Source organism: Lactuca sativa, chromosome 7, assembly GCF_002870075.4.
Source record: "Lactuca sativa cultivar Salinas chromosome 7, Lsat_Salinas_v11, whole genome shotgun sequence".
In the NCBI taxonomy this organism is placed as follows: Eukaryota; Viridiplantae; Streptophyta; class Magnoliopsida; order Asterales; family Asteraceae; genus Lactuca; species Lactuca sativa.
Window position 1 is genome coordinate 113,139,829 of NC_056629.2, and position 72,089 is coordinate 113,211,917.

Below are 72,089 nucleotides of genomic sequence, written 5' to 3' on the forward strand. Positions count from 1 at the left end.
AAAAAGAGTTTACTCCCCATGAAATGGTGTTTACGGCCCAAGATTGTTCTTGGGCAGTAAACTCATGTTTACTCCTCAAATGTTGAGTTTAAGGTGTCCTAAGTCCAATCCAATAAGTCCTTAAGCCATATCTAAGCTCTATTGGTGATTTGGAAGGGTTTTAAGGCTCAGAAACCGCATTTACATGTGTTCACGGCCTAAGACTGTTCCAGGGCCGTAAACACATGTTTATGGTCCTATTCCATGATTTGAACACGAAAATGAAGGCTAAGGATGTTATACTAGGAGCTAGGATGATTACCTTGGTGTTTTGAAGCTTGAAATGGATGATTTTTGGACCTAAATCTTTGATTGAGGAGAGAGGTTAGAGAGAGTGTGTAACGGCTCCAAATGAGTCTTAATTCACCTTAAATATGGTTTGAATTGGGTACACGGTGGAATTCTACACGATACTGATGTTAACCAAGGCTTTTGGTCGCACCCGATTAAGTTGTCGTTACCCGATATGGTCGAAACTAAATTTTTTCTAATTACTAGTTTGGGACATTTTCACACGTTTCCAACATGTTTGGATACTTACAAGGTCAAAATAAAAGTCTTAACTTAATTGACCTAGTTCAAAGACGAAATCGGAACAATTCGCTTAAGACGAGTTTTACGGAATGGGTTGCGGCGATGGAAAAACTTCGGGTTGTCACACAAACGTCATAACATTCCAACGCCTGAAGAACGTTGTTACAGGCAGTCTGGGTCATTAGCATGGTTATAAAACTCACATGGAGTATTAAAAACACGTTGTTTTACGGGGTTATCAAATACCTTAGCGATTTTATATGTACACAAATCTACTACTTTAGGCATGAAAAACACCATTGTAGTTCATTTTTGGGACTTTTAAACTACCACCCACTTATGGGCAAATATTGGATTTCTAATAGCAAACATTTAAAACAGTCGGGTCTTGGTAGAATGCTACTTTTTTATACTAGTAGAAAATATGGGATTTTCTAGGGTTTCAAACGTTTACAATTACTTACAAACATGTTCATTAGTACAAACTTTCCTTCAAACGTTTACAGGTCTTTCTTTACAACTTTACAAATCAAAGTCACATAAATACTTAAGAATTCACCACCATTATTGTTGATACTCGATTTCAAAATAACTTGTATTCCCAGGTCACAAATAGACAGGTATGACTACCAGGTTTTGTGAAGACGAAGCGATCAAGACTCGTCTTTTATTTTGAATATTCATTTTGTAGAATTATACTATGAAAGAACTCACATGTAATTAAAATTATACTATTAATGCAATGGATGATGTTGTTGCTTGTTTACTACTTTGCAGTGTTATGATACATTACATGACGTCCTCCGCCCTAGAACGTTTCCGCCGTTCTTGGTTTTGGGGTGTGACATGCTGTATCAGCCATCAATACTCCTGCCCCTAGTGGATCGGGAACAGGTGCACATCCTTCCAACCACGGCGAGAGCCATGGGCATCTTAGAGAATGCACCTACAAGGACTTTACAAATGCTAAACCCCGAAACTTCAATGGAACTGGTGGGGTTATGGTCTTAAGGCAATGGATTGAAAAGACGGAAGCGGTCTTTGAAATCTGCGCCTGCCCAGAGGGCAACAAGGTCAAGTTTGCTACTTGTACCTTTTCTGACAGAGCACTAACTTGGTGGAATGTCCATGTTAAGTATCTGACTATTATGGTGGCAAATTCTATCAGCTGGGAAAACATGAAAACCATGCTGATGAGAGAGTACTGTCCTCGAGGGGAAATACAAAAACTCGAACAGGAACTCTGGGGTCTAGAAATGGTTGGTTCCGACATATGTTGCTCTCGAGATTCTGTGATCTGGCAATTCTATGCCCTGATATGGTTGCTCTCGAGAGCAAGAAAATAGAGAGATACATCTAGGGACTGTCGCCCCAGATCCAGTCAAGTGTGTTAGCATCCAAGCCTGTAACTTTTGACAGCGCCAAGGAGCTGGCACAATCTCTCAAAGATCACGGGAAACACCAGAACCCGACAATCCCTACACCCCAACCACAAAAGGAGAACAAAAACGACAACAAGAAGAAGGGGTGGAACAAGAGGAAAAGAGGAGCTTCGCAAGTGTCCTCAAAGAGACAACAACTTGTGGCAATCAATGCTGCCACAGTAACCCCTGTTGTCCCTGCAAACCCCTTACCAGCAAAAACTTATGCTGGAAATCTTCCGAGGTGCAACAAATACAACTTCCATCACCATGGACCTTGCAAGGAAATGCAGTGCTCTACCTTCAACAGGAAGGGGCATACAACTCGTTTCTGCAAAAATCCAGCAGGGCCGACTGCCCATGTTCCTAACGCCGGTGTAGGCCAGGCTTGCTACGATTGTGGCGAGGTGGGCCACTACAAGAGGAATTGCCCTAAGGCGGGGATGGCTGGCGGAGTAGGAAGAGTTATGGCCATAGGCCATGAGGAAGCCGTAGCTGATCCAACGATAGTTACTGGTACGTTTCTCCTTGATAACTCATATGCTTGCATACTATTTGACAATGGAGCAGAGAAAAGTTTCGTAAGTCATAAATTTGCACACCTACTTAAACAAAAACCATGTGCATTAGATAAATCATTCACGGTAGAAATGGAAAATGGGAAAACGGAAAGTACTAATTGCATATACGTAGGTTGTACTTTAACTTTAGATGGTCATACTTTCAAGATAGACCTCATGCCGGTCCCAATTAAATGTTTCGATTTTATTATCGGCATGGATTGGTTGAGTCTTCTTCGCGCCGACATCATGTGCTTTGAAAAGGCAGTTCGTCTTAACTTTCCTAACATCGAAACCTTAGTTATATATGGCGACAAACCTAGTACGAGCCTTCGCATCATTTTGTGCATCTAAGCTCAGAAGTGCTTACGAAAGGAATATCATGCATTCCTCACGCACATCGTCGATACGAGTCAAGAAGTAAAAGACATTCATAACATTCTTGAAGTACGCGACTTTCCCGACATCTTTCCAGAAGAACTTCCCGGATTACCACCACAACGCCAAGTCGAGTTCAGAATCGACTTTGTGCCAGGGGCTACTCCTGTAGCCAAATCTCCTTACCGTCTGGCACCGGCAGAGATGCAGGAACTTTCCAATCAGCTTAACATACTTCTCAACAAGGGATTCATTATGCCAAGCTTCTCACCATAGGGAGCACCGGTCTTGTTTGTCAAGAAGAAGGATGGATCGTTTCGTATGTGCATCGACTACAGGGAACTCAACAAGCTTACCATTAAAAATCGTTATCCCTTGCCCTGCATAGACGATTTATTTGATCAACTTCAAGGAGCCAACTACTTCTCGAAAATAGATCTACGATCCGAATATCACCAACTACGAGTGTTAGAAGAGAATGTTCCCAAGACAGCCTTCCGAACTCGTTATGGGCACTACGAGTTTGTAGTGATGCCATTCGGATTAACTAACGCGCCCGCAGTATTCATGGATCTGATGAATAGGGTGTGTCGTCCTTACTTGGATCAGTTTATCATCGTCTTCATCGATGACATACTAATCTACTCTCGAAGTAAGGAAGAGCATAGTCAACATCTCCACAAGTCTTAAAAACATTACGATCGGAGAAGCTCTATGCGAAGTTCTCTAAGTGCGAATTTTGGATCCGACGAGTCGAATTCTTGGGTCACGTTGTTAGCAAAGATCCCACATGTGGACCCTTCCAAAATCAAGGCCATTGAGAACTGGTCAACACCAAAGACACCTACAGAAATTTGTAAATTTCTAGGTCTCGCTGGTTACTATCGCAGGTTCATTCAGAACTTCTCCCGCATAGCGAAACCTCTTACGACATTGACCAAGAAAGGCATAGCCTTTGACTGAGACAGGAGAGAGCATTCCAAACACTCAAGCGAGCCTTATGCACCGCACCAATACTATCCCTCCTCGAAGGGATAGAAGACTTCATTGTCTATTGCGATGCCTCAATTCAAGGACTCGGATGTGTTCTGATGCAACGAGGTAAAGTAGTAGCTGACACCCTAAGTCGGAAAGAATACTCTGGTCGTAGAGTCAAATCATTGACTGTAACTATCCATTCACACGTGCCCATGCAAATTAAGGAGGCTCAGCTCGACGCTTTGAAACCTAAAAATGTGGCAGGTGAATCCCTGAGAGGAATGGATAAGAATTTAGAAGTCAAGCGGAGCCTTATACCTCATGGATCGGATCTGGACACCGAAACACGGTGACTTCAGGGACCTGGTCATGACCGAGGCACACACCACTCGTTATTCCGTTCTTCCAGGTTCAGATAAGATGTAGCTGGATCTTAAAAAGTTATAATGGTGGCCTACCATGAAAGTAGATATTGCTACCTTCATAAGTAAATGACTTACTTACGCGAAGGTAAAGGTCGAATACCAGAAACCCTCCGGTCTTCTGCAGCAACCGGAGATACCAAAATGGAAGTGGGAGCGGATCACTATGGACTTCATAACCAAGTTGCCCAAGACAATGGGTGGACTTGATACCATATGGGTCATCGTCGACAGATTTACCAAGTCTGCACACTTCCTACCCATCAAAGAAACCAACAAAATGGACAAACATACAAGAACCTACATTAGGGAGATTGTATGACTGCACTGTGTTCCCATATCCATTATCTCAGATAGAGATAGTAGATTCATTTCTAGGTTCTGGCAGTCGCTACAAAGTTCCCTAGGAACTAGGCTGGACATGAGTACAACCTACCATCCACAGACCGACGGACAAAGTGAGAGAACTATCCAAACCTTAGAAGATATGTTGCGAGCCTGTGTGATTGACTTTGGGAAAGCTTGAGATACTCATTTACCCATTGTCGAATTTTCTAACAACAACAGTTATCACACGAGTATAAAGGCAACTCCTTTTGAAGCCCTCTATGGCTGAAAGTGCAGATCCCCTCTGTACTGGGCTGAGGTGGGTGATACCCAGTTAGCTAAGACACGAATTCCCGAAAGCACTCTCATGGGTCTGGAGATCATTCGGGAAATGACAGAGAAGATCGTTTAAATTCGTGAACGATTGAAAGCCTCTAGAGACCGACAGAAAAGCTATGCTGACAAGCGAAGGAAACCATTGGAATTTCAGGTGGGCGACCGTGTTCTACTGAAGGTCTCACCCTGGAAGAGCTTGATACGCTTCGGAAAGTGTGGGAAGCTCAATCCAAGATACATAGGGACTTTCGAGATTCTTGCCCGAATCGGCCCCGTAGCTTACAAATTCAATCTACCGCACGAACTCAGTAACGTATATTCTACCTTCCACGTCTCGAACTTGAAAAAGTGTCTGTCCGACGCGACTCTTGTAATCCCACTCGACGATATCGAGATCAACGAGAGCCTCAACTTCGTGGAAGAACCAGTAGAGATCATGGACCGAGAGGTCAAGCTAACGATGCAAAGCCGTATCCCAATAGTGAAAGTTCGCTAGAACGCCAAGCAAGGACTGGAATTCACTTGGGAGCGAGAGGATCAGATGAAACTGAAATATCCTCATCTTTTTGCTTAGTTATTTGTAACTACTTATTTGCTTAAATTCTAATTTCAGGACGAAATTCCTTCTAACGGGGGGATGATGTGACAACCCGAAATTTCCATTCTGTACAACATACCAAGTCAATAGAAGTCAGAACAGTTACTCTTAATTTTCAGACTATTTGGGATAAGTTTGAGTATTATATGATTAACACTTTAGGAGATGCCAAGAGAGGGGATTCCCTAGGGTTTATTGTGCAACAATAATATATCATACTCTAAGAAATTGGAATTTACGACCCAAACATGGAGTTTGCGGTCATAAACCCCAAGGGGTATATATACGGCCCTTAGCCATTTTTATTCATTTGTTCCATTTCCAACTAGAGAAAAACCCGATTCCCTCTCAAGGATCTTCAGTCTTTCATCCCAAATCGTAAGTGCTTCCATCTTAGAGTATAATAGGGCTTGTTATATGTCTATACATCAAGAAATCATGAGGAAACAACAAGATCAAAGAGTTTAAGGCCCAAGAACACCTTAGACCGTAAACCCTTCTTTAAGGGCCAAAAGTGTGTCCTAGTCCCTTCCTTTCCTTGTGAAACTAGTCTAGACTCATACCTTAATGTGTATGGGACTTGAAAGCACAAAAATACCATGGTCCATATGAGATTACGGCCGCAAACACATAGGGAACTGGTCCTAGGGCCGTGAACTCCTCAAAGGAGGGAAATGGTGCCCTAATCTCTTCCAAGGACTAAACCATCAAGTAGAAATACTTCTAAGGGACATGTAAGGCTTCAAACCATCAAATTATCAAAAGATTAGGAGATTACGGCCGTAAACTCAAGGGTTTACGACCGTAAACTCAATGGGTTACGGTCTTTGGGGAGTAAACTCAAGAAAGGGGTCGTTTGGAACCCAAAACCCAATAGCCTTGTCCTACAACAATTTAGATGCAATCCTTAGGACTTATAACACTTATATAAGGTGTTTAGCATGTCCTAGGATGTTTTAACATTGTCAATTAGTAGTTTAAAGACTAATTGTATACATATATGTGTGATTATATGTTAACTAGGATCTTTGAGTGTGTACAAGTCTTCACTTGACACTTAGCAATCCTACATCGTTCAGTTCATCCAAACCACCATCTACAGGTGAGTTCATACCCCTTAATCAATGTTTTAAATGGTTTTAAATGATTTAATGGGGGGGGGGGAATACAAGTAGAAAACAACATGTTATAGATTCAATCGCATGTGATTTATAACTGTGTTTTCAACCAACTGATTTCACATAATTCAAAATGTGATACATGAAAAGGTTTTATGTCATAAAATATTTTGTTATCAAATGAAATACTTTTGAAATGTTTTATAAAATGACATCAAGTCATTGTTATTTATTGTTCAAAACTCTTAAATGCTTTACAAAACCTCTTTCATCTTCTTGATCAAAACTATATCTATACACTTATGTTCATATATATATATATATATATATATATATATATATATATATATATATATATATATATATGTATTGATATAATAACTTTCATCCTTCATTCAGTTCCCACACTCTTGAGTAGCAAGGGTGTATAAACCTTCTTGGACATCAAATACATTCTAGTAAACTATCATAGGGATAGTTTAGGGGATACAAAACATTATTCCTATTACAAAGGAATTACACCAGAGTCAGTTCATTCATGAGTCTATACTAAATGCTATATGAAGAGATACACTTACCTGGATCCTCTTACATGGATACTTGTACCTAGAAACTATATGATGAGATACTATTACATACTATACGTGTAGATTAGTTCTGTCTATCCTAGTACAAAAGGATACTATACGGGACTAACCATTCCGACACTCACCTGTTAGTAACAGAAGTAATGAACATCTACGGATGCCTACGGTTAATACTTATACTAGGGGTACCTTTACGGGACTAACTATTCCTTCGACTTGCTGTTAGCTACAGAGGAAAATGAACATCTACGAAGGTTCAAGGTTAATACTTTTCGGCAGTCGTGATGTCGTGTTTATCCTAATACAAAAGGATAATACTTATATGGGTATATTTTCCCTATTACTTTTATTTTGTGATACGTTCACATAAACGATGAGGTAGACTATATATTGTTAATAGTAGGCATGCAGGGGAAAACCCATCTTTGTTACAACAAAACATTCAAGTCTTGGTAGAAGACTGCTTTCAAAACATTTGGGTCTTGGTAGAAGACTACTTTTATACTAGTAGGAAATATGGGATTTTCTAGGGTTTTCACACTTATATCAAATGTTTCAATCAAAACTTTACATGGCATTCATAAAAGCTTTCCAAAACAGAGTAATGACACTTAAATACTTATGAATTCACCAGCTTTATGCTGATCTACTCTTTCAAAATAACTTGTATTCTCAGGTCACCAGTACACAGGTACGATGACTAGGTTTTGAGAAGACTAAGCACAGACAAGACTCGTCTTTTATTTTGATTACATATTTTGGTGTCTTATTACAATGAAAGAACACACATGTACTAAAACTTTAATTTTAATGCAATGGATGATGTTGTTGCTTTTTTACTACTTTACACTGTTATGATACTTCACATGACGTCCTCCACCCCTGAACGTTTCCGCCGTTCTTGGTTTTGGGGTGTGACAGATTGGTCTCAGAGCATTGTTTATAGTGAATATAGTATATCAACCCATAAAAGATATAATACCTATAAATACATTGGGATTAAAACACTCTGACTAAGAGTTTATACTTTTAAATAATAAAATATTTAAGTATGTATACGTGCCTGCATTCATACTAAAATCGGTGTCACAACGACAAGAAAAAAAGCATTACGATTGTTGAATATCACATGTAAGCCTGGGGATATATGTTCAGTCTTGGGAGTGGCATAGCCTGATCAACTATGCTGGTCTAAGGAGTGATTAGCAAGCCCAAGAATGGTTGTGATGTGGCAACAAATCTAAAAACTTACCAACACAACCACAAAGAAATACCATAGGGGTATTTGGTCTTACTGTAATTACTTACCTGAGAACTAAATAGATTTTTATTATTATGTCAATAGTCGTTTAGTGGGTACACTAAAGTTATATGTACTAGGGTGTCATAGACTTAGAATCTGTGAAATCTTTGCCTTATGTCCTGTCCTCGTTGGGTTAGGGGCTTAGGGTTATGGTCACTTATTCGAAGGTCTATCCTATCCTAACTACATATAACTGGTATGCACTAAACAAGTATTGAAACAACTGATAAAGATCATCTTATAATTATCTTAGTTAGTTCGTCTATTTAGTTATTTCTTATATCCCTTTTCTCGCATAGATTTTAATGGTTCGATTTCACCACGACGACCCGTACTTCCCAAACCAAGGCAACGTTGGATGGCTAGAGGAAGAACCAGAAGATGATCACCCAATCCCTTTGGATGATCACCATGCTAAGGGTTTTTCTGATAGTTCTGACTCGGAGCCTGAAGTCAACAACCTACCTCCAGTTGCTCAAAACCCAAACCTTAACCCCCGTCCCGCATTTCAAGGACCCACACCTCTGTGGGCCACAAACTTGAATAGGTGGAGTCAGGAACAGGGTCAACCTAAACCCTACAATGGAGACAAAAGCTTCTACAACCTCACTGAGGGAGGTTCTGCTGGCAGAGTCCTACCCATCATGGTTCGTAGGATTTCTCGGAACACGATACTAGGTCAATCAACTATCAATCGAGTCTTGGAGATTGACGCCAACTCTGGCGTTAACACAATCCGCATTCGCCAACTAGAGTCTGCTCATGAAAGGACTCTGGTCCGCAATGCGACTCTTCAGAGAGAACTTACTAAAACCCAAGCTGAAGTTAGGGAACTTCGAACTCAGCAAGTGAGAGCTAACAGACGTATAAGGGACATAGAACGCCTACTGTCGGGATCAAGAACTCATGCTAGCAGTTCTCGTCCCGGATAGAATCTCATCGACTCATCTTTTGGATATAACCTAGTTTATGTAAAAACTTTGGTCTAATTTCCTATCCTTGTAAATCTTAGACCTGTTAGGTCTTGATCTAGTCATAGTTCTGTCAAAATTTTCCTATCTTGGTTGTTGAAAGGCCTACTTCTAGGCCACTTTTCCCAAACTTGTTACATCTGTAATTCCAGTATTATTGACAGATATCTAATCAAATGGAAATTATTATCCAAATGCTATCAACTTCATTCAAACATATTATTCATTGTGTTGTTGGACTATAGAGAGTTAGTCCATGAGTGACTCTCATTATTCATTTATTCTTATCAATGTTGCCATCTTGTTAAACGTATAGTTAAAAGATGCCGCCTCGCAGAAACCCAAGGCGTAACCCTAATAATGAAACACCGATACCACCTCCTCCACCACCTCAACCTCCTCAACCACCTCCTCCTTTCTACACTTGTCACACCCCCAAACCAAGGATGGCGGAAACGTCCGGGGGTGGAGGACTTCATGTGTAGTATCATAACAACAATGGCAATAGTGATGAAAGTAAACACAACCAACATATATATAATTGAATGAGTTACATCATTGTATGAATTACATGTTTCAAAATCAATTACAATATGTTGTCAAAATATGATAAGTTTGACGCCTCAACGCCCCATCCTCAAAAGTACTTTGTTACCTGTTTAGCGATTTCCTGAGAATACAAGTAGTTTGAAAAAGTGTCAACACAATGGTTGGTGAGTTCATAAGTTTTTGTATATAATTATGAAATAGCTTGTCTCGTAATTGCATAGCTGTTCTAGAAAAATCCGATATTTTCCTTAAAATGAATGTTGTATTCTTGGACCCAAATACTGAAACGTATGAGTAATCTTCCTTATTTACAGAAAATAACGTGAGTTTATTTCGATATGAACGCGTATGATATTAGTAAAATTCTCGTAAATTCTTAAGTTTGTTAATACTTTCCGTGAGTTATTATAACCATACTTGACATAGACGGCCTCGTAATGCGACGTTCTTCAGGCGTCGCCGTTAAATGACACTTGTCACCACAGACCTGCCGGTCTAGCTGTTGCAAGCAGCTCTGGTGTGGGTTTGTCAAACCCAATATAGATCTATACACAACTATCACGTTCTCCCTACAAGAGACTCTGGTTACAATTTACAGGACTTTTCGACTTTGTTACTTTGGAAGTAACCCGAAGGGAATGACTCACAAATTTATTCATTAACAGATTTACGTGAACTAAACTGAAAACCCTTGGTAAATAAGTTTGAGAAGTAAATGATACATAAACTATACCTATTATAGTTTATCCAAGACGTTTGTAATGTATAAGAATTCTTTTATGAATGCTTTAATGGTATGAATCCATAAACTATGCTCATTATAGTTTAATATACGTGTTCTAAATAAATGAATAATCATATCATGAATGACTATATTTCAGTTTATGATGATAAACTAACAAGGTAACACATTCAATATTTAGAACTTATCGTTATACACTTTGCTCAACATAATACAAAGTGTTATGAAAGTTATAAGCTGTTAACAAATTTTCAATCTTTCTACACTGTTTTTGAAAAGTCATAGAAAAATCATACGAAGTTGAAAACTAAATCCTTAAATTCTGAGAGTTCCCAAAATGTGTCTAGTTTACTCATAATTTTTATCATGATTTTTAATGACCTACAACTTGGGTGAAAAAGTCCATAATTACAGACTGGTCCGGATTGGTGTTTGAAATGATAGGCAGTTTTGTAAAAATCACCATAAATTGTAGAAACATCGTATGGAGATGTGCAAGTAGTCATTTTAAAGCTAAGAACTGGAACTACTTACATCTAAAACAGTTTTTCAAACAAAAATGTTTAAGTTGTCCAAAACAGTTCGTGAATGGAGTCCAACTTTTCTGATGAAAGCTGTTAGAAAATTTTAGTTATGTTCTTGGTGTTTTAACTTGTATTCCCCCCCTAAAAACTTAAGAAAACATAAAAATGTAGGGGTATGAACTCACCTTGAGTGATTTCAGTAGGTAAGTGTTGAAGAAGAGAAGTGTTCAACCCAAGAACACTTGAAGAATCACTTGAAGATTCGAAGATCTAACAAGAATGTGATGATGTTTGTGTAAGAAATCTTTGATTTTGAGTAGGAGGATGTGTAATAATCATAAGAAAGATGATGATACTTACTAATTGTAGGAGAAGAGTCTTGGAGTATGCCTTGAAATTCTTGAATTAGAGAGAAAAAGATGAGAGAGTTTGGAGTGTGATTCTTGGTAAAAATGAGAGAATGATTAAAGTGTGAGGAGAGAGGATGGATGTTCCAGCCCTAAAACGTGGGAATAGTTGTAAATAGTGAGAAAGGACCTAGGAAATGACTAGGGATGGGCTGGTGGTGAATAGTGACATGGAGTGGGTATGGGAGTGGTTGCTTGTGTCATAGACATAAGTAAAGTCAACACTCTACCTTTGTACTTCACCCACTCTCTTTTGGATAAAGTTTTATCCTTAAAAATGTGATTAATTAATAGTTAAGGGTCCTTATATGTTAAAATAAAGTTTTGGGTGAAAATCCCATGTTAAAACAATTAAAAACGGGCCTAAAATGCGAATTTAGTCGAAAACCGGGAGAAAAAGCGTTCCCAGCGAGACCTCTCGGTCCTAGGCCGAGGTTCGGTCCCTAGGCCGAGGTTCGGTCCTTGCTGGTGCTGAGTCGGAAGCGAAAGGCGCGAGCCAGAAGCGAGAAGCGAAGGGCGAGGGTCCGTCCGAAGGTTCGGTTCGGTTCTTCTTCACCAGAAGGGTTCGATTCGGTTTTTCTTCATCAGAAGGTTCGGTTCGGTTTTTCTTCATCAGAAGGTTCGGTTCGGTTCTTCTTCATCAGAAGGTTCGGTTCGGTTTTTCTTCATCAGAAGGTTCGGTTCGGTTCTTCTTCATCAGAAGGTTCGGTTCGGTTCTTCTTCATCAGGAGGGTTCGGTTCCTAAGAGGACTTTCGGTTCCTAAGAGGGGTTTCGGTTCCTAAGAGGGGTTTCGGTTCCTTAAATCCGTTTTTCGCTTAGACTTCCGTTTTTGGGCTGTTTTCGCCAAATTCGAGGGTCGGGATGCTCCGAGTGATTATAGAAAGTTGGGAGAGATACTTAGAGAGATTTGGGAGAGATTTGACTGTAACAGCCCGAAATCTCAGGTATTGTTTAAATTATGTTTTTGGATGATTTAAGAGGGGACTCGGCGAGTTGGGGCCAAGACTCGCCGAGTAGGATCGCAGACTTGGTCGCGGGTCCGCGACTGGACTCGACGAGTCCAGATATGGACTCGGCGAGTCGACGCTGTTCAGCAGAAACCCTAACCGTTCAGTTTGAATCGTATATAACGCCTCTTAGGCCGTCATTTTCCGTCTTTTGATCGATTGAAAGGAACCCTAATCGTTGTGGACGTCTAGGGCAGGAGAGAAAGCTATTGGAACTTGGAGAGATTTGACATTCTAGGAGAGATTTCTCATACAAAGAGATATATGGGAGAGATTTCACATACTTAGAGAGATTTAGGAGAGATTTGACATACTTGGAGAGATTTCACATACAGAGAGATATTTGGGAGAGATTTCACTTTCTTAGAGAGATTTGGGAGAGATTTGACATACTTGGAGAGATTTCACATACAGAGAGATAAGTGGGAGAGATTTCATATTCTCAGAGAGATTTGGGAGAGATTTGACATTCTTGGAGAGATTTCTCATACAAAGAGATATATTGGAGAGATTTCACATACTTAGAGAGATTTGGGAGAGATTTGACATTCTTGGAGAGATTTCTCATACAAAGAGATACTCCCTCCGTCCCAAAATAATAGTCCACAGACAAAAAACACACAGTTTAAGAAAACATTAATTACCATTAACTTTATTAAATGAAATGACAATCTTACCCTTATGTTGCATTTAATTCTATGGTAATTGCATTTAATTTTATGGTAATTTAACTAATAATGAAGGGTATTATGGTAAAAGACATATTTATTTTTAGAAGTAGGCAATTATTTTGGGACAAACCAAAAAGGAAACATGGACTATTAATATGGGACGGAGGGAGTATATGGGAGAGATTTCACATACTTAGAGAGATTTGGGAGAGATTTGACATTCTTGGAGAGATTTCTCATACAAAGAGATATATGGGAGAGATTCCACATACTTAGAGAGATTTGGGAGAGATTTGACATTCTTGGAGAGATTTCTCATACAAAGAGATATATGGGAGAGATTTCACATACGTAGAGAGATTTGGGAGAGATTTGACATACTTGGAGAGATTTTTGATAAGAAGAGATAGAGTGAAAACGATTGAGAGCAGTTTCGTGTGTGACGAATGTGAGTGTCCGGCTTCGCAATGCAAGGTCCGTAGACCCCGTTATGCCATGTTTTAGGATCTTACACACTCCCTATGAGTATGCAACATTGTTTTGTTGTTCTTGTTCATTGTTTAGCACTAAGGTTAAAGAAATTTAAACACACGAACTTTCCAAGTGATGTTTTCTCATTAAGATAGTGAGTTATGCAGAAATTACATAATATAAACCCTATTATACAAGGTTTAATTGAGTTGACCAGTTTGACTCGTTGACCTTGTCCGGCTTAGACTTGACCCGAATTTGACTATTGTCACACCATCCCCCCGTTAGAGGGAATTTCGTCCCGAAATTTACGCTTTGGCCAGGACTTTAAGGGTTTAGGAAAAGATGCGGGTACTTTTGTTTCATTTGGTCTTCGCGCTCCCAGGTGAACTCAGGTCCTCGTTTAGCGTTCCATCGAACCTTCACGATGGGAATACGACTTTGTTTCGTTCTTTTGACCTCGCGATCCATAATCTCAACTGGCTCCTCTACGAAGTGGAGATTTTCGTTAACTTCGATCTCGTCGAGATGTATTACAAGTGTCTCGTCGGACACACACTTCTTCAGGTTTGATACGTGAAAGGTGGGATGTACCTTATCGAGTTCTTGAGGTAATCGAAGTTTGTACGCCACAGGACCAATCCTGGCGAGGATTTCGAACGGTCCAATGTACCTCGGGTTTAGTTTCCCACGTTTACCGAAACGTATCATTCCTTTCCAAGGAGAAACTTTTAGTAATACTCGATCACCAACCTGGAATTCCAAAGGTTTGCGTCGCTTATCCGCGTAACTCTTTTGCCGATCTCGGGAGGCCTTCAGCCTTTCTCGGATTTGAACAATCTTTTCTGTGGTCTCCCTTATGATTTCAAGACCAGTAAGGGTGCTATTAGGGACTTGCCCCCTAGCTATCTGAGTATCCCCCACTTCAGCCCAACATAGGGGTGATCTGCACTTGCGACCGTAGAGGGCTTCGAATGGAGCGACTTTAATGCTGGTGTGATAGCTGTTATTGTAGGAGAATTCAATCAGCGGCAAATGGGTATCCCACGCTTTACCAAAGTCTATCACACATGCTCTCAACATGTCTTCTAAGGTTTGTATAGTGCGCTCGCTTTGCCCTTCGGTTTGTGGATGGTAGGCCGTACTCATCTCTAGCCTAGTTCCCAAGGATTTCTGCAGGGACTGCCAAAATCGCGAAGTGAACCTACTATCTCGGTCTGAGATAATAGATATTGGTACACCATGCAGTCGCACAATCTCCTTGATGTATATCCTGGTTAACTTCTCCATCTTGTCGGTTTCCTTTATTGGCAGGAAGTGCGCAGACTTGGTCAATCTGTCTACGATTACCCATATAGTGTCAAACCCGCCTAAAGTCTTAGGCAACTTGGTTATGAAGTCCATGGTTATCCGTTCCCACTTCCATTCCGGTATATCAGGCTGTTGTAGTAGTCCTGAGGGTTTCTGGTATTCCACCTTGACCTTGGCGCAAGTCAGACACTTGCCCACATAAGTAGCAATCTCGGCTTTCATATTCGGCCACCAGTATAACTTTTTGAGGTCTAGATACGTCTTGTCTGACCCTGGATGGATGGAGTATCGAGTCTTGTGTGCTTCATTCATGACCACGTCTCGGATCCCACCGAACTTCGGTGTCCAGATTCGGTTATTGAGATAACGAGTTCCATCATCCTTGACTTCTAAGTTCTTATCCATTCCCCTTAATGCCTCACCTGCCACATTCTCTGGTTTCAAGGCTTCTAGTTGGGCTTCCCTGATTTGCGTGGTCAGGTGGGAATGGATGGTCATGGTTAAGGATCTTACTCAGCGGTCCAAGTATTCCTTCCTGCTTAGGGCATCAGCCACTACATTGGCCTTACCCGGGTGGTAGCGAATTTCGCACTCATAGTCGTTTAGCAGTTCAACCCATCTCCGTTGCCGCATGTTGAGCTCTTTTTGATTGAGGATATGCTGAAGACTTTTGTGATCGGTGAAGATGGTGCATTTTGTGCCGTAGAGGTAGTGTCTCCAGATTTTTAAGGCGAACACTACCGCCCCCAGTTCAAGGTCATGGGTAGTGTAATTAACTTCGTGTGTTTTAAGTTGTCTTGACGCGTAGGCGATGACTTTCCCTCTCTGCATGAGCACGCATCCGAGGCCTTGATTTGAAGAATCGCAATATACCACGAAGTCATCAGTTCCTTTTGGAAGAGACAAAACTGGTGCGCTGCATAGGGCTTGTTTTAATGTCTGGAAATCGGCTTCTTGTTTATCTCCCCACTTAAATACCACACCTTTTTGAGTCAGGGTGGTGAGTGGTTTGGCGATCTTGGAGAAGTTTTGTATGAATCTTCGGTAGTAGCCGGTGAGCCCTAAAAATTGTCGAATTTCCGTCGGCGTTGTAGGTGCTGACCAGTTTTTGATAGCTTTGATTTTAGCGGGATCCACGTGTATCCCCTTCTTGCTAACCACATGGCCAAGAAAATTCACTTCTCTAATCCAGAATTCGCATTTAGAGAATTTGGCGTATAGCTTCTCAGCCCTCAGTGTTTCCAAGATTAGCCGGAGATGTTGACGGTGCTCTTCCTCGCTTCGGGAGTAGATTAAAATATCGTCGATGAACACAATCACGAATTTGTCTAAGTAGGGTCGACACACTCGATTCATCAGGTCCATAAATACTGCCGGTGCGTTCGTTAATCCGAAGGGCATTACCACAAACTCATAGTGCCCGTAGCGAGTTCTGAACGCAGTCTTGGGAATATCCTCTTCTTGAACTCGTAGTTGATGATAACCCGACCTCAGGTCGATTTTTGAAAAGTAGCTTGCTCCTTGGAGTTGGTCGAAGAGGTCATCGATTCGGGGTAGGGGATATCGGTTCTTGATAGTGAGTTTGTTTAGCTCCCGGTAGTCTATGCACATGCGAAAAGATCCGTCCTTCTTCTTTACAAACAGGACCGGTGCTCCCCAGGGTGAGAAGCTTGGCCTGATGAATCCTTTGCTCAACAGTTCATTTAACTGGCTGGAAAGTTCTTGCATTTCTGCCGGTGCTAAGCGGTATGGAGCCTTGGCGACGGGGGTAGCTCCTGGGATTAAGTCGATCCGGAATTCGACTTGTCGTGCGAAGGGTACACCTGGGAGATCTTCGGGGAATACATCGGGATAGTTGCACACCTCGGGAATGTCGTTGATATCCTTCACCCCTTGTTTCGTATCTACTACGTGGGCTAGAAATGCGTGGTACTCCTTTCGGAGATACTTTTGGGCCTTGACGCAAGAGATGACTTGCAAATTTGAATTGGGTTTGTCGCCATAGATGAAGAGGGTTTCGCCATTCGGCAGATTAAGGCGAACGGCCCTTTCGTAACATAGAATGTCGGCACGATGGGAACTTAACCAATCCATACCGATGATTATGTCAAAGCATTTTATTGTGACCGACATCAGGTCTACTTTAAACGAATGGTTGTCTAGAGTGAGGGTACACCCTGAGTATATATCATTAGTGTGCTCTTCTTTCCCATTAGCCATTTCTACTACGTATGTATCTTTTAATGAATGAGGGGTTTGTTTTAGTAATTGTTTGAATTCATGGCTCACAAAACTCCTCTCTGCTCCATTATCAAATAGTACGCATGCATATGTGTTATTGAGGAGAAACGTACCAGAAACCACCGAGGGATCCTTGACTGCTTCTCCATGTCCCATCGTCAGGACTTTCCCTACACCTCCAGCATTGGTGTTTCGTGCTTTTGGGCAGTTTCTTTTGAAGTGCCCTACCTCTCCACATCCGTAACAGGTTTGACTTGCTCCGGTGTTGCGGCTGGGGCAACTTGAGGGGCGGATTGGGCTGGCACTTTACAAAATCGAGCAGTGTGCCCCTTCCGATTGCAATTTTTGCAGTACATTTCCCGACAAGCACCGGTATGGTGGAAGTTGCACTTGTTGCACTTGGGAAGAGTTCCTGCGTATTGCTTTGGTGGTGCTGGAGCGGTAGCAGTAGTGGCTGCACGGATAGCAACAGTCTGTTGCTTCTTTGTGGGGTCCTGCACCGGTTGTTTCTTTTTATTGTTCTAGAACTTCCTCTTGTTGTTCCCTCCTTTTGTTTGGTCGGTGGTGGCGACCATGATGCCACGGCTGGCCCTATGATCGATAAGTTGTTGTGCCAATTCCTTGGCACTTTCAAAGGTAGTAGGTTTCGAGGCCAAAACACTATCATGAATCTGGGATGATAGCCCCCATAGGTATCGTTCTACCTTTTTCTCCTCCGGAGTGACCATTGCAGGACAGAGGAGTGCTAGGTCATTGAATCGGGTGGTATAAGCTTCGAGATCCGTCCCCGACATCTTGAGATTCCACAGTTCCTCTTCGAGTTTTTGTATTTCTCCCCTCGGGCAATACTCCTTTAACATCAACGCTTTTAAGTTTTCCCAGCCTATGGAGTTAGCCACTGCAGGAGTAAGTGACTTAACTCGGCCATTCCACCAAGTAAGAGCTTTTCTTGTGAAAGTGAATGCCGCATACTTGACTTTGCTCGCTTCGGGACAAGCACAGATTTCGAAGACTACTTCGGTCCTTTCAAACCATTACATCAGCGCTATGACGCCCCCGCTTCCGTCGAAAGGATCGGGTTTGCCATTAGTGAAGTCTTTGTACGAACACTCCTTAGTGCGCCCCGTGCTGTCCCCCTGATTCGAGTTAGTATTCCTGGATCCGGAACCGCCGGAACCATTTGTACCCATTTGCGACATTGCTGCCGCCACGGCTGCTGTTACTGCAGCCTGAAACATCACAGGATCAAACTCCGGAGGTGGTGGCGGAGGGGGTGGTGCTGAGTTTCCGGAAGGTCTTGGTCTTTTCCTTGGTGGCATGGTTCTGACACAAAAAAAAAAGAAAGACTTATCGGTAAGACTTCAATGGTGATAACGAGTCGAGCGTTACTTGTTTCATCTCAATTGTATTTTGTCCGAGTTTACTAATTTAGAAGGCAATTCGTCGGAAAGTTTATGCAATTAAACTTATGAATTAAATAGTGTTGACCCGAGCGGAGTCATGTGTTTGGTTCGTGTCAGCATCTAAGGAAGTAAAATACATGCCACATTCATTGATAATTTGTTAGTACATATTGTTTTGAGAAATTTGGCCTCAAAAGGGCCTACATTACATCATAATAAAAGATAAAGTTTTGGCAGTACAAAAGCCCCTTTGACTAGTGTGATCACTTAGTCGCGAGGTCAACCTATTCACAAAAAGGAGTAGCACCAACGCATACTCGAAATCCTAGATTTATAACAAAATATAAGTAGCGCGAACACTACTCGTGGCGGGTAGCATCTGGTCCATGGTGGCCCTGGGATGAGGTCGAGGCCCCCTAAAGTTCCGCAATCCGGCGTTCGGCCGCGATCACTCTCTCCTCGAGAGCTGCGTGCCTTCTCCTGGTACTCCCTTACCTCCGCTCGAGCAGCGGTAAGTTCCTCGATGATTTGGTCCAATGGATAGAAGTCCCTCTCCAAATCTCGGGTGCGTGCATCGGTGGCTGCCGTAATAGCGCTGAGAGTTCGAACCTGGTCTGCCATTTCCCTACTCTGGTTCCCCAAGTTCGTGATGTGCTGGGTCATAACGGGGAGAGCTCTGTCAGCCGGTCCCCCGTGACTGAGGTCATAGTAACCTCGTTGTTCGCCATAGGGTGACCTCTGGCGTTGTTGCCGGCTCCACCTCTCGATCATGGTTGCCAAACGGGGCTCAGGCCCGTTGTGCCCCCAGCGGTTTGCAGGTACCCTCGCAATGTAAGGAGGGTTGAAGACTTCCTCCTCTGGCTCTTCTTCACCTTCATCCTCATCCATGTCCACCTCGTCGTCTTCCTCTTCTTCTTCTTCTTCGTCGTCTACCTCCTCTTCTTCTTCTTCGGGCTCTTCTTCGGGATCCTCTTCGGGATCCTCTTCAATCAGCTCTTCGGGCTCTTCCTCAATCCAGCCGGCATTTCCCTGGTTGGGAAAGTATGGGTCTCCTGGTAGGTGAAATCCTGCCATGTCGTCTGCACGAGAATAGAGGGGTAAGAAACAGATAGCGGTAGATATTAATAATATTGCGATATAACAACATACAAATACTCCTATAGTATTTTAAATGTTTAGATTTGGTTCTTATAACACTCTTTGTAGGGTAAAGTTAGGTTATTAGACTTGTTGCCCTCCTACGACTATCCCCCGATATGAGTAAGTCACTTCCTGGACTAATATAGTTGATCAGGCTATATCCTTCCCAAAACTGATTACTCATACCAAGGCATACTCGTAGCGTTCAACTCCTCTTCTTTTAGTTTATGTTCTTCTAGTTATGACACTACGCGAGTATGCAATGCATGTAGGTATACTTTTAAACAAGAACTATTCGTTTTCTAAAAGTATAACCGGTTAGAATGTTTTAAAATCAGAGACTCTTAGTCCCAAATGTGTTTATAGTTTGTATATCCTATGTTGTTTGATATACTTAATTCACTATAAACCGTGCTCTGATACCAATCTGTCACACCCCCAAACCAAGGATGGCGGAAACGTCCGGGGGTGGAGGACTTCATGTGTAGTATCATAACAACAATGGCAATAGTGATGAAAGTAAACACAACCAACATATATATAATTGAATGAGTTACATCATTGTATGAATTATATGTTTCAAAATAAATTACAATATGTTGTCAAAATATGATAAGTTTGACGCCTCAACGCCCCATCCTCAAAAGTACTTTGTTACCTGTTTAGCGATTTCCTGAGAATACAAGTAGTTTGAAAAAGTGTCAACACAATGGTTGGTGAGTTCATAAGTTTTTGTATATAATTATGAAATAGCTTGTCTCGTAATTGCATAGCTGTTCTAGAAAAATCCGATATTTTCCTTAAAATGAATGTTGTATTCTTGGACCCAAATACTGAAACGTATGAGTAATTCTTCCTTATTTACATAAAATAACGTGAGTTTATTTCGATATAAACGCGTATGATATTAGTAATGGTTCGATTTCACCACGACGACCCGTACTTCCCAAACCAAGGCAACGTTGGATGGCTAGAGGAAGAACCAGAAGATGATCACCCAATCCCTTTGGATGATCACCATGCTGAGGGTTTTTCTGATAGTTCTGACTCGGAGCCTGAAGTCAACAACCTACCTCCAGTTGCTCAAAACCCAAACCTTAACCCCCGTCCCGCATTTCAAGGACCCACACCTCTGTGGGCCACAAACTTGAATAGGTGGAGTCAGGAACAGGGTCAACCTAAACCCTACAATGGAGACAAAAGCTTCTACAACCTCACTGAGGGAGGTTCTGCTGGCAGAGTCCTACCCATCATGGTTCGTAGGATTTCTCGGAACACGATACTAGGTCAATCAACTATCAATCGAGTCTTGGAGATTGACGCCAACTCTGGCGTTAACACAATCCGCATTCGCCAACTAGAGTCTGCTCATGAAAGGACTCTGGTCCGCAATGCGACTCTTCAGAGAGAACTTACTAAAACCCAAGCTGAAGTTAGGGAACTTCGAACTCAGCAAGTGAGAGCTAACAGACGTATAAGGGACATAGAACGCCTACTGTCGGGATCAAGAACTCATGCTAGCAGTTCTCGTCCCGGATAGAATCTCATCGACTCATCTTTTGGATATAACCTAGTTTATGTAAAAACTTTGGTCTAATTTCCTATCCTTGTAAATCTTAGACCTGTTAGGTCTTGATCTAGTCATAGTTCTGTCAAAATTTTCCTATCTTGGTTGTTGAAAGGCCTACTTCTAGGCCACTTTTCCCAAACTTGTTACATCTGTAATTCCAGTATTATTGACAGATATCTAATCAAATGGAAATTATTATCCAAATGCTATCAACTTCATTCAAACATATTATTCATTGTGTTGTTGGACTATAGAGAGTTAGTCCATGAGTGACTCTCATTATTCATTTATTCTTATCAATGTTGCCATCTTGTTAAACGTATAGTTAAAAGATGCCGCCTCGCAGAAACCCAAGGCGTAACCCTAATAATGAAACACCGATACCACCTCCTCCACCACCTCAACCTCCTCAACCACCTCCTCCTTTCTACACTTGTCACACCCCCAAACCAAGGATGGCGGAAACGTCCGGGGGTGGAGGACTTCATGTGTAGTATCATAACAACAATGGCAATAGTGATGAAAGTAAACACAACCAACATATATATAATTGAATGAGTTACATCATTGTATGAATTACATGTTTCAAAATCAATTACAATATGTTGTCAAAATATGATAAGTTTGACGCCTCAACGCCCCATCCTCAAAAGTACTTTGTTACCTGTTTAGCGATTTCCTGAGAATACAAGTAGTTTGAAAAAGTGTCAACACAATGGTTGGTGAGTTCATAAGTTTTTGTATATAATTATGAAATAGCTTGTCTCGTAATTGCATAGCTGTTCTAGAAAAATCCGATATTTTCCTTAAAATGAATGTTGTATTCCTGGACCCAAATACTGAAACGTATGAGTAATCTTCCTTATTTACAGAAAATAACGTGAGTTTATTTCGATATGAACGCGTATGATATTAGTAAAATTCTCGTAAATTCTTAAGTTTGTTAATACTTTCCGTGAGTTATTATAACCATACTTGACATAGACGGCCTCGTAATGCGACGTTCTTCAGGCGTCGCCGTTAAATGACACTTGTCACCACAGACCTGCCGGTCTAGCTGTTGCAAGCAGCTCTGGTGTGGGTTTGTCAAACCCAATATAGATCTATACACAACTATCACGTTCTCCCTACAAGAGACTCTGGTTACAATTTACAGGACTTTTCGACTTTGTTACTTTGGAAGTAACCCGAAGGGAATGACTCACAAATTTATTCATTAACAGATTTACGTGAACTAAACTGAAAACCCTTGGTAAATAAGTTTGAGAAGTAAATGATACATAAACTATACCTATTATAGTTTATCCAAGACGTTTGTAATGTATAAGAATTCTTTTATGAATGCTTTAATGGTATGAATCCATAAACTATGCTCATTATAGTTTAATATACGTGTTCTAAATAAATGAATAATCATATCATGAATGACTATATTTCAGTTTATGATGATAAACTAACAAGGTAACACATTCAATATTTAGAACTTATCGTTATACACTTTGCTCAACATAATACAAAGTGTTATGAAAGTTATAAGCTGTTAACAAATTTTCAATCTTTCTACACTGTTTTTGAAAAGTCATAGAAAAATCATACGAAGTTGAAAACTAAATCCTTAAATTCTGAGAGTTCCCAAAATGTGTCTAGTTTACTCATAATTTTTATCATGATTTTTAATGACCTACAACTTGGGTGAAAAAGTCCATAATTACAGACTGGTCCGGATTGGTGTTTGAAATGATAGGCAGTTTTGTAAAAATCACCATAAATTGTAGAAACATCGTATGGAGATGTGCAAGTAGTCATTTTAAAGCTAAGAACTGGAACTACTTACATCTAAAACAGTTTTTCAAACAAAAATGTTTAAGTTGTCCAAAACAGTTCGTGAATGGAGTCCAACTTTTCTGATGAAAGCTGTTAGAAAATTTTAGTTATGTTCTTGGTGTTTTAACTTGTATTCCCCCCCTAAAAACTTAAGAAAACATAAAAATGTAGGGGTATGAACTCACCTTGAGTGATTTCAGTAGGTAAGTGTTGAAGAAGAGAAGTGTTCAACCCAAGAACACTTGAAGAATCACTTGAAGATTCGAAGATCTAACAAGAATGTGATGATGTTTGTGTAAGAAATCTTTGATTTTGAGTAGGAGGATGTGTAATAATCATAAGAAAGATGATGATACTTACTAATTGTAGGAGAAGAGTCTTGGAGTATGCCTTGAAATTCTTGAATTAGAGAGAAAAAGATGAGAGAGTTTGGAGTGTGATTCTTGGTAAAAATGAGAGAATGATTAAAGTGTGAGGAGAGAGGATGGATGTTCCAGCCCTAAAACGTGGGAATAGTTGTAAATAGTGAGAAAGGACCTAGGAAATGACTAGGGATGGGCTGGTGGTGAATAGTGACATGGAGTGGGTATGGGAGTGGTTGCTTGTGTCATAGACATAAGTAAAGTCAACACTCTACCTTTGTACTTCACCCACTCTCTTTTGGATAAAGTTTTATCCTTAAAAATGTGATTAATTAATAGTTAAGGGTCCTTATATGTTAAAATAAAGTTTTGGGTGAAAATCCCATGTTAAAACAATTAAAAACGGGCCTAAAATGCGAATTTAGTCGAAAACCGGGAGAAAAAGCGTTCCCAGCGAGACCTCTCGGTCCTAGGCCGAGGTTCGGTCCCTAGGCCGAGGTTCGGTCCTTGCTGGTGCTGAGTCGGAAGCGAAAGGCGCGAGCCAGAAGCGAGAAGCGAAGGGCGAGGGTCCGTCCGAAGGTTCGGTTCGGTTCTTCTTCACCAGAAGGGTTCGATTCGGTTTTTCTTCATCAGAAGGTTCGGTTCGGTTTTTCTTCATCAGAAGGTTCGGTTCGGTTCTTCTTCATCAGAAGGTTCGGTTCGGTTTTTCTTCATCAGAAGGTTCGGTTCGGTTCTTCTTCATCAGAAGGTTCGGTTCGGTTCTTCTTCATCAGGAGGGTTCGGTTCCTAAGAGGACTTTCGGTTCCTAAGAGGGGTTTCGGTTCCTAAGAGGGGTTTCGGTTCCTTAAATCCGTTTTTCGCTTAGACTTCCGTTTTTGGGCTGTTTTCGCCAAATTCGAGGGTCGGGATGCTCCGAGTGATTATAGAAAGTTGGGAGAGATACTTAGAGAGATTTGGGAGAGATTTGACTGTAACAGCCCGAAATCTCAGGTATTGTTTAAATTATGTTTTTGGATGATTTAAGAGGGGACTCGGCGAGTTGGGGCCAAGACTCGCCGAGTAGGATCGCAGACTTGGTCGCGGGTCCGCGACTGGACTCGACGAGTCCAGATATGGACTCGGCGAGTCGACGCTGTTCAGCAGAAACCCTAACCGTTCAGTTTGAATCGTATATAACGCCTCTTAGGCCGTCATTTTCCGTCTTTTGATCGATTGAAAGGAACCCTAATCGTTGTGGACGTCTAGGGCAGGAGAGAAAGCTATTGGAACTTGGAGGAACTTGCTAGGCAAGAAGAAGAAGGAATTGGCCAAAGGAATATCAAGGAGGATCGAGTCCTGAGGTTTGGGGAACACAGAGGGAACGTTCTCAGGTAATACTCGGATCAATTCTGTTAGTTAATGTGTTTATGGACCTAGGGTTTATGAAAAACCCATTTAGTGATTAGATGGGTTATTATGTTATTACCCAGATGTTATACCCTCTGTAATGAGATGTTTAGAAGTCCAGAGAGTCCCATAGTTGTATATCTTGGGACCATACGTAATTCAGGAAGCAGTTGCTCGTCTGCATGGCATGGACTCGCCGAGTTGTTCTTCAGACTCGGCGAGTAGCATGAAGATTTACTGGGACTCGCCGAGTTATTCTTCAGACTCGGCGAGTGGAGTCGGGGTGGCCCCGCGATTCTTTCAAGGGTAACTCGTCGGGTCGAGGAGGGTACTCGACGAGTAGATAAGGAATCTCAGAAAGTTGAAAGACGTCTAGACTCGCCGAGTCGCCATGGGACTCGCCGAGTCCGGTCGAGCTGACCGTTGACCGTTGACCAGAGTTGACCTAAGTCTGACTTCTTAGGGATAGTCACCCTTAGAAGTTATAAGTGTTAATGAGATATGTGATGATTATAGGAAGGTTGTAGCTCGTCGGATTGTGCACGAGTGATTTCAGGAGTTGCTAGCTTTCAGCATTTACGAGGTGAGTCTTCTCACTATACTGTACCCGGAAGGGTTTGACTGTGTGACCGGAAGGTCGGACATGTTATGTGATATGTATGCTATATGTGGTAAGTTAATTGTTATGTGTGCTTATGTATGATATGTGGGCCGGAAGGCAATATGTTACGGGCCGGAAGGCGATTATGTTATGAGGACCGGAAGGTCAGGGCCTGGAAGGGCGTATGTGCGTAAGTGTATATTGGGGAACTCACTAAGCATTTATGCTTACAGTTGTTGTGCATGTATTTCAGGTACTAGCGAGGACCGTGGGAAGGCGCCGGCATGATCGATGCACACTGAAGTTGGTTTTTATGATCTTGGGATTTTGAATAATTGTATTGACTGAATAATTAACTATTTATGCCTTGTTTTTAATGAACACAATTATGTTTTAAAATGGAAAAATTTGTTTGGAAAATTTGAGTCGTTACAATTGGTATCAGAGCCTTGGTTTGAGGGATTCGGGTGCACCTTAGGGGGTAACTGAACTCAAACCGAGGATTTGAGGAAGCTTTTCAAATAAAGGCATAAACTTCTGTAAATGGTTTTATGGTAAGCAAGAAAGAAGCAGTGTGTACGATCAGTCAGCGCCCGAACGGTAAAGATCCCCAAAATACCTTACAATATTATATGATATGAATTGTTATGCATGCTAGAAGACTAGGTATTCATGATAGGACTAGAGTGGCCTGATTTGTGATGCCTTAGTCTAGGGAAGTTGCTTATATGAGATGCTTTGCTAGTATGCGGGTAGATAGAGCGTATCAGAAGTAGAGTACTCACTATCCGGAGTTTGGGGAGGAGGACTTGGGATGAACATTGATGCGGTGTGGTCGGTAGTATTGGGCCCGTACTACCGAGGACACCGGGTCAGTGGGAGGCCCAAGTAAGAATCCCTGGATATCTGGGACTGAGTAGGGTTGCGTATCGAGTACGATTATACTCAGTAGAATCTCTGATAGTTTTATGTTGTATTTCAGAGATATCATGGTTAGACCGCGTCACGGAGCAAGTACGAGCGGTGTGAGTGACGAGGATATTCGTCAGATGATCCACGAGGAGGTGGCGGCGGCGATCCGGGCTGAGATCCCGGAGATGTTTGGGTCTATCAAGACCACCCTGATGGAGACGTTCGACGAGCGGTACGCCGCATTGACTGAGGCTGCAACCGCTGCAGCTACCGCAGCTGTGGCCGCTGCTAGGCCACAGGGGGGTGATTCGTTGCTGTTCCGAGAGTTCAGCAACACGAAGCCACCAGAGTTCGATGGGACGCAGGATCCGATTGCTGCGATGAGGTGGATCGCAGATATAGAGGGGTGCTTCTACACTTGTTCATGCCCGGAGCACCTGAGGGTACGGTTCGCTTTGAACCAGCTCCGTCTGGGAGCAAAGGACTGGTGGAAGTTCGTGACGGCGAACTTCACTTTGGCAGAGACTGCGGCAGTTACATGGGAAGGGTTCACTACCATGTTCAGGGAGGAGTACGTTCCCCCGGTGGAGCGGGAACGATTGGTTCAGGAGTTCTTAACCCTCAAGCAGGGTACTGATTCGGTGGCGGCGATCACGCGGAAGTTCCATGAGAGGGCGATGTTTTGCCCCGAGCTGGTGGCCACAGAGCAGGCTCGGATGAGCCGGTACTTGGGTGTTCTGAGGAGGGAGATCCGGGAGTTTGTGTCAAACTCCACTTATCATACTTTTACTGAGCTTCAGGCGAATGCCAGGAAGCGTGAGATCGAGTTAGAGACTCAGGCCAGGGAGGAGGCCGAGTCTCAGCAGGCAGACCGGCGGCCGGCTCAGTCTCAGCCGGCAGCCAAGCGGATCAAGTCCGCCGATTCGAGGATGGGAGGTTCGAAGAACCGCACTTGCGTAAAGTGCGGCAAGGGTCACGATGGGGCGTGTCGAGCCGGTGCCTGCTACAAGTGCGGCAAGGAGGGGCACATTGCTAGGGAGTGCCCCAAGGGGTTTATGGTTTGCTTCCATTGCAACCAGACCGGCCATCGAAAGGCCGAGTGTCCGCAGCTTCGTCAGGGATCTGCACCTGTTGCCAGGACTACTGAGACTCGACCGGTGAAGGTCGAGGCCCCGAGGGCTCGTGGGAGAGCCTTTCAGCTGACTGCGGAGGAGGTCCGCGCTGCGCCCGATGTTGTGGCAGGTATGTTGTAATTCGTGTAATTATTTTAATGTCGATATGTTATGCTTATGTTATTATGCGCGTAGGTACTTTCCTTGTGAACTCTGTGCCTGCTTTAGTGTTATTTGACTCGGGTGCGAGTAGGTCCTTTGTGTCCTTAGCCTTTAGTCAGCAGATTGGCGTTAGTCGTGAGTCGTTGAGTCGACCTTTGAGAGTTTCTATAGCTGACGAGAAAGTGATTCGTGCTACGGAGGTTCTTCGGGGATGTGTACTAGAGATTTTCGGGGTTGAATTCCCGATTGACCTGATTCCTATTGCGATGGGGGATGTCTGTGTTATCGTGGGCATGGATTGGTTGAGCCGATTCGGCGCTGTCATCGACTGCGAGCGTCAGTTGGTGACCATACGAGACCATAGTGGGGGAGTTCTTTCGGTGTACGGTGAGGGTACTCGTTCAGGATCAGCTTTTTGTTCGGCCGCTAGGGCGAGGCAGTGTCTATAGCAGGGCTGTAAGGGTTTTGTGGCGTATGTGATGGATACGCGGGAGGTTTTCGAGAGACCGAAGTCAATTAAGGAGGTCCCTGTGGTGCGTGAGTTTTCAGATGTTTTTCCCGAGGAACTGCCGGGAGTACCTCCTGTGAGGCAAGTAGAGTTTGGTATCGATCTGGTTCCGGGGGCTGCGCCTATTGCTAAAGTGCCCTATCGTCTTGCACCTCCAGAGATGCAAGAGTTGTCCTCGCAACTCCAGGAGTTGCTGGGAAAGGGATTCATTCGGCCGAGCAGCTCGCCATGGGGAGCACCTATTCTGTTCGTCAAGAAGAAGGATGGGTCACACCGGATGTGCATTGATTACCGGGAGTTGAACAAGCTAACGGTCAAGAACCGTTACCCGTTGCCGAGGATCGATGATTTATTCGATCAGTTGCAGGGAGCATCTTGGTTTTCCAAGATCGATCTGAGATCAGGATACCATCAGGTGAGGGTACGGGAAGAGGACGTCCAGAAGACAGCGTTTAGGACGCGATATGGGCATTATGAGTTTGTGGTGATGCCTTTTGGACTCACCAATGCCCCGGCTGTGTTCATGGATCTCATGAACAGGGTATGCAGGCCGATGTTGGATCGGTCAGTGATTGTGTTTATCGACGACATTCTAGTGTATTCGAGGTCTAGAGAGCAGCATGAGGAGCATTTGAGGGAGGTCCTTGAGGTATTGAGGTCGGAGAAGCTTTATGCAAAGTTCTCCAAATGTGACTTCTGGTTGCGGGAGGTCCAGTTTCTAGGACATGTGGTTAATCAGAAAGGGATATTGGTCGATCCGGCCAAGGTTGAGGCGGTGATGAGTTGGGAGGTGCCGAAGTCACCCTCTGAGATCAGGAGTTTCCTTGGGTTGGCAGGGTATTATCGGAGATTTATCAAGGATTTCTCCAAGATCGCAGTGCCACTCACCAGATTGACCCGGAAGGGTGTTGCATTCTCATGGGGGCCCGAGCAGCAGACCTCCTTTGAGACACTTCGCCAGAGATTGTGCGAAGCCCCGGTATTAGCTCTTCCAGAAGGGATGGAAGATTTCGTGGTATATTGCGACGCATCGATTTCGGGATTGGGTGCAGTGTTGATGCAGAGGGGTCATGTGATAGCTTATGCATCGAGGCAGCTGAAGCCTCATGAGGCGAGATATCCCACGCATGATTTGGAGTTGGGGGCAGTAGTGTTCGCTCTCAAAATTTGGCGTCACTACTTGTATGGGGTTCGATGTACGATATATACGGACCATAAGAGTTTGAAGTATTTGATGGATCAACCCAACCTAAATATGCGTCAGAGGAGATGGTTGGATGTGGTCAAGGATTATGATTGTGAGATCCTGTACCATCCAGGCAAGGCTAATGTGGTAGCCGATGCACTGAGCCGCAGGACGGAGAGCACTCCATTGCGAGATGTATGCTTGAGACTGACTGTGATGACTCCAGTGTTGGACGCTATTCGTGGAGCCCAGGCAGAGGCTGTGCGACCAGAAATGCGGAAGAAAGAGCGGGTTGTGGAGTTAATCTCAGAGTTTGTCAAGGATAGTCGAGGCCTTATGACGTTTCAGGGTCGGATTTGGGTGCCGTTCGTGGGCGGTACGCGTATTACGTTGATGGAAGAGGCTCATAGATCTAAATTCTCGATCCATCCCGGTGCTACAAAGATGTATTTGGATTTAAGGAAGGAATATTGGTGGCCCTGTATGAAGAGGGACGTAGCATGGTTCGTTGAGAGGTGCTTGACCTGCCGTAGGGTTAAGGCCGAACACCAGAGACCGCATGGCAAGTTGCAGCCATTGGAGATCCCCGAGTGGAAGTGGGAGCAGATCACTATGGATTTTATCACCAAATTGCCAAGGACTGCTAGGGGAGTTGACGCAATTTAGGTGATTGTGGATAGGTTGACGAAGAGTGCTCACTTCCTTGCCATCAGTGAGAGTTCTTCAGCGGAAAAGTTGGCGGAGATATACGTGAAAGAGGTGGTGTCTAGGCACGGGGTGCCGATCTCGATTGTGTCAGACCGCGATGTGCGCTTCACTTCCAGGTTCTGGAAGAAATTCCATGAGGAGCTGGGTACTAAATTGCATTTTAGTACCGCATACCACCCCTAGACAGACGGTCAGAGCGAGCGGACGATTCAGACGCTGGAGGACATGCTCCGAGCGTGTGTGTTAGACTTCGGGGGTAGTTGGGATGCGTATTTACCGTTGGCGGAGTTCTCCTACAACAACAGCCATCATTCGAGCATTGGTATGCCGCCTTTCGAGCTGTTGTATGGTAGGAGGTGTCGGACTCCCATTTGCTGGGGAGAGGTGGGACAGAGAGTGATGGGCAGCACGGAGATCATACTCCAGACGACAGAGCAGATTCAACAAGTGAGACAAAGATTATTGACTGCCCAGAGCCGACAGAAGAGTTATGCAGACAGGCGCCGATCCGAGCTTGAATTTCAGGTCGGCGACTTCGTTCTCCTGAAGGTCTCTCCTTGGAAAGGAGTGATTCGGTTCAGGAAGAGAGGCAAGTTGGGGCCCCGGTATATTGGGCTATTTCGTGTGATTGCAAGGATAGGTCGGGTAGCCTATCGGTTGGAGTTACCAGCGGAGTTGGGTCAGATCCATGACACTTTTCATGTGTCGCAGTTGAGGAAGTGCATAGCCGATGAGTCGGCAGTGGTTCCATTGGAGGATATTCAGGTGGATGCGAGCCTGAATTACGCGGAGAGACCAGTGGCGATCAGAGATCGGAAGATCAAGGTTCTGAGGAACAAGCAGGTACCCTTGGTGTTGGTTCAATGGCAACACCGTAAGGGATCGGAAATGACTTGGGAACCGGAACGCGAGATGCGGGGGCAGCATCCGGAACTATTTGCGGAGTGAGACTTCGAGGGCGAAGTCTAAACCAAGTGGGGGAGAGTTGTAACAGCCCGAAATCTCAGGTATTGTTTAAATTATGTTTTTGGATGATTTAAGAGGGGACTCGGCGAGTTGGGGCCAAGACTCGCCGAGTAGGATCGCAGACTTGGTCGCGGGTCCGCGACTGGACTCGACAAGTCCAGATATGGACTCGGCGAGTCGACGCTGTTCAGCAGAAACCCTAACCGTTCAGTTTGAATCGTATATAACGCCTCTTAGGCCGTCATTTTCCGTCTTTTGATCGATTGAAAGGAACCCTAATCGTTGTGGACGTCTAGGGCAGGAGAGAAAGCTATTGGAACTTGGAGGAACTTGCTAGGCAAGAAGAAGAAGGAATTGGCCAAAGGAATATCAAGGAGGATCGAGTCCTGAGGTTTGGGGAACACAGAGGGAACGTTCTCAGGTAATACTCGGATCAATTCTGTTAGTTAATGTGTTTATGGACCTAGGGTTTATGAAAAACCCATTTAGTGATTAGATGGGTTATTATGTTATTACCCAGATGTTATACCCTCTGTAATGAGATGTTTAGAAGTCCAGAGAGTCCCATAGTTGTATATCTTGGGACCATACGTAATTCAGGAAGCAGTTGCTCGTCTGCATGGCATGGACTCGCCGAGTTGTTCTTCAGACTCGGCGAGTAGCATGAAGATTTACTGGGACTCGCCGAGTTGTTCTTCAGACTCGGCGAGTGGAGTCGGGGTGGCCCCGCGATTCTTTCAAGGGTAACTCGTCGGGTCGAGGAGGGTACTCGACGAGTAGATAAGGAATCTCAGAAAGTTGAAAGACGTCTAGACTCGCCGAGTCGCCATGGGACTCGCCGAGTCCGGTCGAGCTGACCGTTGACCGTTGACCAGAGTTGACCTAAGTCTGACTTCTTAGGGATAGTCACCCTTAGAAGTTATAAGTGTTAATGAGATATGTGATGATTATAGGAAGGTTGTAGCTCGTCGGATTGTGCACGAGTGATTTCAGGAGTTGCTAGCTTTCAGCATTTACGAGGTGAGTCTTCTCACTATACTGTACCCGGAAGGGTTTGACTGTGTGACCGGAAGGTCGGACATGTTATGTGATATGTATGCTATATGTGGTAAGTTAATTGTTATGTGTGCTTATGTATGATATGTGGGCCGGAAGGCAATATGTTACGGGCCGGAAGGCGATTATGTTATGAGGACCGGAAGGTCAGGGCCTGGAAGGGCGTATGTGCGTAAGTGTATATTGGGGAACTCACTAAGCATTTATGCTTACAGTTGTTGTGCATGTATTTCAGGTACTAGCGAGGACCGTGGGAAGGCGCCGGCATGATCGATACACACTGAAGTTGGTTTTTATGATCTTGGGATTTTGAATAATTGTATTGACTGAATAATTAACTATTTATGCCTTGTTTTTAATGAACACAATTATGTTTTAAAATGGAAAAATTTGTTTGGAAAATTTGAGTCGTTACATTGACATTGTTGGAGAGATTTCTCATACAAAGAGATATATGAGAGAGATTTCACATACTTAGAGAGATTTGGGAGAGATTTGACATTCTTGGAGAGATTTCTCATACAAAGAGATATATGGGAGAGATTTCACATACGTAGAGAGATTTGGGAGAGATTTGACATTCTAGGAGAGATTTCTCATACAAAGAGATATATGGGAGAGATTTCACATACTTAGAGAGATTTAGGAGAGATTTGACATACTTGGAGAGATTTCACATACAGAGAGATATTTGGGAGAGATTTCACTTTCTTAGAGAGATTTGGGAGAGATTTGACATACTTGGAGAGATTTCATATACAGAGAGATAAGTGGGAGAGATTTCATATTCTCAGAGAGATTTGGGAGAGATTTGACATTCTTGGAGAGATTTCTCATACAAAGAGATATATGGGAGAGATTTCACATACTTAGAGAGATTTGGGAGAGATTTGACATTCTTGGAGAGATTTCTCATACAAAGAGATATATGGGAGAGATTTCACATACTTAGAGAGATTTGGGAGAGATTTGACATTCTTGGAGAGATTTCTCATACAAAGAGATATATGGGAGAGATTTCACATACTTAGAGAGATTTGGGAGAGATTTGACATTCTTGGAGAGATTTCTCATACAAAGAGATATATGGGAGAGATTTCACATACTTAGAGAGATTTGGGAGAGATTTGACATTCTTGGAGAGATTTCTCATACAAAGAGATATATGGGAGAGATTTCACATACTTAGAGAGATTTGGGAGAGATTTGACATTCTTGGAGAGATTTCTCATACAAAGAGATATATGGGAGAGATTTCACATACTTAGAGAGATTTGGGAGAGATTTGACATTCTTGGAGAGATTTCTCATACAAAGAGATATATGGGAGAGATTTCACATACTTAGAGAGATTTGGGAGAGATTTGACATTCTTGGAGAGATTTCTCATACAAAGAGATATATGGGAGAGATTTCACATACTTAGAGAGATTTGGGAGAGATTTGACATACTTGGAGAGATTTTTGATAAGAAGAGATAGAGTGAAAACGATTGAGAGCGGGTTCGTGTGTGACGAATGTGAGTGTCCGGCTTCGCAATGCAAGGTCCGTAGACCCCGTTATGCCATGTTTTAGGATCTTACACACTCCCTATGAGTATGCAACATTGTTTTATTGTTCTTGTTCATTGTTTAGCACTAAGGTTAAAGAAACTTAAACACACGAACTTTCCAAGTGATGTTTTCTCATTAAGATAGTGAGTTATGCAGAAATTACATAATACAAACCCTATTATACAAGGTTTAATTGAGTTGACCAGTTTGACTCGTTGACCTTGCCCGGCTTAGACTTGACCCGAATTTGACTATTGTCACAACACTATGTTCCAGGCAGCCTTCACAGTAGCCGTAGTAGTTGTTGTGTCAGCCATCAATACTCCTGCCCCTAGTGGGTCGTGAACAGGTGCACATCCTTCCAACCACGACGAGAGCCATGGGAATCCCAGGGAATGCACCTACAAGGACTTTACAAATGCTAAACGCCGAAACTTCGATGGAACTGGTGGGGTTATGGTGTTAAGGAAATGGATTGAAAAGACGGAAGCGGTCTTTGAAATCTGTGCCTACCCGGAGGGCAACAAGGTCAAGTTTGCTACTTGTACCTTTTCTGACAGAGCACTAACTTGGTGGAATGGCCATGTTAAGTCTCTGACTATTGTGGTGGCAAATTCTATCAGCTGGGAAAACTTGAATGCCATGCTGATAAGAGAGTATTGTCCTCGAGGGGAAATACAAAAACTCGAACAGGAACTCTGGGGTCTAGAAATGGTTGGTTCCGACATATCAACCTATACGAATAGATTCTGTGATCTGGCAATTCTATGCCCTGATATGGTTGCTCTCGAGAGCAAGAAAATAGAGAGATACATCTGGGCACTATCGCCCCAGATCCAGTCAAGTGTGTTAGCATCCAAGCCTGTCATTTTTGACAGCGCCAAGGAGCTGGCACAATCTCTCATAGATCACGGGAAACACCAGAACCCGACAATCCCTACACCCCACAAAAGAAGAACAACAACGACAACAAGAAGAAGGGGTGGAACAAGAGGAAAAAGAGGAGCTTCGCAAGTGTCCTCAAAGAGACAACAACTTGTGGCAATCAATGCTGCCACAGTTACCCCTGTTGTCCCTGCAAACCCCTTACCAGCAAAAACTTATGCTGGAAATCTTCCGAGGTGCAACAAATGCAACTTCCATCACCATGGACCTTGCAAGGAAATGTAGTGCTCTAACTGCAACAGGAAGGGGCATACAACTTGTTTCTGCAAAACTCCAACAGGGCAGACCGCCCAAGTTCCTAACGCCGGTGTGGGCCAAGCTTGCTATGGTTGTGGCGAGGTGGACCACTACAAGCGGAACTTCCCTAAGGCGGGGATGGCTGGCGGAGTAGGAAGAGTTATGGCCATAGGCCATGAGGAAGCCATAGCTGATCCTACGATAGTTACTGGTACGTTTCTCCTCGATAACTCATATGCTTGCATACTATTCGACAGTGGAGCAGAGAAAAGTTTCGTAAGTCATAAATTTGCACACCTACTTAAACAAAAACCATGTGCATTAGATAAATTATTCACGATAGAAATGGAAAACAGGAAAACGGAAAGTACTAATTGCATATACGTAGGTTGTACTTTAACTTTAGATGGTCATACTTTCAAGATAGACCTAGTGCATCCAAGCTCAGAAGTGCTTACGAAAAGAATATCATGCATTCCTCGCGCATATCGTCGATACGAGCCAAGAAGTAAAAGATATTCATAACATCCCCGAAGTATGCATCTTTCCCGACATCGTTCCAGAAGAACTTCCCGGATTACCACCACAACGCCAAGTCGAGTTCGGAATCGACTTAGTGCCAGGGGCTACTCCCGTAGCCAAATCTCCTTACCGTCTGGCACCGGCAGAGATGCACCAGTCAACTTAACGAACTTCTCAAGAAGAGATTCATTAGGCCAAGCTTCTCACCATGGGGAGCACCGGTCTTGTTCGTCAAGAAGAAGGATGGATCGTTTCGTCTGTGCATCGACTACAGGGAACTCAACAAGCTTACCATTTAAAATTGTTATCCCTTGTCCTGCATAGACGATTTATTTGATCAACTTCAAGGAGCCAACTACTTCTCGAAGATAGATCTACGATCCGGATATCACCAACTACAAGTGTTAGAAGAGAATGTTCCCAAGACAGCCTTCCGAACTCGTTATGGGCACTACGAGTTTGTAGTGATGCCATTCGGATTAACTAACGCGCCCGCAGTATTCATGGATCTGATGAATAGGGTGTGTCGTCCTTACTTGGATCAGTTCGTCATCGTCTTCATCGATGACATACTCATCTACTCTTGAAGTAAGGAAGAGCATAGTCAACATCTCCGCAAATTCTTAGAAACATTACGATCGGAGAAGCTCTATGCAAAGTTCTCTAAGTGTGAATTTTAGATCCGATGAGTCGAATTCTTGGGCCACGTTGTTAGCAAAGAGGGAATACACGTGGACCCTTTTGTGACAACCCGAAATTTCTATTATGTACAAGCCTTCAATACAATAGAAGCCATAAAAGTTGCTGCTAAGTTTCAAACTTTTGGAACAAGTTTGAGTATTTTAGGATTTACACTTCGGGTGATATCAGGAGAGAGGATGCCCTAGGGTTATTGTGCAGCACTTTTATTCCAAAACTCTAAGAAATTAGAGTTTACTGCCTGAATAAAATATTTTCTGCCAAAAACCCTAAATTTGGGAGTATATATATGAGAGTTAGTCATTATTTACACTTTTTCCAAATCTTAAGATCCAAGTCCCCTTTCTCTCTCAAGTATCATCCAAAAGTTTTTCGAGATCTTCGATCTAGTAAGTCTTTCTCGCTTTCTTAAGTTGTTGTATGACTTAATCTAGTGTTTTATCACACTTCTAACCGTGAAATCATTCCAAAAGGGTCAATCTTCAAGTTACACCAAGAACACCAATAACACACACTTGTGTTCTTGGCTTTTTGGACCTTTTCGAGCTTCTAACTTGTAAGTGCTTCTATCCTAGAGTCTTACAAGCTTTGTTACACTGCTACACATCATGAAATAGTCCCAAGAACACCAAGATCATGGTGTTTACGGTCTAAGAAGTACTTGGACCATGAACCCCAAATAAAGGTGCCAAAGTGTGCTGAAGTGTGCTTTATCCTTTCTTAGGCCTTGGGTATCAACTTAGAATCCTTCCTTGATGTGTTTAGGACATAAAAAGTACCAAAATCCCTCATTTATATGTGTTTACGGTTTGGGGATCTCCAAAAACCGTAAACACCCCAAAGTGAGTATAAATGAACCATATTCCTTCCTTATGCCTTGAATCAAGCCTAGCCTTTTACCTTGAAGTGTTTGGGGCTTGAAAACAACAAAATACCTTTGTCCATAAGAGTTTATGGCAGCAAACTCATGGATAAATGGTCCATGGACCGTAAACTCCATTTAGGAGTGTATTGATGCCACAAAACATTTCCTAAGGCTTAAACATGAAGTAGGAATGCTTGGAATGACTTAGAAGACTTCAAATCACAAAATGGTCAAAGAAGTATGAGTTTACGGCCGTAAACTCAAGAGTTTACGACCGTAAACCCAATGAGTTATGGTCTCCAAACCGTAAACTCACAAAGAGGGTTCCCTTGAACCCTAAGCTCAATAGCTTTGTCCTACAACACTTAGATACACTCCTTGGGACCTATAACACTTATATAAGGTGTTTAGCATGTCCTAGAGTGTCTTAGCTTTGTTTATTAGTTTTTTAAAGGCTAATTGGTTACATATATGTGACATTATATGCTATCTAGGATCATAGAGTGTGTACAAGTTTTCACTTGACACCTAGCATCCTATACAGTCCGTTCATCCCAACCACTTGCTACAGGTGAGTTCATACCCCTTAATCAATGGTTTAAATGTTTTTAAATGCTTTTATGGGGGGATACAAGTTGAATCATGCTAGTTATTATATCAATCACATGTGATTAATAAGTAGCATACAAAAGGATTTACTACTCTTTTATCTGTTTTACCAAACATATTACTTCAAATGGTTTCCAAAACATTTTTACTCGTTTAAAACTCTTTGTTAGACTGTCTTACATACTAAGTGTATTTTTTCAAACTCAGTTACAGTTGTGATTCAAAACAAATGCTTTCCTTATACTTTACACTGTTCTTATCAAACAAACTGTTTTCAAATTGTTTTGCAAACTGACATCAAGTCATCCTTTCTTAGTTACCAAACTTTTCAATAGTTTTTACAAAACTTTATACTTTTATATTGTCAATTGTATGCCTATGTGTGTATAGTTATATAAGTAATGTTTAAAGGACTTAGGAAGGCTAGCCCGCTTTATTTCCTTTTCCCCGTTGGGATGTGGTCTGGTAGGGTATCGGGCATCCCTCCGACAGTCGTTTAATTATAAGTTATATATCATGTGTACTTACATAGTCATAAAAGTTCTATCGGTCAGTTGGGTATACCTTCATGTTCATACGTACCAGTTACATTACTAGTAAGCTACCATATAGGTAGTGTAGGAAGATACTAATACATTTACTAGAATGCGGAGTCATACCACGAGTCAGTTCATTCATGAGTCAATAGTTGCTAGATAGAGAGAGAACACACATTACAGCTGGTACACACAGTACATTACTATACATGCTAGATAGAGAGAGAACACACCTTACAGTTGGTACACACAGTACATTACTATACATGCTAGATAGAGAGAGAACACACATTACAGATAGCACACGCAGAACATTACAGTACATACATGCTAGACAGAGAAAGAGTACACTTTACAGTTAGCACATTCATTACATGTACTTTCATGCAGTTATGTGAACCATTAAACGGGTCATGGCACTTTCTGCCATGACCGTTTTTGTATCCCAAATCTCCTTAATTGGGGAGCGTATGAGTTTACGTATAGATCTCTACTGGATTGACTAACCTACACCTTACTGCTCGCTACAGTGGGACTTGCAAGTCTACGGGTGCCAAATGTCATTTCTTACGGTGTCTTACATCGTCGTTTTACTAGAGTCGGTAGTAGGATATAGGTCGATCACATGTTACTTTAAATTACAATAGATTTAAAGTAGTTAGTACGGTTGTAGTTATTTGATACTACACCATAGTACTATTTCATTTTCCCATTACATTCACTTCGTGAACATTCACACGATGCATGGTAATGTAGAAGCTATATTTTCGGTTAATGATAGTCGGATTTGGGAAAATACACACTCTTACAAGAGACACACACAGATACTAGATGCCTTGGTAGAAGGATACTTTTAGTAGGAAACATAGGGTTTTCTAGGAGGTTCAAAACTTTTACATACTTACATTTCATATACATACAAATACTTACATAGAAATTAAGAAACTAAAATACTTATGATCTCACCAACTTTAAAGCAGATACTCTCTTTCAAAATAACTTGTATCCTCAGGTCAACAGTAGACAGGTACCGATGCAAGGTTTAGAGATGATGAAGCTCGTTCAAGACTCATCTTTCATTTTGATTTATACTTTAGTGTCTATTAGACATATCAGAACACGCTTGTATTAAAATTATATTATTAATGCAATGGATGATGTTGTTGCTTGTTTACTACTATTCATTGTTGTGATACTGTACATGGCGTCCTCCGCCCATAACGTTTCCGTCGTTCATGGTTTTGGGGTGTGACAGATTGGTATCAGAGCATTGTTTATTGTGAATTAAGTATATCAACCCATAAAAGATATACAGACTATAAACACAATGGGATTAAAATACTCTGACCAAGATTTATACTTTAAATAATAAAATATTTAATTAAGTATACGTGTCTGCATTCATACTAAAATCAGTGTCACTAGGACAGTACAAAAGAATTATGATTGTTGGGCAGCGCAAGTAGACTTAGAGACATATAGTCAAAACTGGGAAGATATAGCCTGATCAACTATATTATCCGAGGGTTGACTAGCATGTGCCTAGGTGTAGTTGTGAGGTTGCAACAAGTCTAAAATCTGACCAACAATACCATAATGAGAACAATAGAACATAAACCTAAAATACTATAGGGGTATTTGGTGTTACTATAAGTACTTTATACCTGAGAACTAAACGGGATCTTCATTACTAAGTTGATAGTTGCTAAGTGGATACACTAAGGCTATATGTAACTAGGATGTTATAGACTTAGAATCTGTGAAAATTTTGCTTTACCCCTATTCTTTGTGAATTTGGAGTTAAGGTCACTTATTCGAAGGCCTATCCTGTTTCGATTACATATAACTGGTATGCACTTCACAAATAGTGATGTAACTAATGAAGATTTCCTAAATAATTATCTAGATAGTTCGTCTAATAATTATTTTCTTACCCCAATTCTCGCATAGATAACATGGCTGGACTCCATCCCCATGGCAATCCGTACCTTCCGAACGAAGTCATTGCTGGATGGTTTGGAGAAGAACCAGAGAATGATCATCCTATCCCTCTTAATGATCACCATGATGAAGACCTTTCAGATGGTGCTAACTCCGAACCCGAGGTTAAGAACCTACCCCAGGCAGCTCCCTTTCCAAATCCTAACCCTCGTCCGGCTTTTCATGGCCCGACGCCTCTGTGGGTAGAATGCTTGGAAACATGGAGCCAAGGACAAGATCAGCCCATGCCATTTAATGGTGACCGAAGCTTTTATGACCAGATCAATGGGGGCTCAACAGACAAAATCTTGCCAATCCTGGTCCGCAGAGTGGCTCAAAATGAGATTCAAGGCAGGACAACCCTACATCACATCACAAAAGTTGTCGCCAAATGCGAGAATGCATACCCTCCGCACCATTCGCCAGGAAGATGCTCGTGAGAGATCTGAGAGAGACCATGAAACCCTACTGCAAGCACTGGCTGAATCACGAGCCGAAGTCATAGAGCTCCGAGGTAAATGTTTGCTAACCATTCCTTTGGCCTAATGTTTACGAGACTAACCATTCCTTTGGCCTAATGTTTGCTACAGAGGTAAATGACCATCTACGGATGCCTACGGTTAATATTTATACTAGGAGTACCTTTACGGCACTAACCCTTCCTTCAACCTGCTGTCGCTACAGAGGAAAATTGAACAATCTATGGATGTTTAAAGGTTATACATGTCGCTATTCGCGATGTCGTGTTAATCCTAATACAAAAGGATAACACTTACATGGTTATATTTTCCTATTACCTTATTTTGTGATACATTCACATAAACGATGAGTTAGACTAAATACTGTTAGTAATAGTCAAAAAGAAGGAAAACCATCTTTGTTATAGCAAAACACACGAGTCTTGGTAGAAGACTACTAGCAAAACACACGAGTGACTACTAGCAAAACACACGAGTCTTGGTAGAAGACTACTAGCAAAACACACGAGTGACTACTAGCAAAACACACGAGTCTTGGTAGAAGACTACTAGCAAAACACACGAGTCTTGGTAGAAGACTACTTACAAAACACATGAGTCTTCGTAGAAGACTACCTTTAAAACACTTAGGTCTTGGTAGAAGGTGTGACAACTGTCAAAATTCGATTCGGTTCGATTTGAATAAACTTAGTTGCATGTATAGGCATGACACATACTAGACTTAGTAACCAGAAGCTAAGTTATAACCTACTAGAAACTTGGAAACAATTAGAATCAATGGATAGTGTACTTAGATTTCACATTGATATGTGAATTATACATCTACTAAGCTGTAGTGACTATCCATATTCGGGTCACTCTTTGACTCGCACAACATTTCATGAATCATATACACACATCATGCACTTGACCTAGAAGTAGAAGTTAGTTCAAAGTCTCATAGTAACTTAAGTCAAAGTTGAAGACTAGGACTAGTATACTTGATTCCTCAATTTCGCTTGAATCTCGGAATCACTACATAAAATGCCAATAAACCGATAAAAATAAATTACAAACATTATTTATAACTATAAAAGAGTTATAATACCATAAGATAATTTGAAGTCTCAAATATTCAATTTATTTTGATATTTAATGTTTATTAAACTCCAAAACCCTAAAAGCCCTAAAACCTAAATTTTATAAAGTTTAACATCAAGAATTTTATAAGAATAGTTATGAAACTTATAATATTATCTTAAAATAATTAAATTCAAGGAAATATAATCAAGGAAAATAAAAATTGAAGTCATTAACATATACCCTTAATTTATAAGTCAAAAATCAAGGTTTCATGAGCAAAAACTTGGTTAGGGTGTATATTTTATAAAAAGTTTGATATTTTTATAAAAGAATTGAAATTTCTTTATAAAAATAAAAAGGAAGGAGGGAAAAATACTCTCAAAACCGTCCATCCTCTTCCCAAGACACCTCCCCTCTTCCCAAAACACATAATCACTCCTTTCTCTCTCACACTCCACTTTCTCTCTCATTTTCTCTCACTTCTCTCTACCTCACCACTCCATTTCTCTCTTCCTCTCTCTAGGAACCACGAAAATTTCCAGGAAACAAGTCCAATAACACTCATAATGCTCAAAATATTCATCATCTAGTGGTGTTCATTAAGATAGAACACGATTTCCTTTCATTTTCCTCCATGTTTTCAAGGTTTTTCTTGCATTTCCTTCTTCTTCTACACCTTTCTCTTAGAAAAATATGTGTGCATGTTCATTCACTTCAGTTTTGATGATGATGGTGGTAGGATTTTGACTAAAAACTACATGCATGTTGTAAATGGTGAAATCCAAGGACCTAAACCTAAGTCAAGATCATGAAAATGCACTTTTCTACAAGTTTTGGTGGAAAATCACCACATGCACTCTAAGTTTTCTTTCAAAAATGATTTTTGAACATTTCAAACTCATGAATGATCTTTAAACCAACATGCATGTGATGATCTTCAAGCTTAGATGCTAGATCATCAAAGTATGCTGTTAAAAGCTTTCAAATATGTTCATGAAGGATTTATTTCCAAATAAATATCTAAAACTTCTTTTCTGACCAAATCCAAATTTTCCCAGATTCCCATCAACAAAATAAGATGCTCTGTAAATGTCCAGAAAATAATTCATTTTTTCTCGAATTATTATAATTATTTCAACAAAATAGGGCAATAAATCATATAAAATACTTTTTGAGGTCTATAAATCCTAGATAAATTCTTGGATGACCCCTATGCTAAATAATGACCCCACATTAAATTTCATCGGTTTTTGTTACTGTTTAATATGGTTTTAATTTTTCTTTTTGTTTTTTTGGAAGAGACCAAAGCCTCGGCAAACACTATATAAAAAATAAAAGAATACAAGCAAACTAAAGTTCAAACAAAATAAGCACCAACACCCACATCTAATCTACCCCAACCAATCCACAACCAGCAATACATCCACTTCCTAACACAAAAAACATTCCACCCTCTAGTCCAAACAAACCCATAACCAACACAAAAAAACCTTATAAAATACTTCACAAAGAAAAAGACAACCAAAAAGTTTAACAACACATAATCCTCATACTCCATGCTACCTCTCGTCAGATTGCTCTTCAAAAATCTGAACCAGCCCCAAAAAGCATCAATATAGTCGCCACTCCATCCTTGTATACTCCCACCTTTTATCTCATCACCAACCATTCTTCGAGTAATCCTCCTCACACCATTTTGCCAATACATCCTGCACAAAGAAATACCACAATAGACTGGGAAAAAAGGTATCATTAACTCTTCAAAAAGAATCCCTATAAAGTCATACCAACTACTCCCAATTGCAAACACCTAAACAAATGAAAGACCAAAAGACAAAAATGCCCCTATGAACCCCAAAGCCCCTTCCGTCAATTCTAAAAAGTTCCAGACTTGACACGACATCAATCACGTGTCCAAAGCATATATAAAAGAATAATCTCTATAAAGATCATATTCCTTATATTCCTTTGAAAGGTACAAAAAGTATTAAAGGAAGATAAACTTCCTTTAACACCTGATCCGTCAATTCCTTTGGTTATAAAACTATTCACACTTTCGATTAAATCCCAACATTTACTAGGGATCAATAACGAATTTACACTAGACCAAATACTCCACTTACAAACCCAATTAACAATTCTGCACACCAGCTTATTCATATAGATCCAAACTCTATTCCCACACTCCATGGAAACAGCTCAACTTATAACTGTATTCCTCTCCTCCCATTAATCACAATTCCCCATTTACTGCATAATTCAAGATTAGACACCAATTTATGCCTCTTCATTCCTAAGAGTTTCAATTTAATATAATCCTCAATCTCTTTAGATATAGATCCAAACTCCGACCTTCTATTACTAAATAAAATTCCATTCCTCTCTCTCCAAATAAAGTAAACAGTGTACGCCAAAATCAAACTTTTACCTTTTACATTATTCACAAAAAAATATAGCACATAATCCCAATTATTAGGACAATTGCCAATATCAGCTCTACTTTTTGCAAAAATCCACAATTTTTTAGGCAACTCACATTCAAAAAACAAATGCTTCACCAAATCTTCTTGATTTTTGCAAAAAACACAAATCAATCCATCTTTTTTCCCCATTTTTTCATTTTATCCTGTGTTTTCAGTTTATCAATAATCACAAGCCATAAAATAAACACATGGCTCGCAATATTATCACCAAACCAAACAGAATTCGACCAACCCACCCTCATCCTACTATCCCTTATATCATTCCAAACACATCGAAAAGAAAACGGACCCTTAACTCCCTTATTATCCACCCACACAATACTATCTTTTTGATTACGATTCCTTATAACAAATCTGTCCCCAAAAAAATCTTGATTACATTCAATCCAATTATTTGGCCAATTAACATAACTTCCATCAGCTAAATCAGCAACTTTAGTAATATCAACAAAACCAGCCTCTCTAATCATTCTTCTTGTTATAACCTCACTCAAAATCCCTTTCGGGTACCACCAATCATGCCATGTAGAAACCTTATCACCAATTCCAACTTCATGAAATATATGTTTCCTTATGAATTGCCTAATGTTCAAGAACCTTTTCCACGTCCAGCTCATATTATTCTTATTCATAATATCCCAAAAATTCCTATCCTTCACATGGTATTCCTTGACCCATTTCACCCACAGCGAATTATGCCCACTAATAATTTTCCACACATGTTTAGTAAGTAAAGCAATATTCCAGGTTCTTAGATTCTTTATTCCCAATCCTCCTTCCTTCTTAGGCATACAAACATCATCCCATTTAACTTTAGCATTCCCTTTTTTCAATTCCCTACCACTCCATAAAAAAACCCTTAGAATCTTTTCAATCTCATAAATCGTACTAGCTGGAATTAAAAAAACAGATGCCCAATAAACATGCATCGTCACAAGGATAGAATTTATAAGTTGAATCCTACCTACAAAAGACAAAATTTTATTCTTCCAATCCTGAATTCTCTTTTTCAGTTTATCAACCAAAACCTTACAATCACTAATATTAGCTTTACCAGCTGTTAACGGCACCCCCGAATATCTAACAGGCAAGATACCACTCTTGAATGGTAAGATTCCTAAAATCAGCCTTCTCATGTTTGGTTTAACTCCACAGAAAAAGAATTTTACTTTTTGGAATACTAATACTCAATCCCGACACCAGCTTAAAAGCATCCAAAGCTTCCTTTACAACACGAACTGAATGAGTATTACCATAACAGAAAATTAACAAATCATCCGCAAAACTCAAGTGTGTAATTTTCTGAGTTTTGCATCTCCAGTGGTATTTAAAATCACTATTATCCATAATTTTCTTCTTAAGAAGTAAGCTGAAAAATTCCATAACAATGGTAAACAAATACGGCGATAGCGGATCTCCCTGCCTCAGTCCACGTTCAACACCATTGATGCAAACTGTAAATTTAGGTGTCGAAACACAAGTCATGATCCAGTTAACCATGAATGGATGAAACCCAAATCCAACTAGAGCCCACTCCAAGAACTTCTAATCCACAGTGTCATAAGCTTTATGGATATCAATTTTCATCGCACACCGAGGAGGACTCTTATTACATTTATACCCCTTCATCAAATCTTGAGACAACAAGATGTTTTCAAAAATCGATCTTCCAGGGATAAAAGCCGATTGGTTCTCATCAATTATACTCCCCAAAGAATTTATGATTCTATTCACAATAACTTTGCTGATACAATTATAGATAGTGTTACAACAAGCTATTGGTCTATAATCAGTCACCTTCTTAGGCGAAACAACCTTTGGAACTAAAACAATTCGAGTAGCATTTACCTCCTTTAACAATTTTCCACTCCAAAAAAACTCCCTAACAGCCTTGCACATATCAGATCCAATTATTCCCCAAGCTGCCTTATAAAACTTAGAAGAAAACCCATCTGGTCCAGGAGCCTTCAAGTCATCAATATCAAACATTGTGTCACGAATCTCTTTATCTGAAATAACACGAATCATGTCAATTTCCATATTCTCATCTAATTTGTTCTCAAACAGCGAACCGAAATTAGGATTTATCTGGACAATATTTTCCAATCCCAAAAAATCCCTAAAATGCCCCACAAATCTATCTGTCGTATCTTTCCCTCTAACCCAACTTCCACCCTCATCCAAAACAGCTTCAATTCTATGCCGATTCATATTACTCTTAAGAGTATTATGAAAAAAAGTTGTATTTTTATCACCTTCACTAAGCCATTTTACTTTAGATCGTTGCTTCAAGAATTTCTCTTCATCCACACATAAGGAATAATACTCATTCATCACATTAGCGAGATCACCTCTAACTGCCTCATTATCAGGATTAGAATCCAAAAAAATTTGGATATGATCCATATTATTCCTTAATTCTTTTTTCTTAGCTTCAAAGTTACATGAATTATTAAACAATTTCCTGCATGGCCTCTTTAGCAATTTTAATTTTTAGGTAACTTGAAACATGAAATACCCCTCAACCTTATTTCCCCACACATCCTTAACCATAGGGATAAATTCCTCCTTATCAGCAACAACATTAACAAATTTAAAAGCAGGAACTATTCGCTTTCTGATCAATGGTAAAGATAGAATCGCAGGGCAATGATCAGAAATTCTATAAGGCTTAAAAATAGCAAAAGCATCAGTAAAACTATCAATAAACCTCATATTCGCCATTATTCTATCCAGTTTTCCTCGCAACCCTTTCCCATCTTTAGGAGATTTAAACCATGTGAACTGCATTCCAATGTAATTGACATCAACAACTTCTATTTCATCAACACATTCTTGAAAATCCACAACCCCTCTTTTAACTTTCGAAGAAACAATCATATAATCAGAATTATTCAAAGCCACATTAAAATCCCCCATTAGAACCCATGGATCATCTTTCACAACCACTTTGTGCTTTATTAAATCCTTCCATAAATCTCTTCTTCGAATATGATAGGAATCTCCATAAATAAAGGACAAATATAAAACCTTTCCAGAATCACACAGTTGCCCAAAACAATGAACAACTTGATCAGATTTATTCAACACCATAAGGTTAATGACATCTGGATTCCATCCTATGATTATACGAGTACCACCCACACAATCACAAGTGTTCGAAACCCACTCCCATCTCCCAAAAATCCTCTTACATATACTTTTCAATTTACTTTCCGTAACATGTGATTCCAAAACAGCACAAACACTCATCTTATTACTATTAATAAACTCCTTAACCTAAAAGTTTAATACTTTTATTCATCCCTCTAATGTTCCAAAACCCAATATTCAACATTTTCCACTATTAGAGATGATGACAGCTTCCCCCTCAACTGTCTGAGTATTTCCCTTGTTATCTTTGCAAATCGCATTCAGCCCCATATTAATAGCACTAGTACTAGCATCCATTATTATTTCCTCCATGAATTCCGATGACATAGAGTCAACATCCTCTTCTTCATTCATCTTAATTTCCTCCATTTCTTTATCTGTATATTCATTAAGAATATCAAACCGATTCTGACAATTAGTCACATCAACCTTAAAAGATTTAGGTTTAATATCCTTAACAAGAACATTACCATCCTTATTCTCTTTCCCCACACTACCCTTAGTTAAAGGATTTAAATTCCCATTACTCTCTTTTTGAATGCAGTCTTCTCAATATCCTGCTTTCTCACCTTTAGCTGATGATATCCTGACCTAAGATCGATCTTTGAGAAGTAGCTCGAACCTTGCAGCTGATCGAATAGGTCATCAATCCTCGACAATGGATACTTGTTCTTCACCGTTGCCTTATTCAGCTCTCGGTAGTTTATACACATTCTCATACTTCCGTCCTTCTTCTTCACGAATAACACCGGAGCTCCCTAGGGTGATGAACTAGGTCGAATAAAACCGTTGTCCAACAGCTCCTGAAGTTGCGTCATGAGCTCCTTCATCTCCGTCGGTGCTAATCGGTAAGGTTCCTTTGCTATCGGTGTTGTTCCTGGTAACAAGTCTATACGAAACTCCACTTGCCTATCAGGTGGTAATCCGGGAAGATCTTCAGGAAAGACTTCCGGATAATCACACACAACCGGTATATTCTGCACCTCTTTCTTCTCCTTCTTGGCATCGATTACGAATGCCAAGTATGATGCATATCCTTTAGACAAACATTTCCTGGCTTTCATCAGGGAGATGATTCCAGAATTCACTCTGCGTTTGTCCCCATACACCATAAATGATTCTTTTCCGGGTGGGTTTACCTTTACTATCTTCTTTCGGCATTGAATCTCAGCATCGTTGGCGCTAAGCCAATCCATACCCAAAACGATGTCGAAACCGTTTAACTCTATGGGTAATAGCTCTTCGTGGAATTCGTTTCCGTTTAGGTCAATGACGATGTTCCTAATACGATTACTAACAGGTACGAATTTGCCACTGGCAACTTCTACAATCAGGGCATTATCTAGGTTTTCTACAGGCAATGCTAATTTCCCACCAAATTTATGCGACACAATGGAGTAGTTGGCTCCGGAATCAAATAGTATATTTGCAGGCAAACCATTTACAAGAAAGGTACCTGAAGCGACGTCTGCTGCCTCCTTTGCAGCCTCGAGCATCATCTGGAAGGCTCTCGCCTTCGGCTTCGGTGGTATGTTGGGTCTTCCTGTCTCCTTCTTCTTCGGGCAGTCCTTCAAAATGTGCCCTTCTTCATTGCACCCATAACAGGCTTTCTGGTTGAGGGTGCATTCATTGGCGTAGTGCCCAGGCTTTCCGCACTTGTAACAAGTGACCCCTCAGTCACACTTCCCAGAGTGCTTCTTCTTGCACTTGTCACACCACTTCGCTTCTGATCTCCCTCCCCTCGAACCAGACTTCGAGAATCTACTCTTCTTGTTGGACTTCGAGGATCCATTGAACTTCCGTTTCTCACCAACCTCAGCCCTCTCCAGACCTCTTTCCTTTTGTTGGGTCTCCACGTTCTTAGCTGCTCGAACAGATGATTTCAGAGTGGTTGCCATCTTAACTGTTGGGCCAAAGTCAGCCGGCAGTCCGTTTGCGAATTTCTCAATTTTGGAAAGTTCGGTTGGCATTAGGTATGGAAACAACTTCATCTTTTCCGTAAATGCAGCAGCATAGTCATCGATGCTCATTCTCCCCTTCTTCAAATTTTGGAACTCATTGTTCAGATCAATCAGGTCTATCTCTGAACAGTACTGCGCCTTCAGTTGTTCCAAGAACTCATCCCATGACATTTTCAGAGCTTCTCCCCGTGGCATTGTATCTGCCAATAGCTTCCACCAGCTCAAGACTCCAGTTTTCAATTGTCTCACAGCGAAGACAGTCTTCTGCTTCTCGCTGCAGTCGCAGCTCTCAAACACCATCTCCATCTCGGAGATCCAGTCCATAATCTCAACAGGCTTTGGGCTTCCTGAGAGACTTGGTGGTTTCGCACCTAAGAAATTTTTGTACATTCGCCCATCCTTGTTGTTTCTCCCTTCTGGGCCATCCTTTTGCTCACCTTGAGTCCCTACTTGACTCACTTGGCGGCTATAGTTCCCTTCCTCAGATGGCTCGGGAACTGGCTCTGTCGGTTCAACATGTATGGTAGGTTCGTCCCTATTTTTGTGGAGCATCCGTCTCATTTCTTCCCTTTGTTCAGAGCATAGCCTGAATCATGGCTTGAACTCCAGCCATGGTGACTGGCTCAGGTGCAACTTCTTCAACAACAGGTATTTGCTGAACCACTGGGGGTTGGTTCCTACCTCCATTTGTGTTCACGTTTCCGCTACGGGTCCTTGCCATCTTGATCTATAGACCGAATAAGGTGAATTTAGATCTTTATTTAGGATAGACGTTTTAAATCGTCCTTATCACTCTGAAACGTTTACATGCTAGTTCTAATATCGTAGTCGTACGTTTAGAATCCTAAACACATAAGGTTTCCAGATCCGGTCGGCAACAGACCATAGATCCGAACAATTAACAGCATATTATGCATAAAGCATTTAGCACATAAAAGCATTTTAGGCACAATTCCTAAAATAAGCTAGTGCTCACACCTCACAATGATCGCTTAGCATTCTAAGTTTAAGTTTAGAAATCCTACAAATTCCTAGTTCGATTAAACTAATGCTCTGATACCAACTGTGACATCCCCAAAATCACGGCCAGAAAAGACTGGTTTGTTTATGCTTTGTTTAAAAATCAGAGTTACATTTTAAATGAAAGTGTTGCGGAATTTGTCCCAAAACAAAAATATGATAAAGATTTATCAAAAGCATTTCCATAGAAATGTATTTCATTAAAAGACTCGGGATGTCATGTTCGTACAGATCAAAAGCATAAACAGTACAATATAAGCCTTACTACATTATTTCATATCTACAGGCCTATATCCGTAATCCCTCGTCCAAAACATCACACCTATGCTCATGCGCCACTACCTGTAATACATAAAACTGAGTGGGTCAGGCTTGGGAGCCTGGTGAGCACATAGGGTTTTCAACCCACAATAAATAAATTTATTAATTTCATCGATCAACAATAACCCGATTACCCGTTCCCGTTATCCTCACTTTACGTCCCTAAACACCTATCATAAGGGACCTAGCCTAAGGATCATCATCGGGACGGACACTACTGCTAAGGGGATTCCTCAGCAATAAATGTCCTAAAGGCAACCATGTGGGGGATGGAGTACACCGGTGAACATATCGTTCACAAACACCTACAGGTTGCGAGCCTGCTAGTGTTCCACTGGACTGTCTAGAAGAGTCCGTGGTCGTCATCCATACTCCGCTAGATGACAGAATCAACAACATCAACATCGAGGCCTCTCATCATTTTATCACACATCACCTATTGCATCTACCCATGTTTTACCCCAACATTTTCGTAGATATAAAATACATATACAGTTTAAATCATTGAAAACATGTATAACAACGTTCATCTAGCATAGATAGCAAGTATTCAGATAATATGCACACATAGCACGTAATTTATATAAGTTACTTCATATCTATGTGTAAGTTGAAAGTAACTATGCACTCACTTGTTAAGGTGATGATTCCAAAATCGGGCAGCGCTTGCTTCTAACGATTCTATTTTCCTTCGACGAAACCTAGCATTATTATCGCTAAATTTTAGTCTAATATTTACCGTGACCAACTATTAGTCTTAGTATTATTATTATTATTATATAAGCGTTAAACAATATTTTCCAACCACTATGTACAGACAGGGGCCAAACATAAAACACCGGAGGGCAGGACCATTTTGGCATATAGCACTTCTGAAATCCAACAACCCTATACGGCCCTTTAAACCAGATTCCCCGTACCGCGAGTAGTTAAAAAAAATATTATATCGACACTTATATAAGTTATAATAATAGCTCAAATACTTATTATAAGTTCATAATAACAATACTAATTTTAAATATAAGCTATATTAACATAAGGTAAGCATAACTTACTTACAAGGGGGTTTTAGCTAGGAGTCGGGCTCTGCAGGGGCAGAACTTCGTCGCTGAATCTTTCTAAGAAAGATTCATGCAGCGCTTCAGCGCTCACCTTACTATACTAAGCTACAGAAAGAGAAGTCGAATCACGAGGAACCGAAATGCTCGGGGGATAAGGAGAGAAAGACTCTTGAATCAAGAGAATGGTGCAAGAAATATGAGAGCCCAAGGCTCTTATTTATACTAATTGAATTTTCAAAAACTACCCTCCATAATTACTTAATGACCTTTTAGTTATATAAACAACTAAACACCCCTCTATAATACTATTATAAATGGATTTAATGATATTTGTACTAAACTAATGTCGAAAGAACTCAACATTAGTCTTATAATGACCGCATCGTCGATACCTTTCTAATGATATATACATATGTATATATATATATGTGTACGTATACATGATTTATACTTTATTTTAATACGTAAATATGCTATTATAATTTGTAACTCGTTCATACGAACTCCGTTTTTGACGTTCTTTATATCCACGCGTAGGTGAAGACGTACTCTACAACTTTCGTTTAGACTCCGTCGGCTAATTTTGACTTTATTTTTAAAGTTATATTTTTAACAAGCCGGGACAGGATTGGTTTGTTTAAAATCTCATAACTTCTTCATACGAAGTCAGATTTGGGCGTTCTTTTTATCGATGTTCTTAGTTTAACATATTCTACGACTTTCGTTTAGATCACTAAGGCTAAAGCTCGCTCTATCGTAAATTCACTATTCACGCTTCCCGGTATCGTGCCGGTTCTGTCGTGAAACTTCGACGGGTCATAACTTCTTCGTTATAACTCGGATTTCGGCGTTCCTTATATGCACGGAAACCTTGAGACATATTCTACAACTTTATGTAGAGATATCGGGATTATCTCACACTTTAATTTTGACGCTCATTTTTATTCTTTATTAATTATACATTTATAATTAAATAATAAACACATATAATTCACATAATACTCAAATATTTCATCTTTATTACTTCAAAAAGAGTTACAAGAGTTGACCTAGACTATTACATTGACAAAAATGCTTAGCCCTGAAACCCGGGCGTTACAATTCTCTCCCCCTTAGGATGATTCCGTCCCGAAATCATGCATCAGCAAACAGATGTGGATAGCGACTCATCATGTCATCCTCTGTTTCCCAAGTGAGATTCGGCCCATTCGAATGTTTCCATCGGACTAGCACCAAGTCGACCATCTTGCGTCGTAAGTTCTTAGTCTTACGGTCAACAATTGCCTCAGGCTCTTCGATCAACCTTTTATTTTCATCCATCCTTAACTCTGAGATTGGAATTATGTCGGGAACATCTCCCGTGAATTTCCTCAAATAACACACATGGAAGGTGTTATGAATACCATTGAGTTCTTCGGGCAATTCCAGCTTGTAAGCTTGGTTCCCTATCTTCTGAAGAACTTTGAACGGTCCAATAAACCTTGGACTCAACTTTCCTCGTTTCCCAAATCGTATAAGTCCCTTCCACGGTGAGACTTTAAGCAAAACGGAATCCCCAACTTCGAAAGTTATCGGTCGTCTTTTCTTGTCAGCATAGCTCTTATGACGATCCTGGGCTGCTAACATCCTTTCCCTAATCACCTTCAACTTCTCAGCAGTCTCATGGACTATCTCGGGGCCCATAAACTGCTTCTCTCTGGCTTCAAGCCAACAAGACGGCGTACGACACTTCTGCCCATACAAGGCTTGATAAGGAGCCATCTTGATGCTCGAGTGAAAACTATTGTTGTAGGAAAACTCTACCAGAGGTAAGTGCTCGTCCCAATTCCCTTGGAATTTGAGGGTACATGCTCTCAGCATATCTTCCAGCGTCTGAATCGTTCTTTCGCTCTGACCATCAGTTTGCGGATGATAAGCAGTACTCAAACACAACTTTGTACCTTACTCCTCTTGTAGACTCCTCCAAAACCTTGACGTGAAACGACTATCACGATCTGATACAATCGTAAGAGGGACACCGTGAAGTCTTACAATTTCCTTCACGTAAGCATTTGCGAGCTTATCCATAGACCACTTCTCGTTGGCTGCTATGAAGTGTGCACTCTTGGTGAAACGATCCACGACTACCCAAATCATGTCGTGACCGTTCTTCATCCTGGGCAGTTTAGTCACAAAATCCATGGTGATGTCTTCCCATTTACCCATGGGTACAGGTAAAGGTTCCAAACTCCCATACGGTTTCTGATGTTGTGCCTTAACCCTCGCACATGTTACGCACTCAGCCACATACTTCGCAACATCGAGCTTCATCGTCGGCCACCAGTAGTAGGGTTTTAGGTCCCTATACATTTTAGTGCTACCGGGATGAATCGAGTACATGGTCTTGTGTGCTTCTTCCATCAGAAGATCTCTTATTCCTCCCGTCTTAGGTACCCAAATTCGATCTTGGAATACCTTCAGTCCTCGACTGTTTGTACCAAACACTAACGTTCTTCCTTTCGGTCATTTTTCTCTAAAGCTTCTTCTTGAGCTTTCCTGATACTTTCCACAATCGTCGAGACGACTTCAATTCTTAACGCTCTTAGCCTTTTCCTTTCCAGATTGACTTTCCGACTGAGAGCATCAGCAACAATATTTGCTTTACCTGGGTGGTAAAGTATCTCACAATCGTAGTCCTTGAGAAGTTCTAGCCAGCGTCGTTGCCTCATGTTCAACTCCTTCTGATTAAAGAGATACTGGAGACTCTTATGATCAGTGAAGAGCTTGCACTTCGTGCCGTAGAGGTAATGCCTCCATATCTTTAAGGCAAAAACTACCGCTGCCAACTCCAGATCATGAGTGGGGTAGTTCTTTTCGTGCTCTTTCAATTGTCGAGATGCGTATGCTGTCACCTTTTCTCTTTGGGTCAGAACACAACCCAACCCGACTCCAGAAGCGTCACTATAAACCGCGAAATCTTCGACTCCATTGGGGTAGAGAAAGTATCGGTGCTTCACATAACTTCTTCTTTAGCTTCTCGAATGCCTCATCGTGTTTCTCACTCCACGTGTACGTAGCTCCTTTATGAGTCAAAGCTGTTAATGGAGCAGCTATCGAAGAAAAGCCTTGGATAAATCGTCGATAATATCCGGCTAATCCTAGAAAGCTTCGAATCTCCGTGGGACTCTTTGGACGTTCCCACTTCATTACAGCCTCGATCTTTGCGTGGTCAACCATTATTCCCTCCTGGTTAACAACATGACCCAAGAATTGGACTTCCCGTATTCAAAAGTCGCATTTGGAGAACTTTGCAAAAAGCTTCTCCTTCTTCAACACTTCTAATACTTCCCGTAGATGCTTGCCATGCTCCTCTTGGCTTTTCGAGTAGATGAGAATGTCGTCGATGAACACTATAACGGATTTATCGAGGAATGGTTTACAAACCCTATTCATCAAATCCATGAATGCTGCGGGAGCATTGGTTAGCCCGAATGACATAACCAAGAACTCGTAGTGTCCATATCTCGTTTTGAATGCAGTCTTCTCAATATCCTGCTTTCTTACCTTTAGCTGATGATATCCTGACCTAAGATCGATCTTTGAGAAGTAGCTCGAACCTTGCAGCTGATCGAATAGGTCATCAATCCTCGACAATGGATACTTGTTCTTCACCGTTGCCTTATTCAGCTCTCGGTAGTTTATACACATTCTCATACTTCCGTCCTTCTTCTTCACGAATAACACCGGAGCTCCCCAGGGTGATGAACTAGGTCGAATAAAACCGTTGTCCAACAGCTCCTGAAGTTGCGTCATGAGCTCCTTCATCTCCGTCGGTGCTAATCGGTAAGGTTCCTTTGCTATCGGTGTTGTTCCTGGTAACAAGTCTATACGAAACTCCACTTGCCTATCAGGTGGTAATCCGGGAAGATCTTCAGGAAAGACTTCCGGATAATCACACACAACCGGTATATTCTGCACCTCTTTCTTCTCCTTCTTGGCATCGATTACGAATGCCAAGTATGATGCATATCCTTTAGACAAACATTTCCTGGCTTTCATCAGGGAGATGATTCCAGAATTCACTCTGCGTTTGTCCCCATACACCATAAATGATTCTTTTCCGGGTGGGTTTACCTTTACTATCTTCTTTCGGCATTGAATCTCAGCATCGTTGGCGCTAAGCCAATCCATACCCAAAACGATGTCGAAACCGTTTAACTCTATGGGTAATAGCTCTTCGTGGAATTTGTTTCCGTTTAGGTCAATGACGATGTTCCTAATACGATTACTAACAGGTACGAATTTGCCACTGGCAACTTCTACAATCAGGGCATTATCTAGGTTTTCTACAGGCAATGCTAATTTCCCACCAAATTTATGCGACACAATGGAGTAGTTGGCTCCGGAATCAAATAGTATATTTGCAGGCAAACCATTTACAAGAAAGGTACCTGAAGCGACGTCTGCTGCCTCCTTTGCAGCCTCGAGCATCATCTGGAAGGCTCTCGCCTTCGGCTTCGGTGGTATGTTGGGTCTTCCTGTCTCCTTCTTCTTCGGGCAGTCCTTCAAAATGTGCCCTTCTTCATTGCACCCATAACAGGCTTTCTGGTTGAGGGTGCATTCATTGGCGTAGTGCCCAGGCTTTCCGCACTTGTAACAAGTGACCCCTCAGTCACACTTCCCAGAGTGCTTCTTCTTGCACTTGTCACACCACTTCGCTTCTGATCTCCCTCCCCTCGAACCAGACTTCGAGAATCTACTCTTCTTGTTGGACTTCGAGGATCCATTGAACTTCCGTTTCTCACCAACCTCAGCCCTCTCCAGACCTCTTTCCTTTTGTTGGGTCTCCACGTTCTTAGCTGCTCGAACAGATGATTTCAGAGTGGTTGCCATCTTAACTGTTGGGCCAAAGTCAGCCGGCAGTCCGTTTGCGAATTTCTCAATTTTGGAAAGTTCGGTTGGCATTAGGTATGGAAACAACTTCATCTTTTCCGTAAATGCAGCAGCATAGTCATCGATGCTCATTCTCCCCTTCTTCAAATTTTGGAACTCATTGTTCAGATCAATCAGGTCTATCTCTGAACAGTACTGCGCCTTCAGTTGTTCCAAGAACTCATCCCATGACATTTTCAGAGCTTCTCCCCGTGGCATTGTATCTGCCAATAGCTTCCACCAGCTCAAGACTCCAGTTTTCAATTGTCTCACAGCGAAGACAGTCTTCTGCTTCTCGCTGCAGTCGCAGCTCTCAAACACCATCTCCATCTCGGAGATCCAGTCCATAATCTCAACAGGCTTTGGGCTTCCTGAGAGACTTGGTGGTTTCGCACCTAAGAAATTTTTGTACATTCGCCCATCCTTGTTGTTTCTCCCTTCTGGGCCATCCTTTTGCTCACCTTGAGTCCCTACTTGACTCACTTGGCGGCTATAGTTCCCTTCCTCAGATGGCTCGGGAACTGGCTCTGTCGGTTCAACATGTATGGTAGGTTCGTCCCTATTTTTGTGGAGCATCCGTCTCATTTCTTCCCTTTGTTCAGAGCATAGCCTGAATCATGGCTTGAACTCCAGCCATGGTGACTGGCTCAGGTGCAACTTCTTCAACAACAGGTATTTGCTGAACCACTGGGGGTTGGTTCCTACCTCCATTTGTGTTCACGTTTCCGCTACGGGTCCTTGCCATCTTGATCTATAGACCGAATAAGGTGAATTTAGATCTTTATTTAGGATAGACGTTTTAAATCGTCCTTATCACTCCGAAACGTTTACATGCTAGTTCTAATATCGTAGTCGTACGTTTAGAATCCTAAACACATAAGGTTTCCAGATCCGGTCGGCAACAGACCATAGATCCGAACAATTAACAGCATATTATGCACAAAGCATTTAGCACATAAAAGCATTTTAGGCACAATTCCTAAAATAAGCTAGTGCTCACACCTCACAATGATCGCTTAGCATTCTAAGTTTAAGTCTAGAAATCCTACAAATTCCTAGTTCGCTTAATTTAATGCTCTGATACCAACTGTGACATCCCCAAAATCACGGCCAGAAAAGACTGGTTTGTTTATGCTTTGTTTAAAAATCAGAGTTACATTTTAAATGAAAGTGTTGCGGAATTTGTCCCAAAACAAAAATATGATAAAGATTTATCAAAAGCATTTCCATAGAAATGTATTTCATTAAAAGACTCGGGATGTCATGTTCGTACAGATCAAAAGCATAAACAGTACAATATAAGCCTTACTACATTATTTCATATCTACAGGCCTATATCCGTAATCCCTCGTCCAAAACATCACACCTATGCTCATGCGCCACTACCTGTAATACATAAAACTGAGTGGGTCAGGCTTGGGAGCCTGGTGAGCACATAGGGTTTTCAACCCACAATAAATAAGTTTATTAATTTCATCGATCAACAATAACCCGATTACCCGTTCCCGTTATCCTCACTTTACGTCCCTAAACACCTATCATAAGGGACCTAGCCTAAGGATCATCATCGGGACGGACACTACTGCTAAGGGGATTCCTCAGCAATAAATGTCCTAAAGGCAACCATGTGGGGGATGGAGTACACCGGTGAACATATCGTTCACAAACACCTAAAGGCAACCAATTTGGTTTCCCAATTCCAGGTAAATTCAGATTAACATTTCCATTACTAGCTGCCTTTGCCTTATTCCTCGCTGCAATCAATACCGACTCCTCAACAACAAGCGGAAGTGGATTCACAGCATCTTCCTTCTTCGATTTCACTTCAATCGCCACCAAATCAGGAGGTCTAGGTATCATTTCAACTGAATAGATCAATTTAGGAACAGGATTCACCGAATTAAAGAGCAAAAACGGTAAGATCAAGCAATGACAATCAAATCCAATACCGAGAATCGTCCAGATCTAGAGGGAAGAGAGAGAAAGGAAATCAGATTATTTTATTTTTCTTTTTGTTTAGCCCCAATAAATCATAAAACCGATTTAGATAACTTAGAAAAGGGTATATAATAATTTTCCCAGCTTATACTCTCTGTGGAAGACTTAGAAACATATTTTTAGAATTGTTCATAATGTATTCCTATTTTTCTCAGATTTTTGTATTTATAATGAACTAATAACAGGAAAAATAGTTTTACTCATCCAAAAATTATGAAAATTTACCAGAACATCTTGTAGTACGTTAGGATGCTACATAAAAAGTTTGATTATTTTTCTCTTCTGTATACTATTTTTCTCCTATTTTCTAAGATTAAATACACAAAATCGGATTCCAGTAGATAAAAACCACCTTTGGGATTTTTCCCAGATTATTTACACTGTAAATGAACTTTACAAAAATTTTGGTAATTTACTTTAACTGTTTAATAATTATTCCCCAATTAATGATTATTTAAGAGGATAAAACAAAGAAAAATATAAAGACTAATTGAAAAATATCTTTTATATTTTTCACAGAATCTAGATGTATAATAAAAGTGTTACAATAATTTTGGGCAATTTTGGAAACTGTTTCCTATTTATTTCAATTTTTATTAGAATAAATGCTCAAAAATCATAAAATTTGGTTAAACAGTTTAGAAATAAATTTTTATATTTTTCCCAGCTTAATAATGTTTAATAACAGTAATAAAAAAAGTTTGGGTTATTTTTGGAAACTGATTTCTATTTTTCATGAATTTGTATCTATTTAGAGAATTAAATATATGAAAAATGGTTATACATATTCATAATCCATGAAAATTTATCTAGAAGTCTTTTAGTACATTTAGAACCAAAATCTGAAGTTTGGTAATTTTTATTAACTGATTGATAATATTTTTGCTTTTTAAGAGCTTAAAACACATTTAAATGTGTTGAAATACCCTCAATTAATATTACAAAAATCTGGAAATCAGTATCCAAAATTGTCTTAATCACATGAGTTATAAAACTTCACCATTTCAGAAAAATGTTTGTAACTTATCAATATTAAATTTTGACACAATATTGGCATAATTCTAATGTAGTACTAAGTATACTAGTATTAGATTTCAATTAGGGACTCACTAGCGTATATCATTATTGTAGGATTCGGTAGTGGTACAAATGGAACTTAGATCAAGGCATCATTTGCATCATCTCAATGCATTGTGAGTATTCACGCACTCCCCTATTTTCGGTTTTTAAATGTTTTGGGGGTGGAAAAGCATTGTGAGTATTGACTTGTATGAGACTTGGTTGCTATATTTCGTATGTATGTGTATGTTACTTTAACTCATGAGGACAGTATCGCGGTTAAGTCCCTGGAATCTCTAGACACAACTCATTAACTCTTTTGAGCCTATGGTTATTATGGATAGCGCTATTAGGAGGTAGACAACTCCTCACCCGCACAATTCGCTTGAGTGCATTTTACCATGTTATACACTATGTTTGCGATACACATAGTAGTCAATAGGGCACGATTCGGTCATTAGGCTTGGGTTGTGAACTCATGAATGGAAACTTGATGCACATACGAATCTTTATGCACACGTGAAACTTGTACTCTCATGTTAGCAACGACACTTGTATACTTATTTTAGCAATGAAACTTGTATACTTATTTTAGCAACGAAACTTTTATACTTATTATAGCAACGAACTTTGTTTCTCATTATAGCAACGAACTTTTATTACTGAAAACTTATATACTTGTTTTAGCAATGAAATTGTTTGTTCCTTGTAGCAACGAAATTGATTGCTCATTTTAGCAATGAAACTTGTTTACTCGTTTGAGTAACGAACCTTATCTTCCATGAGAATATGAATGTTGCATCTTATTTGGGCAACATACTTTATCTCTCATGATGACAAAGAACTTTGTTTTTACAAACTTATTTACTCATTTTAATAATATACTTTTATTATTGGAAACTTTTATCAAAAATTTAATTTCAATTCATGGAACCAATATTATTTTGTTTATCTGTGAGTACTCACGAACTATTTTTATAGTTGACGCTCGTTTTACATGCTTTTTCAGGAATCATCGAGTAAGCGACACTTAGGGACACTTCACTTTTAGGAGCATTCGCATGTGTTGTATTTCAATTTACATTGTAATTTCTTTTAAAAGTTGTTCAAACCCATTGTAAAATTGTAATGATTTTTAATACTATGGTTGGTGTTGTCTTTTTACTTTTGCTATGAAACCCTTTATACTGCCACGCCTCGTGTTTCTGCTTTAGCGGGGTGTGGCATAGCCTGATCAACTATGCTGTTCCGAGGAGCGATTAACACATGCCCAAGAAAGGTTGTGATATGGAAACAAGTCTAAAAACTTACCAACATTACCACAATGAGAACATTATAACAGAACCTAAGTCTAAAATACCATAGGGGTGTTTTGTGTTACTATAAGTACTTTATACTTGAGAACTAAAACAGGATCTTCATTACTAAGTTGATAGTTGCTAAGTGGATACACTAAAGTTATATGTAACTAGGATGTTATAGACTTAGAATCGGTGAAAATTTTGCTTTACTCCTATTCCTTGTGAATTTGGAGTTGAGGTCACTTAATCGAAGGCCTATCTTGTGTTGATTACATATAACTGGTATGCACTTTACACATAGCGATATAACTAATGAAGATTTTTTAATAATTATCTAGATAGTTCGTCTAATAATTATTTCCTTACCCAAATTCTCGCGTAGATAACATGGCTGAACTCTATCCCCACGACAACTCGTACCTTCCAAACGAGGTCATTGCTGGATGGTTTGGAGAAGAACCGGAGAATGATCATCTTATCCTTTTGAATGATCACCATGATGAAGACCTTTCAGATGGTGCTAACTCCGAACCCGAGGTTGAGAACCTACCCCAAGCAGCTCCTTTTCTAATTCCTAACCCTCGTTCGGCTTTTCATGGACCGACGCCCGAGTGGGTGGAATGCTTGGAAACAAGGAGCCAAGGACAAGATCAACCCATGCCGTTTAATGGTGACCGAAGCTTCTATGACCTGAGCAATGGGGGCTCAGCAGACAGAATCTTGCCAATCTTGGTCCGTAGGGTGGCCCGAAATGAGATTCAAGGCAGGACAACCCTACATCAGATCACTGAAGTTGTCGCCGAGAATGCATACCCTCTGCACCATTCGTCTAGAAGATGCTCGCGAGGGATCTGAGAGAAACCATGAAACCCTGCTGCAAGCACTGGCTGAATCACGAGCCGAAGTCATAGAACTTTGAGTACGCCAAAGGGTGTACGAAAGACACCTACTTGATGTGGAACGCCAACTGGCTGAAGTGAGAGTTCACCAGAGGGATGAACGTCGCCAGTAGTAGATGCTTTACTTTGTTTTCCTTGTTAGAAAGGAATTGTTTCCTGTCTATGCCCGATGTGGCATTTTCTATGAAACTATCTTGTACTGTAAGTACTTTTGGTTAGGTCTTCATGTTGTCGAGAACTATCTTCTCTGGATATGATGTAAGACCTTTTTACAAGGTCATTTTCCCCAACTTGTACGTCGTGAATATCAAAGATATTGACAGTCGGCTAACTTCTGTGTCATTTTCCTTATTCAAGTACTATTATCATACTTTCATTAGAGTTTATCTGAAACATGCTCTAGTCAAGTCATTGGACTATAGCAATTTAACTCCGGAGACATCTTCAAGTCTCTTTTAAGGGTTGGATCAGGTTATTCACCAACCAACAATACCTCGACTAGAACGACAAACATCTTGAGACCATTGTACGAACTTACTTCCAGTCTTTGCTAGGACTGCATCATAGGGATGTGGGTCAAACCTTCATGAACATACTTCCATTCCGTACTAGGACTACATCATAGGGATGTAGGTCAAACCTTAGAGAGCACACTTCTATTCTTTACATGAGCGATCGAACTACGTCTAGGTTCAACCATTCTCGCTCACAAATTCATTTCTCTTTCCGTGTAACAGAATCATGTCGCCAAAGAAAAACGATCAACCCCTCAACCAAACACCAACTCTTCATATTGATGTAGCTACCTTTCAAGCTGCAGTCTCAGCTGCCGTGTCAGCTATTCTGACCCACCTGAGCGCTAACAACACAAATGTTAGCAGGATTGTTAACAACAATTCTAATCCGAGTAACAATCAAGCACCTCAACGAGCAGCAAACTACCATGACACCCCGAGTCCCAAGACCAAGAGTAACAAACGAAAGTCTTGGGCTAAATCTAAGGACAAATCGCTTTGAAGGGCGAACAGGAAACAACCACCAGTAACAACCTTCACCGCCACGACATCAGTACCTCCTACTACAATTCCTTCGGGCATCCCAGTTGTCCCTAACCCAGCCAGACAATATGCTGGAAATCTCCCAAAATGCATCCAATGCAATTATCACCACCATGGACCTTGTCGGGAGATGCAGTGCTCAAACTGCAACAGAAAGGGACACACCATACGTTACTGCAAGAGCCTAACAAGGTCGATCAACCAAGTGCCCAACACCGGTGTGAACCAGGCTTGCTATGGTTGTGGCAAGGTAGGTCACTACAAAAGGAACTGCCCAGAGGCAGCAAATGTTGGCATAGACGGAAGTATGCTACCGACCACCGCCGCAGGAGAGACTACTCCGGACCCACGTTAATGTAATATAGGTGTTTCGTTGTAACAGACTTATAAACTATCCAAAACTAGTGCAGCCAGAGTCTTACCTTTTGTGAGATCCCATCCGTTTAGGGATGCTCGTGCTGTGTATACTTGTCTTTTGTAGTATACCTTGTTCGCAGCAATAGTCTTGTAGTAAATCTTAAGTACAGTAACTCTATTAAAGGGTTCAATGTTGTGTTTTGTCTGTAACGCCTTATGTTCAAATCTAATGTCTTTAGTTTCCATATGATTCCGACTTTATCATACGACTCGAGTAAATTCGATCCTCGCATTACCAGCTTCATACGTACATCTCTTTCTTCGAGATCGCTTTTTCCAGCAAACTCGTCATATCAGAACACCGAAGTACCCATGCATGGAATATCCTTATAGTTCTTTTCATTTCCGAAGGAATCCTTGCAGTATCACTCGTACAGTACGTCAAGTTCAATCCAAAGATTCATACGGTTGATATATCACTGAAGAATGTATACATGAGGGTGATATATAATCAAGGTTCTACAGGTTTAGAATTGATGATTCCACTTTAACTTCTTTTCCCGTGATGGGATGTGAGCTTAAGGAAGAATCAGTTATTCGACTACCTTTTCAATCTTAATTATATACGACTCGTATACACGAGATTGTGATCGTTGAACCATGCATGAATTCTAATATGAACTTCAGGACGGAGACTGCCCAAGACTACGAGAAATTGCATTGGCATGTGAACAAACTTAGAACCCAGTATGACTCTTATAACCAGATCGCCTTACAGGCTAAACACCTACGGAGATACAAGAACAGCCCGGAAAACTCAGCGAACTACTCAGCAATAGAATTGGAAGACTAGGCTTCTCACCCTTGAGAGCTCCGGTCTTATTCTTACCAGAAGTCGACGGAGTGCATCATATGTACCTCAATGATCGGGGACTTCATTAAGATTTCCTTTAGAAATCGTTGCATAGATGAGTTGATTGAGCAAACGCAGGGAAATAATTACTTTCAGAAATGGACCTGAGATTCGAATATCACTAGTTCGAGTGTTAGGGAAGGATGTCCTGAAGACTACCCTCCGAACTCGATACGGACACTTCGAGTCCGTAGTGATACCCCTCAGATAGGACCAATACACCCATAGTATTCATGAGCTAAACGAGTAGGGTACGTCTTTCTTACTAGGATCAGTTCGTCATTTCTCCATGTAATGACTTACTTATCTACCATAGTAGTAAGAAGGAACCCATGGAAACATTACCCTCGGAGATACTTTTCGCAAAGTTCTCTGAACTCGAGTTTTGGAATTAAAGAGTCAAATTTCCTAAGACACACTATTAGTGATGTGGAAATTCTTGAGTACTTTGGCAAATTATCCAAAACCGTTGGGAAGTTGTTGGCACCGTAGTCACCGACAGAAAATTCGCCAAATTCTAGGTCTTACAGACCTACTATCGTAGTCCATTCAGAACTTCTCGCAAATTACATAAACTCTTTCGACTTTGACCTAGCAAGGGGTGGCCCTTGACTAGGAAGTTAAGCAATAGAAAGAACCTTTGGAATTCCAAGTGAGAGACCAAATTCTTTAGGAAACCTCACTCTGGGAATGGCTTAATATGCTTCGTAAAGGGTGGAAAGCTAAATCCAATATAGTTAGGACCTCCGAGATTCTTACCAGAATCAGTCATGTATCTCATAAACTAGACCTACTCCACGAACTCAGTAACGTACATTTTACTCTTCGCATCTCGATCTTGAAAACGTACCTTTTCGTTAGGACTCTCGTAAGCCTCTCGACGAGATCAAGATTAACGAGATCCTCGCCTTCGTATTAGAACCGTAGTGACCCTCGACCGAGTGGTCAAGCGAACGAAGCAACGCCGTCGCTCGTTAGTGAAGGTTTGTTGGAATACCAACCAAGGACCCGATTTCACTTGGGAGCGCGAGAACCAATCGATTAGGAAGTTCACACCTAACGACTCGATCACTTCTACCTACTTACTTAAATAGATTCTAATTTCGGGACGAAATTCCCTCTAACAGGGGGATGATGTGACAACCCGAAATTTCCATTCTGAACAAACCATATCAAGTAAATAGAAGTTTTAACAGTTAAAGTGAAATTCCAGACTTTTGGGTATAAGTTTGAGTATTTTAGGATTTACACTTACGGAGATATCAGGAGAGTGGATGCACTAGGGTTTTGTGCAACTCTATTATTCCAAAACTCTACGATATTAGAGTTCATTTCGTGAATAAAATATTTTCTGCCAAAAAAAATCTCAGGACTATATATAGAAATCTGAGCCATATTCATTCATTAGTTACATTTCCAACTAGAGAAAAGCCATTTTCTCTCTCACGGATCTTCGGGTTTTCATCCTAAATCGTGAGTACCTCTCTCTAGTTGTATTATATGGCTTATAATGTGCTTAATAACATAGATTTCATAACAAAACAACAATATTTGGGAGTTTACTGCCCAAGAACATCTTGGAGAGTAAACTCTTTTATAAGGGCCAAAGTGTGCCCAATGTCCCTCCAAACCTTGGAACTGAACCTAGAGACTACCCATAGCTTGTTTAGACATCAAAAACATTAAGAATCAAAGGCTAAAAGTGAGTTCACGGCCAAGGATGTTCTTGGGCCGTGAACTCCATTTTAGGTTGCCAAAATGCCCTAAATGCCTTCATTAAGCCAAGAGACTAGCATAGCACTTTACCTTGATGTGTCTAGGACCCAAAACAATTAAAATACCAACACCCATAAGTGTTTACGGCCGCAAACACATGACCAAATGGTCCATGGGCTGTAAACTCAAGTTAGGGGTGTTTTGATGCCACAAACACTTCCTAAGGCTTAGGCTTGAATTTGGAATGTTTCCTAATGACCTTTAGGACCCTCATAAACATAAATGGCCATGAGTTTGGCAGTAAACTCATTAGGTCCGTGAACTCCTTAAAACTCCAAAGAAAGTGGGTTTTTCCTCGTCGTAGGTTAGAGTTAATGTCCCTAAATCATTCCCTAGCCTTCAAACTTGCATTCCCACATGAGTAGCGATGAGTTTACAACCGTAAACTCCTTGGGCCATGAACTCATGGTAGTAAACTCATGTGAGTGCCTTATGTTGAATCACATGTGATTCCAACACTTGGTCAAGGTGTTTCCTAATCCCGGAAGTTGTTTCCTTTCATATAGATGTTATAAACACTATATTCATGTCAATATGTGTCCTCATATGTCATTTAGGACTTATTGTGTCTCGGGACTTCATTCGTGGAACTTCTCATCCCTACACGCATACCCGTTAGAACCACTCACAACAGGTGAGTTCATACCCCTTAATCAATGTTTAAATGATTTTAAATGCTTTAAATGGGGGGTAAATACAAGTAGAAAACATCATGTTCTTAAATCAATCATAGATATTTATAACTGTGTTTTCATCCAGTAGATTTCACATACTTCAAAATGTGATACATGAAATGGTTTTCTATCTTAAAAATACCTTGGTAGCAAAAGTATTACATTTGAAATGTTTATTAAAATGACATCAAGTCATTGTTAACTATTGTTCAAAACTCGTAGATGTCTTACAAAACCATTTTTTTACCTTCTTGAACAAAACTATATCTATACACTTATGTTGTTATATATGTATTGATGTTATAGTTTTCATCCTTCATTCGTTTCCCTCACCCTTGTATAGCAATGGTGTATAAACCTGTTTGGACAATCAATGACCTTCCAGTTTACTATTATATGGATAGTTAGGAGATACAAAACATTATTCCTATTACAAGGAATCACACAAGAGTCAGTTCATTAATGAGTCTATACCAGTACATTACATGATACATGAGTACGTTTACATAGATACGCTTACATAGGTACGTTTACATATGCTTACATGATACATGAGTACGTTTACATATGCTTACATGATACATGAATAGGTTTACATAGAGACGTTTACATGAGTACCTTTACATAGATACATTTTCCTGTATACACTTACATGGATACTGTACCTAGATTCACAAGGATGATTTATTAGTACCTTATGTGTAAATTGTCCTGCCTATCCCAGTTCAACGGGATATCTAGACGGGACTAACCATTCCGGAACCCACCTGTTAGCAATAGTGGTAGATGAACATCTACGGATGCCTACGGTTATTACTTATATTAGGGGTACCTTTACGGGACTAACCATTCCTTTGGCCTACTGTTCGCTACAGAGGTAAATGACCATCTACGGATGCCTACGGTTAATATTTATACTAGGAGTACCTTTACGGGACTAACCCTTCCTTCAACTTGCTGTCGCTACAGAGGAAAATTGAACAATCTATGGATGTTCAAAGGTTATACATGTCGCTATTCGCGATGTCGTGTTAATCCTAATACAAAAGGATAACACTTACATGGTTATATTTTTCCTATTACCTTATTTTGTGATACATTCACATAAACGATGAGTTAGACTAAGTACTATTAGTAATAGTAAAAAAAAAGGAAAACCATCTTTGTTATAGCAAAACACACGAGTCTTGGTAGAAGACTACTAGCAAAACACACGAGTCTTGGTAGAAGACTACTAGCAAAACACACGAGTCTTGGTAGAAGACTACTAGCAAAACACACGAGTGACTACTAGCAAAACACACGAGTCTTGGTAGAAGACTACTAGCAAAACATACGAGTCTTGGTAGAAGACTACTTACAAAACACACGAGTCTTGGTAGAAGACTACCTTTAAAACACTTAGGTCTTGGTAGAAGGCTACTCGTTATACTAATAGAAATCATAGGGATTTGCTAGAGTATTCAAACGTTTTCAACTGCTTTCAAACAATCCACACTTATACAGTCATTTTCCACAGGTTTCGAAGTCATTACCTTACAGTTTTACAAATCAAAGACACATTAATACTTATGATTTCACCAGCTTTACGTTGATACTTGCTTTCAAAATAACTTGTATTCTCAGTTCACCAGTTAGATAGGTACGATGGCCAGGTTTCAAGAAGACGGAACAGACAAGACTCGTCTTTTTTTTTTATGACATATTTTGATGTCTTATTACAATGAAAGAACACACATGTATTAAAACTTTACTTTTAATGCAATGGATGATGTTGTTGCTTGTTTACTACTTTACACTATTATGATACTTCACATGACGTCCTCCACCCCGGAATGTTTCCGCCGTTCTTGGTTTTGGGGTGTGACACATTTTCTATGAAACTATCATGTACTGTAAGTACTTTTAGTTAGGTCTTTAAGCTGTCAAGGACTTTCTACTCTAGATATGATGTAAGACCTTTTACAAGGTCATTTTTCCCGAACTTTTACGTCATGAATATCAAAGATATTGACAGTCGGCTAACTTTTGTGTCATTCTTTATTCAAATACTTTTCATCATGCTATCATGGGAGTCTATTTGAAACCCACTCTAGTTGAGTTATTGAACTAGGGTATTTTAGCTCAGGGATAATTCCCAATTCTTCTTCAAGGATTGGATCATGTTATTTACCAGCCGATGGTACCCTGTTTTAGATGTCAAGCGTCATAAGACCATACTACGAACTTACTTCCATTCTTTACTAGGACTGCATCATAGGGATGTAGGTCAAACTTTCGAGAACCTACTCTTACTCTTTACTTGAGCAATCGAAGTACATCTAGGGTCAACCAGAATCGCTCACAAAATCCTTATATTTCGTGTTACAGAATCATGCTGTCATCTGGAAACAGTCAGCCGAACGACGAAACCCCTGCCTTTCCTATGGACGCTGCTACTTTCTAAACCGCAGTTACAGCTGCTGTGATGGCTGCCGTGACAGCTGTCCTTGCGCATCGTAGCGCTATCAGCAAAAACAATGCAGCCGAAGGGGTTGAAAATCCCAATCGCAGTATCGATCCAAGAAGTCGTCAAATGATAACAGTCGCAGGCCCGCAAAGCCGAAAAATAGAGAACAAGAAACGAAAGCGCCAAGCCCAAAAAGAACGCAAGCGATCCTAAAAACTTTCCATGCAACAACAACAAGTGGAAACCTCTGCCATCCCAGTACCGAGCAGACCATACGAGAGAAAACTCCCGAAGTGTGATAAGTGTAGTTTTCATCATCATGGGGCTTGCCATGAGATGCAATGTTGCAATTGCCTAAAAATAGGGCACTATGCTCATAGCTGTGGAGCACCGGCACGACCCATCACTCAAGCCACACCAGATTCAACCAGGCTTACGATGGTGGTGTTAAAACTAGACCCTATGAAAGGAAAGTTTCAAAGTGGATGAACAAGGAGAACACTCGTGTCCACGTCACTCTAGCTCGACACTTCACTTCCACCACCAATGTTGGTGCTATTCAGATATGTCACCAATGCGGTGAATTGGACACCTCATGAAGGATTGCCTGATAGCAAAGAACTCTGGCACAGACGGGAAAATACTAAGGATCACTGCTGCAGGAGAGACTACTTCGGACCCGCGTTAATGTAATTAAGGCGTTTCGTTGTAATAGACTTATAAATTCCAAAACTAGTGCAACTAGAGTCTTATCTTTTGCGAGATCCCGTCAGTAAAGGGATGCTCGTGCTACGTATACTTGTCATTTGTAGTATACCTCGTTCACAGCAATAGTCTTGTAGTAAGTCTAAAGTATTGTAACTCTGTTCATGGTTGCACGGTTGTGTTTTGTCTGTAACGCCTTATGTTCAAATCTAATGTCTTTAGTTCTCATATGATTCCGAAATTACCATACGACTAGATTCAATTTGGTCTGCACAATACCAGCTACATACGTACATCTCTTTCTCCGTAAACGTCTTTTTAACAAAGCCGTCATTTCAGGACTCGGAAGTACTCCTGCTTAGAGTACCTCATATTTCTTACCCTTTCAGAAGAAAACTCAGCAAACCTCCCCGAAGTACCACTTGTACAGTACGTCAAGTTCAATCCAAAGATCCATACGGTTGATCTATCGCTGAGCAATGTATATATATATATATATATATATATATATATATATATATATATATATATATATATATAGGGGTGATATATAATCAAGGTTCTACAGGTTTAGAATTGATGATTCCACTTTAACTTCTTTTCCTCGTTGGGATGTCAGCTTAAAGAAGAATCAATTATTCTACTACCTTTCCAATCTTAATTATATACGATTCGTATACACGAGACTACGATTGATGAGCCATGTATGACTTCTAATATGAACTTCAGGACATAGACTGCCCAAGACTGCGAGTGATCGCATCGTCATGCGGACAAACTTAGAACCCAATACGAATCTGTGAACATATCGCTCTACGGTCTAACGCCCATGGAGATACAAGAACCGTCCGAACAGTTTAAAGACTACTCAACACTAGAATGGAAAGACCAAGCTTCTCATCCTAGAGACTTCGGTCTTATTCGTCAAGAAGATAGGCGGATTGCTTCGTAAGTCCCTCATCTTCAGAGGCCTCGACAAGATTCCCTTTAGAAATCGTTATCTCTGCCCCGCATAGATAATTTGGTTGAGCAAACGTAAGGAAATGAATCACCTTTCAGAAATGGACCTGAGATCCGAATATCACCAGTTTCGAGTGTTATCGAAAGGTGTCCCGAAGACTACCTTTCCGAACTCAATGCGGACACTTCGAGTCCGTAGCGATACCCCTCGGATAGGACCAATACACCCGTAGTATTCATGAGCTTAATGAATAGCGTATTCCATTCTTACTTGGATCAGTTCGTCATTCTCTTTGTAAATGATTTACTTATCCACTCTCGTAGTAAGAATAAAACCATGGAAACATTTCCTTCAGAGAAACTCTTCACGAAGTTCTCTAAACACGAGTTTTGGAATTGAAGAGTCAAATTCCTAAGACACACTATTTGTGATGTGGAAATTCTTGAGTACTCTGTCAATTTATCAAAACCGTTGAGAAATTGTCGGCACTGAAGACGCTTACGAAATTTGCCAAATTTTAGGTCTCGCCGACTTACTGTCAGGAGTCCATTCAGAAACTCCTCGCGAATTACATAAACCCTTACGACTTTGACCCATCAGGGAGTGGCCCTTGACTGGGAAGATAAGCAAGAAAAAGAAACCTTGGAATTCCAAGCGAGAGACCAAATTCTTTAGGATGTCTCACTCTGGGAATGGCTTAGTACGCTTTGTAAAGCGTGGAAAGCGAAATCCAAGATAGTTAGGACCTCCGAGATTCTTATCGGAATCGGTCCTGTATCTCACAGACTAGACCTACTCCGCGAGCTTAGTAACGTACATTTTACCCTTCACGTCTCGAACTTGTAAAAGTATCGATCCGACGAGACTCTTGAAATCCCACTCGGAGAAATCGAGTCCCACAAGAGCCTCACCGGCGTGGAAGAACCATAGTGACCATGGACCGAGAGGTCATGTGAATGATTCATAGTCGTTTCCCTTTAGTGAAGGTTCACTGAGATGCCAACCAGGGACCCGAATTCACTTGGGAGCGCGAGAATCAATCGATTAGGAAGTATCCCCATTTCTTGGCTCGATTATTCATGCCTACTTCCTTACCTAAATTCTAATTTCGGGACGAAATTCCTTCTAACGGGGGGATGATGTGACAACC

General features: G+C 40.9%; 1 protein-coding gene across 1 annotated transcript; it reads right to left on the reverse strand.

The window, feature by feature from the left end:
* Nucleotides 1–14,289: 14,289 nt before the first annotated feature.
* Nucleotides 14,290–58,649, reverse strand: LOC128127309 (uncharacterized; the record flags this gene model as incomplete). The annotated part of the gene is made up of 5 exons (XM_052765769.1): nt 58,458–58,649; nt 48,303–48,489; nt 15,778–16,856; nt 14,521–15,579; nt 14,290–14,418 (listed from the first exon to the last, which is right to left on the reverse strand). Coding segments are annotated over exons 1-5 (2,646 nt in total), but the record flags the coding sequence as incomplete, so codon positions are not given.
* Nucleotides 58,650–72,089: the final 13,440 nt, after the last annotated feature.